Here is a 72,089-nt window from a genome sequence, read left to right on the forward strand (position 1 = left end):
ACTTTAGAAGGGGTGCACCTTTCCCAGAAGTACTGCAATACCGGGTCGATGCGTGGAGTGGACGGAGCAAGCCCCTATACCAGGGGTCGGCAACTGGCGGCCCGCGGGCCAAAACTGGCCCGCCAGCAATATTTTCTGGCCCGCTGGATTATTTTGGAAGTCCGTTTTTTTTTTTTTTTTTTTTTTTTTTTTTTACTATAACGGTTTACAAATATGCCCCGTGAATCAGTGATGCGCGGGATGATCCAAAATGAGCGACGAGTGCCTGCGGTCACCCGCGGTTACGAGTCATCCAAAAATATTTTTAATGATATTCGGGTCGCGGTCGGTCGGGTCGTTTGAAATAAAGATGCCAATTAAACCATTGTAATTTATATAGTACTAGACATAATGTTCTATGAAATACACAGGTCTACACTTTATTGTCTGAATAACTGCGCGAGGATGACGCACGAGCTCAGTCTGCAGAGATGACAGTGGGAAATCCTTATTTACCTTTTGAATGTTGAGCGCATTATTAGGCTAACTTTTGAATAAGAGCTGAAGCGGGACAAAATGCCCGATTTCCCAAAACGTTGAACTGAGCAATGCCATTGTGCCATTTTAATAGGCTACTTTTAAACGCATATAGCTCAGTAATGCGAGTTTTATGTATTTTCTGAGAGGGGGCGGGGTTTTTGTTGGGAAATTCGGAGGAGAGACGCACACTTCGAGACTGGATAAACACATGCAGCATCTTAATTGTTAAGAAAATGAAACGAAATAAATGAATAAATCAAGCCTGTATTACAAATACAGCATTCAGAAAAATGCGCACCCCTAGTTCCTACGTCTATGGCCCAATATGCGGGCCAGGAAGCGGGTCGGGTACAATATTTTCTTTCTTTTGTTTGCGGTCCGAGTTGCGGGCGGGTTAGTTGAAAACGTCGGTCGGGTGCGGGTTGTTTTATACATTGACCCGCGCATCACTGCCGTGTATCATTCGTTCATTCGTTTTTTCCCCCCATTAAAATAAAAAATGAAAAACGACTTGTTTTTGAGATTTGAGATTCTGAAAACGAGATCTAAATTTTTAACGCAGGTGAACACTTTTTTAAGCTTTTACTTTTAAGTATTTTAAGCGGTTGCTGAATTGAACCTGGGAGCAGGAAGGAAAAAAACAGTCCCGCGCAGACCTCTTGTGTCCCGAATAAATAATAATAAAAAAAAAGGAATAACGTTCAAAAGTTGTACAGTCCATTGGTAATACAATGCTAAATCAGATATATGTACAATAACATGTCCAACAATCGATTTAAATAGTACATGGGGTTTAATTTATCGTTAATAAGATGTATTCGCGGCATTTTCTCGTGTGCTTAAATGGTCCAGTGGTAGAACTTTCGTCAAGTGTGTAAAAGGTTCTGGGTTCTAATCTGCATTTGTATAGTTTTTTTTTTCGTTTTTTCTTCTTCATCTAAACCGATTATGCTCATCAGTGGTTGTATATAAGTAGTAGGGACACGTTTGTGTGCATTATATTTTGTGATTTCACCTAACGAATAGGCCTATTCCATGTAGCTGGCCCGCCATCTACTGGATAAAAAAAATATTGGCCCGCGGCCAAAGTTACTTGCCGACCCCTGCCCTATACCATCTCCCAGTTCCAAAAATCAATTTAATATATGGTGCCCGGGTAGGGCACGTATCAGATATTAAACTGATAAGAACAGATACTACACTTGATCTTAGCCAAAAGGCCGAGAAGCGATGACACAATGACGCAGAGGCGGGGGAGCCGGCAAAGGCCACGCCCACCTGGGCCGCGGCGGGAGGGACTGAGGCCGCCAACAAACAAGCTCAGCGACTGGTTGACAAACCGAAAACGGACCACAACAGAGTGCGCAACACGACACTTTGGAGTGCAACCTGGGATTCTGGATCATCATCAACATTCTGCCCTGAACGTGAGCGGGCAGACCAAAGCGTACGTCGTGGAGACTTCTGAGGGATGGCAGTACCCACCCCCGGTCTGCAACATCACCAAGGCTCGGCCCGGCCGGACCCAGGGTGGCGCTGCAGCGATCAAAAGTACGATATGGCGCGTAACTCCTAAACCGCCGTTCGCAGACCCAAGTGTCTTACATCCCCGGAATCCTTGGCTCGGGCCGAACGAGACGCACGCCTCGGATTGGATGGTCGCGCTGGTGCGACTTTCGGGTATTTGGGACTTTCTGAAATACCTACTTTTGCACACTAGTCCTAGGTGTTGTGCCCAATCTGACCCAAACCGGTGCAGCAAGATTGTCCAGAGTCTGACTGCCAACAGTGATTGGGAAAAAAGTGTGAATTTCGCTTCACGTTGGCGACGGGACGCCAAAACGTTGGGAGTGGGCGAGGCGGGCTTTACTCGAATGGCTATAACTCTCCAACCGAATGAGACGATCACACCCAAGTCGGTACACCCGTGTATGGACTCAGCCTGTGGTCACATGAAAGGGGATTTGGCGACTGGCCACTTGGTGGCGCTGTAAACAGAAAAAACAACAACATGAGTGCGGCCGTAGACGACTGTGTATCAAGTGCTTTTTCACACATGCACAAGGTATTCACACCACATGATAGAACTCCTCATTCTGAACTATTTTGCCTCCGGGACCACTGCTGTCAATCAAAGCGTTTGTTAAATATCTGAGATTATGTGAACAATAATAAAAAACCCACTTTCGCAGACTGAAAAACCTAGGTTGTTTTATATCTCTCAATCAACCAGCGCAGGTCAATTCGAAAGACTTCCTAGGCCATTCCTTGTCTGAAAAAGAAGAAGAAGAAATAAGTGGAAATCCAACAATCTGCTCTTACAACCAGTTTTTGTCCAGGGGAGAGCGCGAACGCAGTCCCCCACTACCATAAATTATGCAGTCGAGATTCCCACATTTGGGGAATTCGCAGGGGTCAGCACGACCGGAGTGCAATGGCCGAGCCTCGCCCTGGGTGAACCACCTTCCTGATCATGGTGTCTCCCCTGCCAGGTAAGTATGAATTCATAGGCCTCCGGTCAGAGGCACCCTGCCCATCTTCGCAATCCTCACCGACGGTCGGACAATCAAACGCACACCTGATTCAACTCATCAGCTCGTTAGTAGAGACTCCAAGAGATAAGAGAGACATCAGAAATGTGCAGTGACGGACCTTTCTTTTCTTTCTCTTTTTCATGCTCCGGCTCCATGAGCCAAACATCTGTTTAGTGTGCAGTCCCCGGATAGTGGACGAATCAGATATTAAACTGGAAAGAACAGAGTTGATTTTTTTTTATTGTTTATTTGTTTGTTTTTTACACCACCACCCTACCTTTACTAGTATAGTCTATGAGCACCTACTACACCTTTCAAACACCAATACAAAGCAGTATCCACTAGTTCCATTAACATCTGCTGCCACACAAGTCTAAAACATTTCTTTCATTCAACACTTTAGAAGGGGTGCACCTTTCCCAGAAGTACTGCAATACCGGGTCGATGCGTGGAGTGGACGGAGCAAGCCCCTATACCAGGGGTCGGCAACTGGCGGCCCGCGGGCCAAAACTGGCCCGCCAGCAATATTTTCTGGCCCGCTGGATTATTTTGGAAGTCCGTTTTTTTTTTTTTTTTTTTTTTTTTTTTTTACTATAACGGTTTACAAATATGCCCCGTGAATCAGTGATGCGCGGGATGATCCAAAATGAGCGACGAGTGCCTGCGGTCACCCGCGGTTACGAGTCATCCAAAAATATTTTTAATGATATTCGGGTCGCGGTCGGTCGGGTCGTTTGAAATAAAGATGCCAATTAAACCATTGTAATTTATATAGTACTAGACATAATGTTCTATGAAATACACAGGTCTACACTTTATTGTCTGAATAACTGCGCGAGGATGACGCACGAGCTCAGTCTGCAGAGATGACAGTGGGAAATCCTTATTTACCTTTTGAATGTTGAGCGCATTATTAGGCTAACTTTTGAATAAGAGCTGAAGCGGGACAAAATGCCCGATTTCCCAAAACGTTGAACTGAGCAATGCCATTGTGCCATTTTAATAGGCTACTTTTAAACGCATATAGCTCAGTAATGCGAGTTTTATGTATTTTCTGAGAGGGGGCGGGGTTTTTGTTGGGAAATTCGGAGGAGAGACGCACACTTCGAGACTGGATAAACACATGCAGCATCTTAATTGTTAAGAAAATGAAACGAAATAAATGAATAAATCAAGCCTGTATTACAAATACAGCATTCAGAAAAATGCGCACCCCTAGTTCCTACGTCTATGGCCCAATATGCGGGCCAGGAAGCGGGTCGGGTACAATATTTTCTTTCTTTTGTTTGCGGTCCGAGTTGCGGGCGGGTTAGTTGAAAACGTCGGTCGGGTGCGGGTTGTTTTATACATTGACCCGCGCATCACTGCCGTGTATCATTCGTTCATTCGTTTTTTCCCCCCATTAAAATAAAAAATGAAAAACGACTTGTTTTTGAGATTTGAGATTCTGAAAACGAGATCTAAATTTTTAACGCAGGTGAACACTTTTTTAAGCTTTTACTTTTAAGTATTTTAAGCGGTTGCTGAATTGAACCTGGGAGCAGGAAGGAAAAAAACAGTCCCGCGCAGACCTCTTGTGTCCCGAATAAATAATAATAAAAAAAAAGGAATAACGTTCAAAAGTTGTACAGTCCATTGGTAATACAATGCTAAATCAGATATATGTACAATAACATGTCCAACAATCGATTTAAATAGTACATGGGGTTTAATTTATCGTTAATAAGATGTATTCGCGGCATTTTCTCGTGTGCTTAAATGGTCCAGTGGTAGAACTTTCGTCAAGTGTGTAAAAGGTTCTGGGTTCTAATCTGCATTTGTATAGTTTTTTTTTTCGTTTTTTCTTCTTCATCTAAACCGATTATGCTCATCAGTGGTTGTATATAAGTAGTAGGGACACGTTTGTGTGCATTATATTTTGTGATTTCACCTAACGAATAGGCCTATTCCATGTAGCTGGCCCGCCATCTACTGGATAAAAAAAATATTGGCCCGCGGCCAAAGTTACTTGCCGACCCCTGCCCTATACCATCTCCCAGTTCCAAAAATCAATTTAATATATGGTGCCCGGGTAGGGCACGTATCAGATATTAAACTGATAAGAACAGATACTACACTTGATCTTAGCCAAAAGGCCGAGAAGCGATGACACAATGACGCAGAGGCGGGGGAGCCGGCAAAGGCCACGCCCACCTGGGCCGCGGCGGGAGGGACTGAGGCCGCCAACAAACAAGCTCAGCGACTGGTTGACAAACCGAAAACGGACCACAACAGAGTGCGCAACACGACACTTTGGAGTGCAACCTGGGATTCTGGATCATCATCAACATTCTGCCCTGAACGTGAGCGGGCAGACCAAAGCGTACGTCGTGGAGACTTCTGAGGGATGGCAGTACCCACCCCCGGTCTGCAACATCACCAAGGCTCGGCCCGGCCGGACCCAGGGTGGCGCTGCAGCGATCAAAAGTACGATATGGCGCGTAACTCCTAAACCGCCGTTCGCAGACCCAAGTGTCTTACATCCCCGGAATCCTTGGCTCGGGCCGAACGAGACGCACGCCTCGGATTGGATGGTCGCGCTGGTGCGACTTTCGGGTATTTGGGACTTTCTGAAATACCTACTTTTGCACACTAGTCCTAGGTGTTGTGCCCAATCTGACCCAAACCGGTGCAGCAAGATTGTCCAGAGTCTGACTGCCAACAGTGATTGGGAAAAAAGTGTGAATTTCGCTTCACGTTGGCGACGGGACGCCAAAACGTTGGGAGTGGGCGAGGCGGGCTTTACTCGAATGGCTATAACTCTCCAACCGAATGAGACGATCACACCCAAGTCGGTACACCCGTGTATGGACTCAGCCTGTGGTCACATGAAAGGGGATTTGGCGACTGGCCACTTGGTGGCGCTGTAAACAGAAAAAACAACAACATGAGTGCGGCCGTAGACGACTGTGTATCAAGTGCTTTTTCACACATGCACAAGGTATTCACACCACATGATAGAACTCCTCATTCTGAACTATTTTGCCTCCGGGACCACTGCTGTCAATCAAAGCGTTTGTTAAATATCTGAGATTATGTGAACAATAATAAAAAACCCACTTTCGCAGACTGAAAAACCTAGGTTGTTTTATATCTCTCAATCAACCAGCGCAGGTCAATTCGAAAGACTTCCTAGGCCATTCCTTGTCTGAAAAAGAAGAAGAAGAAATAAGTGGAAATCCAACAATCTGCTCTTACAACCAGTTTTTGTCCAGGGGAGAGCGCGAACGCAGTCCCCCACTACCATAAATTATGCAGTCGAGATTCCCACATTTGGGGAATTCGCAGGGGTCAGCACGACCGGAGTGCAATGGCCGAGCCTCGCCCTGGGTGAACCACCTTCCTGATCATGGTGTCTCCCCTGCCAGGTAAGTATGAATTCATAGGCCTCCGGTCAGAGGCACCCTGCCCATCTTCGCAATCCTCACCGACGGTCGGACAATCAAACGCACACCTGATTCAACTCATCAGCTCGTTAGTAGAGACTCCAAGAGATAAGAGAGACATCAGAAATGTGCAGTGACGGACCTTTCTTTTCTTTCTCTTTTTCATGCTCCGGCTCCATGAGCCAAAAATCTGTTTAGTGTGCAGTCCCCGGATAGTGGACGAATCAGATATTAAACTGGAAAGAACAGAGTTGATTTTTTTTTTATTGTTTATTTGTTTGTTTTTTACACCACCACCCTACCTTTACTAGTATAGTCTATGAGCACCTACTACACCTTTCAAACACCAATACAAAGCAGTATCCACTAGTTCCATTAACATCTGCTGCCACACAAGTCTAAAACATTTCTTTCATTCAACACTTTAGAAGGGGTGCACCTTTCCCAGAAGTACTGCAATACCGGGTCGATGCGTGGAGTGGACGGAGCAAGCCCCTATACCATCTCCCAGTTCCAAAAATCAATTTAATATATGGTGCCCGGGTAGGGCACGTATCAGATATTAAACTGATAAGAACAGATACTACACTTGATCTTAGCCAAAAGGCCGAGAAGCGATGACACAATGACGCAGAGGCGGGGGAGCCGGCAAAGGCCACGCCCACCTGGGCCGCGGCGGGAGGGACTGAGGCCGCCAACAAACAAGCTCAGCGACTGGTTGACAAACCGAAAACGGACCACAACAGAGTGCGCAACACGACACTTTGGAGTGCAACCTGGGATTCTGGATCATCATCAACATTCTGCCCTGAACGTGAGCGGGCAGACCAAAGCGTACGTCGTGGAGACTTCTGAGGGATGGCAGTACCCACCCCCGGTCTGCAACATCACCAAGGCTCGGCCCGGCCGGACCCAGGGTGGCGCTGCAGCGATCAAAAGTACGATATGGCGCGTAACTCCTAAACCGCCGTTCGCAGACCCAAGTGTCTTACATCCCCGGAATCCTTGGCTCGGGCCGAACGAGACGCACGCCTCGGATTGGATGGTCGCGCTGGTGCGACTTTCGGGTATTTGGGACTTTCTGAAATACCTACTTTTGCACACTAGTCCTAGGTGTTGTGCCCAATCTGACCCAAACCGGTGCAGCAAGATTGTCCAGAGTCTGACTGCCAACAGTGATTGGGAAAAAAGTGTGAATTTCGCTTCACGTTGGCGACGGGACGCCAAAACGTTGGGAGTGGGCGAGGCGGGCTTTACTCGAATGGCTATAACTCTCCAACCGAATGAGACGATCACACCCAAGTCGGTACACCCGTGTATGGACTCAGCCTGTGGTCACATGAAAGGGGATTTGGCGACTGGCCACTTGGTGGCGCTGTAAACAGAAAAAACAACAACATGAGTGCGGCCGTAGACGACTGTGTATCAAGTGCTTTTTCACACATGCACAAGGTATTCACACCACATGATAGAACTCCTCATTCTGAACTATTTTGCCTCCGGGACCACTGCTGTCAATCAAAGCGTTTGTTAAATATCTGAGATTATGTGAACAATAATAAAAAACCCACTTTCGCAGACTGAAAAACCTAGGTTGTTTTATATCTCTCAATCAACCAGCGCAGGTCAATTCGAAAGACTTCCTAGGCCATTCCTTGTCTGAAAAAGAAGAAGAAGAAATAAGTGGAAATCCAACAATCTGCTCTTACAACCAGTTTTTGTCCAGGGGAGAGCGCGAACGCAGTCCCCCACTACCATAAATTATGCAGTCGAGATTCCCACATTTGGGGAATTCGCAGGGGTCAGCACGACCGGAGTGCAATGGCCGAGCCTCGCCCTGGGTGAACCACCTTCCTGATCATGGTGTCTCCCCTGCCAGGTAAGTATGAATTCATAGGCCTCCGGTCAGAGGCACCCTGCCCATCTTCGCAATCCTCACCGACGGTCGGACAATCAAACGCACACCTGATTCAACTCATCAGCTCGTTAGTAGAGACTCCAAGAGATAAGAGAGACATCAGAAATGTGCAGTGACGGACCTTTCTTTTCTTTCTCTTTTTCATGCTCCGGCTCCATGAGCCAAACATCTGTTTAGTGTGCAGTCCCCGGATAGTGGACGAATCAGATATTAAACTGGAAAGAACAGAGTTGATTTTTTTTTTATTGTTTATTTGTTTGTTTTTTACACCACCACCCTACCTTTACTAGTATAGTCTATGAGCACCTACTACACCTTTCAAACACCAATACAAAGCAGTATCCACTAGTTCCATTAACATCTGCTGCCACACAAGTCTAAAACATTTCTTTCATTCAACACTTTAGAAGGGGTGCACCTTTCCCAGAAGTACTGCAATACCGGGTCGATGCGTGGAGTGGACGGAGCAAGCCCCTATACCATCTCCCAGTTCCAAAAATCAATTTAATATATGGTGCCCGGGTAGGGCACGTATCAGATATTAAACTGATAAGAACAGATACTACACTTGATCTTAGCCAAAAGGCCGAGAAGCGATGACACAATGACGCAGAGGCGGGGGAGCCGGCAAAGGCCACGCCCACCTGGGCCGCGGCGGGAGGGACTGAGGCCGCCAACAAACAAGCTCAGCGACTGGTTGACAAACCGAAAACGGACCACAACAGAGTGCGCAACACGACACTTTGGAGTGCAACCTGGGATTCTGGATCATCATCAACATTCTGCCCTGAACGTGAGCGGGCAGACCAAAGCGTACGTCGTGGAGACTTCTGAGGGATGGCAGTACCCACCCCCGGTCTGCAACATCACCAAGGCTCGGCCCGGCCGGACCCAGGGTGGCGCTGCAGCGATCAAAAGTACGATATGGCGCGTAACTCCTAAACCGCCGTTCGCAGACCCAAGTGTCTTACATCCCCGGAATCCTTGGCTCGGGCCGAACGAGACGCACGCCTCGGATTGGATGGTCGCGCTGGTGCGACTTTCGGGTATTTGGGACTTTCTGAAATACCTACTTTTGCACACTAGTCCTAGGTGTTGTGCCCAATCTGACCCAAACCGGTGCAGCAAGATTGTCCAGAGTCTGACTGCCAACAGTGATTGGGAAAAAAGTGTGAATTTCGCTTCACGTTGGCGACGGGACGCCAAAACGTTGGGAGTGGGCGAGGCGGGCTTTACTCGAATGGCTATAACTCTCCAACCGAATGAGACGATCACACCCAAGTCGGTACACCCGTGTATGGACTCAGCCTGTGGTCACATGAAAGGGGATTTGGCGACTGGCCACTTGGTGGCGCTGTAAACAGAAAAAACAACAACATGAGTGCGGCCGTAGACGACTGTGTATCAAGTGCTTTTTCACACATGCACAAGGTATTCACACCACATGATAGAACTCCTCATTCTGAACTATTTTGCCTCCGGGACCACTGCTGTCAATCAAAGCGTTTGTTAAATATCTGAGATTATGTGAACAATAATAAAAAACCCACTTTCGCAGACTGAAAAACCTAGGTTGTTTTATATCTCTCAATCAACCAGCGCAGGTCAATTCGAAAGACTTCCTAGGCCATTCCTTGTCTGAAAAAGAAGAAGAAGAAATAAGTGGAAATCCAACAATCTGCTCTTACAACCAGTTTTTGTCCAGGGGAGAGCGCGAACGCAGTCCCCCACTACCATAAATTATGCAGTCGAGATTCCCACATTTGGGGAATTCGCAGGGGTCAGCACGACCGGAGTGCAATGGCCGAGCCTCGCCCTGGGTGAACCACCTTCCTGATCATGGTGTCTCCCCTGCCAGGTAAGTATGAATTCATAGGCCTCCGGTCAGAGGCACCCTGCCCATCTTCGCAATCCTCACCGACGGTCGGACAATCAAACGCACACCTGATTCAACTCATCAGCTCGTTAGTAGAGACTCCAAGAGATAAGAGAGACATCAGAAATGTGCAGTGACGGACCTTTCTTTTCTTTCTCTTTTTCATGCTCCGGCTCCATGAGCCAAACATCTGTTTAGTGTGCAGTCCCCGGATAGTGGACGAATCAGATATTAAACTGGAAAGAACAGAGTTGATTTTTTTTTTATTGTTTATTTGTTTGTTTTTTACACCACCACCCTACCTTTACTAGTATAGTCTATGAGCACCTACTACACCTTTCAAACACCAATACAAAGCAGTATCCACTAGTTCCATTAACATCTGCTGCCACACAAGTCTAAAACATTTCTTTCATTCAACACTTTAGAAGGGGTGCACCTTTCCCAGAAGTACTGCAATACCGGGTCGATGCGTGGAGTGGACGGAGCAAGCCCCTATACCAGGGGTCGGCAACTGGCGGCCCGCGGGCCAAAACTGGCCCGCCAGCAATATTTTCTGGCCCGCTGGATTATTTTGGAAGTCCGTTTTTTTTTTTTTTTTTTTTTTTTTTTTTTACTATAACGGTTTACAAATATGCCCCGTGAATCAGTGATGCGCGGGATGATCCAAAATGAGCGACGAGTGCCTGCGGTCACCCGCGGTTACGAGTCATCCAAAAATATTTTTAATGATATTCGGGTCGCGGTCGGTCGGGTCGTTTGAAATAAAGATGCCAATTAAACCATTGTAATTTATATAGTACTAGACATAATGTTCTATGAAATACACAGGTCTACACTTTATTGTCTGAATAACTGCGCGAGGATGACGCACGAGCTCAGTCTGCAGAGATGACAGTGGGAAATCCTTATTTACCTTTTGAATGTTGAGCGCATTATTAGGCTAACTTTTGAATAAGAGCTGAAGCGGGACAAAATGCCCGATTTCCCAAAACGTTGAACTGAGCAATGCCATTGTGCCATTTTAATAGGCTACTTTTAAACGCATATAGCTCAGTAATGCGAGTTTTATGTATTTTCTGAGAGGGGGCGGGGTTTTTGTTGGGAAATTCGGAGGAGAGACGCACACTTCGAGACTGGATAAACACATGCAGCATCTTAATTGTTAAGAAAATGAAACGAAATAAATGAATAAATCAAGCCTGTATTACAAATACAGCATTCAGAAAAATGCGCACCCCTAGTTCCTACGTCTATGGCCCAATATGCGGGCCAGGAAGCGGGTCGGGTACAATATTTTCTTTCTTTTGTTTGCGGTCCGAGTTGCGGGCGGGTTAGTTGAAAACGTCGGTCGGGTGCGGGTTGTTTTATACATTGACCCGCGCATCACTGCCGTGTATCATTCGTTCATTCGTTTTTTCCCCCCATTAAAATAAAAAATGAAAAACGACTTGTTTTTGAGATTTGAGATTCTGAAAACGAGATCTAAATTTTTAACGCAGGTGAACACTTTTTTAAGCTTTTACTTTTAAGTATTTTAAGCGGTTGCTGAATTGAACCTGGGAGCAGGAAGGAAAAAAACAGTCCCGCGCAGACCTCTTGTGTCCCGAATAAATAATAATAAAAAAAAAGGAATAACGTTCAAAAGTTGTACAGTCCATTGGTAATACAATGCTAAATCAGATATATGTACAATAACATGTCCAACAATCGATTTAAATAGTACATGGGGTTTAATTTATCGTTAATAAGATGTATTCGCGGCATTTTCTCGTGTGCTTAAATGGTCCAGTGGTAGAACTTTCGTCAAGTGTGTAAAAGGTTCTGGGTTCTAATCTGCATTTGTATAGTTTTTTTTTTCGTTTTTTCTTCTTCATCTAAACCGATTATGCTCATCAGTGGTTGTATATAAGTAGTAGGGACACGTTTGTGTGCATTATATTTTGTGATTTCACCTAACGAATAGGCCTATTCCATGTAGCTGGCCCGCCATCTACTGGATAAAAAAAATATTGGCCCGCGGCCAAAGTTACTTGCCGACCCCTGCCCTATACCATCTCCCAGTTCCAAAAATCAATTTAATATATGGTGCCCGGGTAGGGCACGTATCAGATATTAAACTGATAAGAACAGATACTACACTTGATCTTAGCCAAAAGGCCGAGAAGCGATGACACAATGACGCAGAGGCGGGGGAGCCGGCAAAGGCCACGCCCACCTGGGCCGCGGCGGGAGGGACTGAGGCCGCCAACAAACAAGCTCAGCGACTGGTTGACAAACCGAAAACGGACCACAACAGAGTGCGCAACACGACACTTTGGAGTGCAACCTGGGATTCTGGATCATCATCAACATTCTGCCCTGAACGTGAGCGGGCAGACCAAAGCGTACGTCGTGGAGACTTCTGAGGGATGGCAGTACCCACCCCCGGTCTGCAACATCACCAAGGCTCGGCCCGGCCGGACCCAGGGTGGCGCTGCAGCGATCAAAAGTACGATATGGCGCGTAACTCCTAAACCGCCGTTCGCAGACCCAAGTGTCTTACATCCCCGGAATCCTTGGCTCGGGCCGAACGAGACGCACGCCTCGGATTGGATGGTCGCGCTGGTGCGACTTTCGGGTATTTGGGACTTTCTGAAATACCTACTTTTGCACACTAGTCCTAGGTGTTGTGCCCAATCTGACCCAAACCGGTGCAGCAAGATTGTCCAGAGTCTGACTGCCAACAGTGATTGGGAAAAAAGTGTGAATTTCGCTTCACGTTGGCGACGGGACGCCAAAACGTTGGGAGTGGGCGAGGCGGGCTTTACTCGAATGGCTATAACTCTCCAACCGAATGAGACGATCACACCCAAGTCGGTACACCCGTGTATGGACTCAGCCTGTGGTCACATGAAAGGGGATTTGGCGACTGGCCACTTGGTGGCGCTGTAAACAGAAAAAACAACAACATGAGTGCGGCCGTAGACGACTGTGTATCAAGTGCTTTTTCACACATGCACAAGGTATTCACACCACATGATAGAACTCCTCATTCTGAACTATTTTGCCTCCGGGACCACTGCTGTCAATCAAAGCGTTTGTTAAATATCTGAGATTATGTGAACAATAATAAAAAACCCACTTTCGCAGACTGAAAAACCTAGGTTGTTTTATATCTCTCAATCAACCAGCGCAGGTCAATTCGAAAGACTTCCTAGGCCATTCCTTGTCTGAAAAAGAAGAAGAAGAAATAAGTGGAAATCCAACAATCTGCTCTTACAACCAGTTTTTGTCCAGGGGAGAGCGCGAACGCAGTCCCCCACTACCATAAATTATGCAGTCGAGATTCCCACATTTGGGGAATTCGCAGGGGTCAGCACGACCGGAGTGCAATGGCCGAGCCTCGCCCTGGGTGAACCACCTTCCTGATCATGGTGTCTCCCCTGCCAGGTAAGTATGAATTCATAGGCCTCCGGTCAGAGGCACCCTGCCCATCTTCGCAATCCTCACCGACGGTCGGACAATCAAACGCACACCTGATTCAACTCATCAGCTCGTTAGTAGAGACTCCAAGAGATAAGAGAGACATCAGAAATGTGCAGTGACGGACCTTTCTTTTCTTTCTCTTTTTCATGCTCCGGCTCCATGAGCCAAAAATCTGTTTAGTGTGCAGTCCCCGGATAGTGGACGAATCAGATATTAAACTGGAAAGAACAGAGTTGATTTTTTTTTTATTGTTTATTTGTTTGTTTTTTACACCACCACCCTACCTTTACTAGTATAGTCTATGAGCACCTACTACACCTTTCAAACACCAATACAAAGCAGTATCCACTAGTTCCATTAACATCTGCTGCCACACAAGTCTAAAACATTTCTTTCATTCAACACTTTAGAAGGGGTGCACCGTTCCCAGAAGTACTGCAATACCGGGTCGATGCGTGGAGTGGACGGAGCAAGCCCCTATACCATCTCCCAGTTCCAAAAATCAATTTAATATATGGTGCCCGGGTAGGGCACGTATCAGATATTAAACTGATAAGAACAGATACTACACTTGATCTTAGCCAAAAGGCCGAGAAGCGATGACACAATGACGCAGAGGCGGGGGAGCCGGCAAAGGCCACGCCCACCTGGGCCGCGGCGGGAGGGACTGAGGCCGCCAACAAACAAGCTCAGCGACTGGTTGACAAACCGAAAACGGACCACAACAGAGTGCGCAACACGACACTTTGGAGTGCAACCTGGGATTCTGGATCATCATCAACATTCTGCCCTGAACGTGAGCGGGCAGACCAAAGCGTACGTCGTGGAGACTTCTGAGGGATGGCAGTACCCACCCCCGGTCTGCAACATCACCAAGGCTCGGCCCGGCCGGACCCAGGGTGGCGCTGCAGCGATCAAAAGTACGATATGGCGCGTAACTCCTAAACCGCCGTTCGCAGACCCAAGTGTCTTACATCCCCGGAATCCTTGGCTCGGGCCGAACGAGACGCATGCCTCGGATTGGATGGTCGCGCTGGTGCGACTTTCGGGTATTTGGGACTTTCTGAAATACCTACTTTTGCACACTAGTCCTAGGTGTTGTGCCCAATCTGACCCAAACCGGTGCAGCAAGATTGTCCAGAGTCTGACTGCCAACAGTGATTGGGAAAAAAGTGTGAATTTCGCTTCACGTTGGCGACGGGACGCCAAAACGTTGGGAGTGGGCGAGGCGGGCTTTACTCGAATGGCTATAACTCTCCAACCGAATGAGACGATCACACCCAAGTCGGTACACCCGTGTATGGACTCAGCCTGTGGTCACATGAAAGGGGATTTGGCGACTGGCCACTTGGTGGCGCTGTAAACAGAAAAAACAACAACATGAGTGCGGCCGTAGACGACTGTGTATCAAGTGCTTTTTCACACATGCACAAGGTATTCACACCACATGATAGAACTCCTCATTCTGAACTATTTTGCCTCCGGGACCACTGCTGTCAATCAAAGCGTTTGTTAAATATCTGAGATTATGTGAACAATAATAAAAAACCCACTTTCGCAGACTGAAAAACCTAGGTTGTTTTATATCTCTCAATCAACCAGCGCAGGTCAATTCGAAAGACTTCCTAGGCCATTCCTTGTCTGAAAAAGAAGAAGAAGAAATAAGTGGAAATCCAACAATCTGCTCTTACAACCAGTTTTTGTCCAGGGGAGAGCGCGAACGCAGTCCCCCACTACCATAAATTATGCAGTCGAGATTCCCACATTTGGGGAATTCGCAGGGGTCAGCACGACCGGAGTGCAATGGCCGAGCCTCGCCCTGGGTGAACCACCTTCCTGATCATGGTGTCTCCCCTGCCAGGTAAGTATGAATTCATAGGCCTCCGGTCAGAGGCACCCTGCCCATCTTCGCAATCCTCACCGACGGTCGGACAATCAAACGCACACCTGATTCAACTCATCAGCTCGTTAGTAGAGACTCCAAGAGATAAGAGAGACATCAGAAATGTGCAGTGACGGACCTTTCTTTTCTTTCTCTTTTTCATGCTCCGGCTCCATGAGCCAAACATCTGTTTAGTGTGCAGTCCCCGGATAGTGGACGAATCAGATATTAAACTGGAAAGAACAGAGTTGATTTTTTTTTTATTGTTTATTTGTTTGTTTTTTACACCACCACCCTACCTTTACTAGTATAGTCTATGAGCACCTACTACACCTTTCAAACACCAATACAAAGCAGTATCCACTAGTTCCATTAACATCTGCTGCCACACAAGTCTAAAACATTTCTTTCATTCAACACTTTAGAAGGGGTGCACCGTTCCCAGAAGTACTGCAATACCGGGTCGATGCGTGGAGTGGACGGAGCAAGCCCCTATACCATCTCCCAGTTCCAAAAATCAATTTAATATATGGTGCCCGGGTAGGGCACGTATCAGATATTAAACTGATAAGAACAGATACTACACTTGATCTTAGCCAAAAGGCCGAGAAGCGATGACACAATGACGCAGAGGCGGGGGAGCCGGCAAAGGCCACGCCCACCTGGGCCGCGGCGGGAGGGACTGAGGCCGCCAACAAACAAGCTCAGCGACTGGTTGACAAACCGAAAACGGACCACAACAGAGTGCGCAACACGACACTTTGGAGTGCAACCTGGGATTCTGGATCATCATCAACATTCTGCCCTGAACGTGAGCGGGCAGACCAAAGCGTACGTCGTGGAGACTTCTGAGGGATGGCAGTACCCACCCCCGGTCTGCAACATCACCAAGGCTCGGCCCGGCCGGACCCAGGGTGGCGCTGCAGCGATCAAAAGTACGATATGGCGCGTAACTCCTAAACCGCCGTTCGCAGACCCAAGTGTCTTACATCCCCGGAATCCTTGGCTCGGGCCAACGAGACGCACGCCTCGGATTGGATGGTCGCGCTGGTGCGACTTTCGGGTATTTGGGACTTTCTGAAATACCTACTTTTGCACACTAGTCCTAGGTGTTGTGCCCAATCTGACCCAAACCGGTGCAGCAAGATTGTCCAGAGTCTGACTGCCAACAGTGATTGGGAAAAAAGTGTGAATTTCGCTTCACGTTGGCGACGGGACGCCAAAACGTTGGGAGTGGGCGAGGCGGGCTTTACTCGAATGGCTATAACTCTCCAACCGAATGAGACGATCACACCCAAGTCGGTACACCCGTGTATGGACTCAGCCTGTGGTCACATGAAAGGGGATTTGGCGACTGGCCACTTGGTGGCGCTGTAAACAGAAAAAACAACAACATGAGTGCGGCCGTAGACGACTGTGTATCAAGTGCTTTTTCACACATGCACAAGGTATTCACACCACATGATAGAACTCCTCATTCTGAACTATTTTGCCTCCGGGACCACTGCTGTCAATCAAAGCGTTTGTTAAATATCTGAGATTATGTGAACAATAATAAAAAACCCACTTTCGCAGACTGAAAAACCTAGGTTGTTTTATATCTCTCAATCAACCAGCGCAGGTCAATTCGAAAGACTTCCTAGGCCATTCCTTGTCTGAAAAAGAAGAAGAAGAAATAAGTGGAAATCCAACAATCTGCTCTTACAACCAGTTTTTGTCCAGGGGAGAGCGCGAACGCAGTCCCCCACTACCATAAATTATGCAGTCGAGATTCCCACATTTGGGGAATTCGCAGGGGTCAGCACGACCGGAGTGCAATGGCCGAGCCTCGCCCTGGGTGAACCACCTTCCTGATCATGGTGTCTCCCCTGCCAGGTAAGTATGAATTCATAGGCCTCCGGTCAGAGGCACCCTGCCCATCTTCGCAATCCTCACCGACGGTCGGACAATCAAACGCACACCTGATTCAACTCATCAGCTCGTTAGTAGAGACTCCAAGAGATAAGAGAGACATCAGAAATGTGCAGTGACGGACCTTTCTTTTCTTTCTCTTTTTCATGCTCCGGCTCCATGAGCCAAACATCTGTTTAGTGTGCAGTCCCCGGATAGTGGACGAATCAGATATTAAACTGGAAAGAACAGAGTTGATTTTTTTTTTATTGTTTATTTGTTTGTTTTTTACACCACCACCCTACCTTTACTAGTATAGTCTATGAGCACCTACTACACCTTTCAAACACCAATACAAAGCAGTATCCACTAGTTCCATTAACATCTGCTGCCACACAAGTCTAAAACATTTCTTTCATTCAACACTTTAGAAGGGGTGCACCTTTCCCAGAAGTACTGCAATACCGGGTCGATGCGTGGAGTGGACGGAGCAAGCCCCTATACCATCTCCCAGTTCCAAAAATCAATTTAATATATGGTGCCCGGGTAGGGCACGTATCAGATATTAAACTGATAAGAACAGATACTACACTTGATCTTAGCCAAAAGGCCGAGAAGCGATGACACAATGACGCAGAGGCGGGGGAGCCGGCAAAGGCCACGCCCACCTGGGCCGCGGCGGGAGGGACTGAGGCCGCCAACAAACAAGCTCAGCGACTGGTTGACAAACCGAAAACGGACCACAACAGAGTGCGCAACACGACACTTTGGAGTGCAACCTGGGATTCTGGATCATCATCAACATTCTGCCCTGAACGTGAGCGGGCAGACCAAAGCGTACGTCGTGGAGACTTCTGAGGGATGGCAGTACCCACCCCCGGTCTGCAACATCACCAAGGCTCGGCCCGGCCGGACCCAGGGTGGCGCTGCAGCGATCAAAAGTACGATATGGCGCGTAACTCCTAAACCGCCGTTCGCAGACCCAAGTGTCTTACATCCCCGGAATCCTTGGCTCGGGCCGAACGAGACGCACGCCTCGGATTGGATGGTCGCGCTGGTGCGACTTTCGGGTATTTGGGACTTTCTGAAATACCTACTTTTGCACACTAGTCCTAGGTGTTGTGCCCAATCTGACCCAAACCGGTGCAGCAAGATTGTCCAGAGTCTGACTGCCAACAGTGATTGGGAAAAAAGTGTGAATTTCGCTTCACGTTGGCGACGGGACGCCAAAACGTTGGGAGTGGGCGAGGCGGGCTTTACTCGAATGGCTATAACTCTCCAACCGAATGAGACGATCACACCCAAGTCGGTACACCCGTGTATGGACTCAGCCTGTGGTCACATGAAAGGGGATTTGGCGACTGGCCACTTGGTGGCGCTGTAAACAGAAAAAACAACAACATGAGTGCGGCCGTAGACGACTGTGTATCAAGTGCTTTTTCACACATGCACAAGGTATTCACACCACATGATAGAACTCCTCATTCTGAACTATTTTGCCTCCGGGACCACTGCTGTCAATCAAAGCGTTTGTTAAATATCTGAGATTATGTGAACAATAATAAAAAACCCACTTTCGCAGACTGAAAAACCTAGGTTGTTTTATATCTCTCAATCAACCAGCGCAGGTCAATTCGAAAGACTTCCTAGGCCATTCCTTGTCTGAAAAAGAAATAAGTGGAAATCCAACAATCTGGCAGTACCCACCCCCGGTCTGCAACATCACCAAGGCTCGGCCCGGCCGGACCCAGGGTGGCGCTGCAGCGATCAAAAGTACGATATGGCGCGTAACTCCTAAACCGCCGTTCGCAGACCCAAGTGTCTTACATCCCCGGAATCCTTGGCTCGGGCCGAACGAGACGCACGCCTCGGATTGGATGGTCGCGCTGGTGCGACTTTCGGGTATTTGGGACTTTCTGAAATACCTACTTTTGCACACTAGTCCTAGGTGTTGTGCCCAATCTGACCCAAACCGGTGCAGCAAGATTGTCCAGAGTCTGACTGCCAACAGTGATTGGGAAAAAAGTGTGAATTTCGCTTCACGTTGGCGACGGGACGCCAAAACGTTGGGAGTGGGCGAGGCGGGCTTTACTCGAATGGCTATAACTCTCCAACCGAATGAGACGATCACACCCAAGTCGGTACACCCGTGTATGGACTCAGCCTGTGGTCACATGAAAGGGGATTTGGCGACTGGCCACTTGGTGGCGCTGTAAACAGAAAAAACAACAACATGAGTGCGGCCGTAGACGACTGTGTATCAAGTGCTTTTTCACACATGCACAAGGTATTCACACCACATGATAGAACTCCTCATTCTGAACTATTTTGCCTCCGGGACCACTGCTGTCAATCAAAGCGTTTGTTAAATATCTGAGATTATGTGAACAATAATAAAAAACCCACTTTCGCAGACTGAAAAACCTAGGTTGTTTTATATCTCTCAATCAACCAGCGCAGGTCAATTCGAAAGACTTCCTAGGCCATTCCTTGTCTGAAAAAGAAGAAGAAGAAATAAGTGGAAATCCAACAATCTGCTCTTACAACCAGTTTTTGTCCAGGGGAGAGCGCGAACGCAGTCCCCCACTACCATAAATTATGCAGTCGAGATTCCCACATTTGGGGAATTCGCAGGGGTCAGCACGACCGGAGTGCAATGGCCGAGCCTCGCCCTGGGTGAACCACCTTCCTGATCATGGTGTCTCCCCTGCCAGGTAAGTATGAATTCATAGGCCTCCGGTCAGAGGCACTCTGCCCATCTTCGCAATCCTCACCGACGGTCGGACAATCAAACGCACACCTGATTCAACTCATCAGCTCGTTAGTAGAGACTCCAAGAGATAAGAGAGACATCAGAAATGTGCAGTGACGGACCTTTCTTTTCTTTCTCTTTTTCATGCTCCGGCTCCATGAGCCAAAAATCTGTTTAGTGTGCAGTCCCCGGATAGTGGACGAATCAGATATTAAACTGGAAAGAACAGAGTTGATTTTTTTTTTATTGTTTATTTGTTTGTTTTTTACACCACCACCCTACCTTTACTAGTATAGTCTATGAGCACCTACTACACCTTTCAAACACCAATACAAAGCAGTATCCACTAGTTCCATTAACATCTGCTGCCACACAAGTCTAAAACATTTCTTTCATTCAACACTTTAGAAGGGGTGCACCGTTCCCAGAAGTACTGCAATACCGGGTCGCTGCGTGGAGTGGACGGAGCAAGCCCCTATACCATCTCCCAGTTCCAAAAATCAATTTAATATATGGTGCCCGGGTAGGGCACGTATCAGATATTAAACTGATAAGAACAGATTTTTCTTTCGAAAAAAGTTTATTGTCACAGTTTTTTCATTCCTTTCTTTTCATTTCCACAATTATAATTTTTTCCATTAAAAAATCACATATTACATTTCACATGTCTTAAAATATAGAAATTACACAATTTACTGTCAAGAATAACTTATTGTTTGTGTGTTGTGTAAAAGTCCATGTTTGTAAAAAAGTGTGATGTTAAAAGAAATGTAGGTTAAATGAAGATTAAACAGGAACAAAATAAATAAAACAAATAAAACATGCCAACTAAAAACATCATCTCTTGTACAGGATCGAGGGTGAGTCCCTATCAAAATTGTCCATTCACTCCAGGTCTCCAGAACAGGCCCCAGACTCCCCGCTTCCGGTCCCCAGCGGAGATCCCCTCTCCTCCGGCCCGCTGGCCCGCTGTTCCCGTAGCCGGTGTGGTGAGGGTGCATCGACGGGCGGCCAGGGTCGGTGGCGGCCGGGACCTTCTCCGTGTGACCCCGGCCCCCCCATCCGAATGACGACGTCCGGCGCCTCCTGCAGCGTTGTTCTTATCATCTGCTCGCACGCGTGGAGGGGCACCGTAACGCGTTTCCCCACCAGCAGGTTTCTGGTGACCCAGATGGCATCCTTGATCACGTTTAGGGTGAGCCAGAGCGAGGTAAATTCTTGTGATGTCATGTCCTTCAAGCCCTGACCCACCCCCAGGATGGCGAGCTTGTAGTCCACCTGGGCCCCACCCGCTGGCAGGCACGGGAAAACCAGGGGGCCGGTCTTGGCCCACAGGTCCCGCGCAGCGCCACACTCCCAGAGCAGATGGTAAACGGTCTCCGGGGAACCACATCCGGACCGTGGGCAGGTAGAGTTTTTGGCCATGCCTCTGGAGTGCATAACCGCCCTGACCGGGAGGATCTCATGAGCCACCATCCACGACAAGTCCTTAAGCCTGTTCTGGAGAGCTGGGTGGGCAACGTTCCGCCAAACATCTTTGGCCTCACCTAGTGTGAGGCCCGGGACCGGACTCACCAATTCCCGATCCTGCACAAGAGAGATAAGAGACTTATGGTTACTTAAAATGGTGGCATCATTTGTCTCTAAAAGGTATTTCTTTAAAAATTTCTTAATAAAACTATGCTCTTTTGACAGATTAAAAGACACCGGGCACTTAAGGTCAACTGGTAAAATTTTCAAAGTTCTTAGGTATGACCCCATCCAGAATCGGGTCATGGCTACTGTCTTGTGTTCTCTGGATGGGGTCAGCGCGTATTGGATGTGGAGGGCGGCAAAGCGGCTGCCTAAAAACAGGTGGGGGTCTGGGAGGCCTTTCCCGCCATTTTCTTTTCTCTTTTTGATGACCTCCCTCTTCAATCTTTCCCACTTGGACCCCCACAGGAAATAAAATACCGCCCTCTCCAGGTTGGCCAGGAATCGTCTTGGGGGACTAAAAACAGAACAGACAAGTAAAATGAGTGGTAAAATCACTGCTTTAAAAATTAAGATCTTGCCTTCAAACGTCAGTTGTCGTAGTCCCCAAAACCCCAGTCTTTGCCTGACTTTCCCTAACAAGTCAGTCCAGTTTCCCTGTCCTCCACCCTCTCTGTCAAATTTGACTCCTAAAATTTTCAACTCGTCTTTAAAATCCAAATCAAGTCCACCTGTGTCCACGTCCCCCCACGGCCCGAAGAGCTGGGCCTCGGACTTGTTCCTGTTGAGCTTGGCGCCCGAGGCCCGACCGTACCAGTCAGTCAAGTCCATTGCTCTTCGTACTGATACAAGGTCAGTCGCTAAAAGGGTCACGTCATCCATATATAAAACACAGGTCGCCGTCAGTCCACCAGTTCCTGGGATGTCTAGTCCTTTAATCCATTTGTCCCTTCTCAAGATTTGTGCCAGTGGCTCAATGCAGGCCACATACAGCAGGGGAGATAATGGACACCCCTGACGGACGCCGCTGTGGATTGTTACAGCTTTGGATAAATGCCCATTAACCAAAATTCTGCTAGACAGATCATTGTACAGCAGTCCCACCCAGGATATAAACCTCCCTGGAAACCCCATTTTCCCCAGTACCTGAAAGAGGTACTGGTGCGAGACGCGGTCAAAGGCTTTTTCAAAATCTAAATTTAGGACTACTAGCCGAATGTTTCTGTCTCTCGCATAACAGATGGCGTCTCTAATCAGTACCAGGCTGTCCGTGATCTTCCTGCCGGGCACAGCACATGCTTGATCCAGGTGGATTACGTCCTCTAAAACAGTCGACATACGTGTAGCTAAAATCTTACTAAAAAGTTTACAATCGAAATTTAAAAGAGTGATTGGTCGCCAGTTCTTTAAGTCAGTCTTGTCACCTTTTTTATGTAATAATGTAACTATCCCTGATCTAAAGCTGTCCGGAAGTCTGTCAAGAGTCTCAAATTCTTTAAAAACTGTCAGTAAGTCATGTGCTAAAATGTCCCAGAAAGTCAGATAAAACTCAAAGGGAAGCCCATCCATGCCTGGGGACTTCCCTTTTTTAAAACCTTTTAGTGATTTTTGTATTTCTAAAAGAGTAAAATCCTGGGATAAAAACACATCTGGACTCTTAACCTTTTTGTCTAAAAACTCTAAAACTTCCTCTAAGATGCCGTCGTGTACTTCTTTTGGACTATATAAGTTGCCATAAAAACTTTCAATCTCACCCAAAATCTCTTCAATGTTATTTGCCTCCCTCCCTCTAAAAGTTTTTAAAATAGTTATTGGCCCTCCCCTTGCAATAGTCTTTTTAAAAAAAAATCTGGTACACTTCTCCCCTTCTTCTAATTCCCTTTCTCTAGATCTTAAAATGACACCTTTGCTCTGAGTTTCTGACAAATCTGACATTTCTTTTTTCACATCTTTTATTTCTTCTGTAAAATCTATTCCACTGTTTAAAAGGTTAAAATATCTCTGCAGTCTTTTTTGCAGCCCCATCATGCGTCTTTTTCCTTTATCCTTTTTTTCTTTGCCTATTTTTCTAAAAAAATGTCCTGTCCTTTGTTTTACCATATCCCACCACTGTGCTCGTGAGTCATAAAAGTCCTGGAGGGTCTGCCATTGGCTGAACTGCTCCCTATACTCTCCAACCACTTCCTCGTCCTCTAATAGGGAGCAGTTCAGCTTCCACAGCCCTCCCCCTACCGTCACACCCGTGGGTAGTGAAAGGGTGCAAGACAGCATCATGTGGTCAGAAAAAAAGAGGGGGGTCAATGTAGCATCGGTCGGCGGGCAGTCCCTTGTAAAAACATAGTCAATTCGAGAGGCTCTGGCGCCGTCACCACTGAACCAGGTGAAGCCCTCCTCTCTTTGATGCATGGTTTTAAAACAGTCAACTAACTTAAAATCTTTGACTATATTTTGTAATAAAACCGATGTCTTGTCGACCTTAAAATCCTCTCCTACCCCTTTTCTGTCCTTTTTTGATAAAACACAATTAAAATCCCCTGATACCACTAGGGGAGCCCTACCTAGCATGTGGGGCTGCAGGTCTTCTAAAAGCTCATACCTATTATTTTTGTCAGTAAAACCATACAAGTTTAAAATGTTAAAATCCTTACCTAAAAAAGTCAGATTAGCTAAAATTGCCCGCCCATCCCTCACCACAGTGCTGCCCTTCACCAAAATATTGGGATTTTTTATTAAAATAGCAACACCGTCATTTTTGTTAAAATTGGACCCACTCCAGATGGAAAGTCCTGGGGTCCAAATCTCCTCCCACTTCCTGTAATTTGTTAAAAAAGGCAGACCACATTCTTGCAATAAAAACACATCTGACTTAAAAGATTTTAAAAGAGATAGGACGCTCTGTGCTCGTATATTGCTCTTCACACTTCTCACATTGATGGTGGAGATAGTGAGAGCCATGAGCAGTATGGTTAAAAAGGTGTGAGACATTTAAAAACAACCAAAGGACTACAGAGATATATTTAAAATCATGTTACCTCTTGTTGCACTTGCTTATCCTTTTCCCCAGAAGACCTGGGATCAAGGGGGCAAGTGCTTGACGCCTCAGGGCTCGCAGAGAAAACCTCTTGCGACTCCTTTGGCGATGATGTTCTTAGCTTAAAATGCAGAAAAGAGACTTCATTAGGAGATTCTGCAGGCCACATACGGTCTAGATCTTCCATGGGGGAACTATCTAGCCGATGCGCTACCCGCAGCTTTTTCTCCTCTGTTTGAACCAGAGGAGATCTCGCAGTTCTTTTCTGCACTTGAGCTTTGGGGAGAGAAACATCTGTTTCACTCCCACTAGTTAAAACACTAGCCTCAGACACGGTTACTAGGGAGGAAGCCGTTTCCTCCTCTTTATCCTCCATTTTGTCTTCTTTTCCATTTTCATTTTGAGGATTGGCTTCCTCCCCCTGACCAACTGCTAAAATTGACTCCGCCCCTGTGGCCGCCCCACTTCCTTCTTCCTGTCCAATCCCTGAGGCTGGCTGGGGATTTGAATTTCCCGCCAAAACCTCAGGGCCCGCCTCCTCAATTGTTTGCTCATTTAGTGGGGCGGCCATTTTGTTGCTTTTTAACTTGTTGGCAAAACTTTTGGGGCAGTCTCTGTAGAGATGGGATGATTCTCCACAGAGGTTGCACTTTCTGCCATTTTTACACTCCTCAAAAGTGTGCCCAATTTCTCTACACTTCCTACACACTACTTCTTGACATGCCTCGGCGAGATGTCCAAGTTTGCCACACTTGCGGCATAGCTTGGGCATCCCTTGGTAGTGGATGTAGCCTCTATTCTCTCCCAACACAATCATTGAAGGAATTTGACTCAGGCCATGGTAGCTGTTGGGATCTGCCCATTGTTTAATGGGCACTCTCCACGCACAGCTCCAGATACCGTCTTCATCTAAAACCTTGACTGGTTGTCCACGAATAGAGCAATATCTTGCCAACCATACAGAAATATCATCTCCACTCACAGTTTCATTAAACATCCTGACAATCACAACTTTAAGTGAAATATCAGTCAGTTTTTCCACAGTGAACATGGAGAAATTGGCTTTGCACATTTCAAACCGGGTCCAAAAAGTACTTAGCAAGGAAGCCGAAGCAAAGCTTACATCAAAACCGTGATTCAGGGGCAGAGTCAACAGGCAGTTTATGTCCACAACTTTAAAACCAAGAGTCTGTTGGATGCACTTCCTAGAGAAATCCAGTCTGGACATTGCCAGGAGAGTGCCATCCTCTTTTGCTTTGAATTTAAAACGCACGCTGTGGTGCCTCCTCACGCCGGCACGAGCAGCCGACATGTTGGAGGCACCACCAGCCCGCCGCAGCTAAAACCAACAATAAATATACAATAAATAAATTAAAACCTGCTTACCTTAAAACAAGAAGAGTCCTCGCCAAAGCGAGTCGTCACTTAAAAGCCGCTTGTCAATGTACCTCCTGAAGGATGTGGGTCCCGTGTGACAAGCAACACACGAGACCAAAAGGTCCCACAAGAGGCGATCGCTGTCCCAAACGTCTGGCCAGACCACGTGATCTTAGCCAAAAGGCCGAGAAGCGATGACACAATGACGCAGAGGCGGGGGAGCCGGCAAAGGCCACGCCCACCTGGGCCGCGGCGGGAGGGACTGAGGGACTGATAAGAACAGATACTACACTTGATCTTAGCCAAAAGGCCGAGAAGCGATGACACAATGACGCAGAGGCGGGGGAGCCGGCAAAGGCCACGCCCACCTGGGCCGCGGCGGGAGGGACTGAGGCCGCCAACAAACAAGCTCAGCGACTGGTTGACAAACCGAAAACGGACCACAACAGAGTGCGCAACACGACACTTTGGAGTGCAACCTGGGATTCTGGATCATCATCAACATTCTGCCCTGAACGTGAGCGGGCAGACCAAAGCGTACGTCGTGGAGACTTCTGAGGGATGGCAGTACCCACCCCCGGTCTGCAACATCACCAAGGCTCGGCCCGGCCGGACCCAGGGTGGCGCTGCAGCGATCAAAAGTACGATATGGCGCGTAACTCCTAAACCGCCGTTCGCAGACCCAAGTGTCTTACATCCCCGGAATCCTTGGCTCGGGCCGAACGAGACGCACGCCTCGGATTGGATGGTCGCGCTGGTGCGACTTTCGGGTATTTGGGACTTTCTGAAATACCTACTTTTGCACACTAGTCCTAGGTGTTGTGCCCAATCTGACCCAAACCGGTGCAGCAAGATTGTCCAGAGTCTGACTGCCAACAGTGATTGGGAAAAAAGTGTGAATTTCGCTTCACGTTGGCGACGGGACGCCAAAACGTTGGGAGTGGGCGAGGCGGGCTTTACTCGAATGGCTATAACTCTCCAACCGAATGAGACGATCACACCCAAGTCGGTACACCCGTGTATGGACTCAGCCTGTGGTCACATGAAAGGGGATTTGGCGACTGGCCACTTGGTGGCGCTGTAAACAGAAAAAACAACAACATGAGTGCGGCCGTAGACGACTGTGTATCAAGTGCTTTTTCACACATGCACAAGGTATTCACACCACATGATAGAACTCCTCATTCTGAACTATTTTGCCTCCGGGACCACTGCTGTCAATCAAAGCGTTTGTTAAATATCTGAGATTATGTGAACAATAATAAAAAACCCACTTTCGCAGACTGAAAAACCTAGGTTGTTTTATATCTCTCAATCAACCAGCGCAGGTCAATTCGAAAGACTTCCTAGGCCATTCCTTGTCTGAAAAAGAAATAAGTGGAAATCCAACAATCTGGCAGTACCCACCCCCGGTCTGCAACATCACCAAGGCTCGGCCCGGCCGGACCCAGGGTGGCGCTGCAGCGATCAAAAGTACGATATGGCGCGTAACTCCTAAACCGCCGTTCGCAGACCCAAGTGTCTTACATCCCCGGAATCCTTGGCTCGGGCCGAACGAGACGCACGCCTCGGATTGGATGGTCGCGCTGGTGCGACTTTCGGGTATTTGGGACTTTCTGAAATACCTACTTTTGCACACTAGTCCTAGGTGTTGTGCCCAATCTGACCCAAACCGGTGCAGCAAGATTGTCCAGAGTCTGACTGCCAACAGTGATTGGGAAAAAAGTGTGAATTTCGCTTCACGTTGGCGACGGGACGCCAAAACGTTGGGAGTGGGCGAGGCGGGCTTTACTCGAATGGCTATAACTCTCCAACCGAATGAGACGATCACACCCAAGTCGGTACACCCGTGTATGGACTCAGCCTGTGGTCACATGAAAGGGGATTTGGCGACTGGCCACTTGGTGGCGCTGTAAACAGAAAAAACAACAACATGAGTGCGGCCGTAGACGACTGTGTATCAAGTGCTTTTTCACACATGCACAAGGTATTCACACCACATGATAGAACTCCTCATTCTGAACTATTTTGCCTCCGGGACCACTGCTGTCAATCAAAGCGTTTGTTAAATATCTGAGATTATGTGAACAATAATAAAAAACCCACTTTCGCAGACTGAAAAACCTAGGTTGTTTTATATCTCTCAATCAACCAGCGCAGGTCAATTCGAAAGACTTCCTAGGCCATTCCTTGTCTGAAAAAGAAGAAGAAGAAATAAGTGGAAATCCAACAATCTGCTCTTACAACCAGTTTTTGTCCAGGGGAGAGCGCGAACGCAGTCCCCCACTACCATAAATTATGCAGTCGAGATTCCCACATTTGGGGAATTCGCAGGGGTCAGCACGACCGGAGTGCAATGGCCGAGCCTCGCCCTGGGTGAACCACCTTCCTGATCATGGTGTCTCCCCTGCCAGGTAAGTATGAATTCATAGGCCTCCGGTCAGAGGCACTCTGCCCATCTTCGCAATCCTCACCGACGGTCGGACAATCAAACGCACACCTGATTCAACTCATCAGCTCGTTAGTAGAGACTCCAAGAGATAAGAGAGACATCAGAAATGTGCAGTGACGGACCTTTCTTTTCTTTCTCTTTTTCATGCTCCGGCTCCATGAGCCAAAAATCTGTTTAGTGTGCAGTCCCCGGATAGTGGACGAATCAGATATTAAACTGGAAAGAACAGAGTTGATTTTTTTTTTATTGTTTATTTGTTTGTTTTTTACACCACCACCCTACCTTTACTAGTATAGTCTATGAGCACCTACTACACCTTTCAAACACCAATACAAAGCAGTATCCACTAGTTCCATTAACATCTGCTGCCACACAAGTCTAAAACATTTCTTTCATTCAACACTTTAGAAGGGGTGCACCGTTCCCAGAAGTACTGCAATACCGGGTCGCTGCGTGGAGTGGACGGAGCAAGCCCCTATACCATCTCCCAGTTCCAAAAATCAATTTAATATATGGTGCCCGGGTAGGGCACGTATCAGATATTAAACTGATAAGAACAGATACTACACTTGATCTTAGCCAAAAGGCCGAGAAGCGATGACACAATGACGCAGAGGCGGGGGAGCCGGCAAAGGCCACGCCCACCTGGGCCGCGGCGGGAGGGACTGAGGCCGCCAACAAACAAGCTCAGCGACTGGTTGACAAACCGAAAACGGACCACAACAGAGTGCGCAACACGACACTTTGGAGTGCAACCTGGGATTCTGGATCATCATCAACATTCTGCCCTGAACGTGAGCGGGCAGACCAAAGCGTACGTCGTGGAGACTTCTGAGGGATGGCAGTACCCACCCCCGGTCTGCAACATCACCAAGGCTCGGCCCGGCCGGACCCAGGGTGGCGCTGCAGCGATCAAAAGTACGATATGGCGCGTAACTCCTAAACCGCCGTTCGCAGACCCAAGTGTCTTACATCCCCGGAATCCTTGGCTCGGGCCGAACGAGACGCACGCCTCGGATTGGATGGTCGCGCTGGTGCGACTTTCGGGTATTTGGGACTTTCTGAAATACCTACTTTTGCACACTAGTCCTAGGTGTTGTGCCCAATCTGACCCAAACCGGTGCAGCAAGATTGTCCAGAGTCTGACTGCCAACAGTGATTGGGAAAAAAGTGTGAATTTCGCTTCACGTTGGCGACGGGACGCCAAAACGTTGGGAGTGGGCGAGGCGGGCTTTACTCGAATGGCTATAACTCTCCAACCGAATGAGACGATCACACCCAAGTCGGTACACCCGTGTATGGACTCAGCCTGTGGTCACATGAAAGGGGATTTGGCGACTGGCCACTTGGTGGCGCTGTAAACAGAAAAAACAACAACATGAGTGCGGCCGTAGACGACTGTGTATCAAGTGCTTTTTCACACATGCACAAGGTATTCACACCACATGATAGAACTCCTCATTCTGAACTATTTTGCCTCCGGGACCACTGCTGTCAATCAAAGCGTTTGTTAAATATCTGAGATTATGTGAACAATAATAAAAAACCCACTTTCGCAGACTGAAAAACCTAGGTTGTTTTATATCTCTCAATCAACCAGCGCAGGTCAATTCGAAAGACTTCCTAGGCCATTCCTTGTCTGAAAAAGAAGAAGAAGAAATAAGTGGAAATCCAACAATCTGCTCTTACAACCAGTTTTTGTCCAGGGGAGAGCGCGAACGCAGTCCCCCACTACCATAAATTATGCAGTCGAGATTCCCACATTTGGGGAATTCGCAGGGGTCAGCACGACCGGAGTGCAATGGCCGAGCCTCGCCCTGGGTGAACCACCTTCCTGATCATGGTGTCTCCCCTGCCAGGTAAGTATGAATTCATAGGCCTCCGGTCAGAGGCACCCTGCCCATCTTCGCAATCCTCACCGACGGTCGGACAATCAAACGCACACCTGATTCAACTCATCAGCTCGTTAGTAGAGACTCCAAGAGATAAGAGAGACATCAGAAATGTGCAGTGACGGACCTTTCTTTTCTTTCTCTTTTTCATGCTCCGGCTCCATGAGCCAAAAATCTGTTTAGTGTGCAGTCCCCGGATAGTGGACGAATCAGATATTAAACTGGAAAGAACAGAGTTGATTTTTTTTTTATTGTTTATTTGTTTGTTTTTTACACCACCACCCTACCTTTACTAGTATAGTCTATGAGCACCTACTACACCTTTCAAACACCAATACAAAGCAGTATCCACTAGTTCCATTAACATCTGCTGCCACACAAGTCTAAAACATTTCTTTCATTCAACACTTTAGAAGGGGTGCACCGTTCCCAGAAGTACTGCAATACCGGGTCGATGCGTGGAGTGGACGGAGCAAGCCCCTATACCATCTCCCAGTTCCAAAAATCAATTTAATATATGGTGCCCGGGTAGGGCACGTATCAGATATTAAACTGATAAGAACAGATACTACACTTGATCTTAGCCAAAAGGCCGAGAAGCGATGACACAATGACGCAGAGGCGGGGGAGCCGGCAAAGGCCACGCCCACCTGGGCCGCGGCGGGAGGGACTGAGGCCGCCAACAAACAAGCTCAGCGACTGGTTGACAAACCGAAAACGGACCACAACAGAGTGCGCAACACGACACTTTGGAGTGCAACCTGGGATTCTGGATCATCATCAACATTCTGCCCTGAACGTGAGCGGGCAGACCAAAGCGTACGTCGTGGAGACTTCTGAGGGATGGCAGTACCCACCCCCGGTCTGCAACATCACCAAGGCTCGGCCCGGCCGGACCCAGGGTGGCGCTGCAGCGATCAAAAGTACGATATGGCGCGTAACTCCTAAACCGCCGTTCGCAGACCCAAGTGTCTTACATCCCCGGAATCCTTGGCTCGGGCCGAACGAGACGCACGCCTCGGATTGGATGGTCGCGCTGGTGCGACTTTCGGGTATTTGGGACTTTCTGAAATACCTACTTTTGCACACTAGTCCTAGGTGTTGTGCCCAATCTGACCCAAACCGGTGCAGAAAGATTGTCCAGAGTCTGACTGCCAACAGTGATTGGGAAAAAAGTGTGAATTTTGCTTCACGTTGGCGACGGGACGCCAAAACGTTGGGAGTGGGCGAGGCGGGCTTTACTCGAATGGCTATAACTCTCCAACCGAATGAGACGATCACACCCAAGTCGGTACACCCGTGTATGGACTCAGCCTGTGGTCACATGAAAGGGGATTTGGCGACTGGCCACTTGGTGGCGCTGTAAACAGAAAAAACAACAACATGAGTGCGGCCGTAGACGACTGTGTATCAAGTGCTTTTTCACACATGCACAAGGTATTCACACCACATGATAGAACTCCTCATTCTGAACTATTTTGCCTCCGGGACCACTGCTGTCAATCAAAGCGTTTGTTAAATATCTGAGATTATGTGAACAATAATAAAAAACCCACTTTCGCAGACTGAAAAACCTAGGTTGTTTTATATCTCTCAATCAACCAGCGCAGGTCAATTCGAAAGACTTCCTAGGCCATTCCTTGTCTGAAAAAGAAGAAGAAGAAATAAGTGGAAATCCAACAATCTGCTCTTACAACCAGTTTTTGTCCAGGGGAGAGCGCGAACGCAGTCCCCCACTACCATAAATTATGCAGTCGAGATTCCCACATTTGGGGAATTCGCAGGGGTCAGCACGACCGGAGTGCAATGGCCGAGCCTCGCCCTGGGTGAACCACCTTCCTGATCATGGTGTCTCCCCTGCCAGGTAAGTATGAATTCATAGGCCTCCGGTCAGAGGCACCCTGCCCATCTTCGCAATCCTCACCGACGGTCGGACAATCAAACGCACACCTGATTCAACTCATCAGCTCGTTAGTAGAGACTCCAAGAGATAAGAGAGACATCAGAAATGTGCAGTGACGGACCTTTCTTTTCTTTCTCTTTTTCATGCTCCGGCTCCATGAGCCAAAAATCTGTTTAGTGTGCAGTCCCCGGATAGTGGACGAATCAGATATTAAACTGGAAAGAACAGAGTTGATTTTTTTTTTATTGTTTATTTGTTTGTTTTTTACACCACCACCCTACCTTTACTAGTATAGTCTATGAGCACCTACTACACCTTTCAAACACCAATACAAAGCAGTATCCACTAGTTCCATTAACATCTGCTGCCACACAAGTCTAAAACATTTCTTTCATTCAACACTTTAGAAGGGGTGCACCGTTCCCAGAAGTACTGCAATACCGGGTCGATGCGTGGAGTGGACGGAGCAAGCCCCTATACCATCTCCCAGTTCCAAAAATCAATTTAATATATGGTGCCCGGGTAGGGCACGTATCAGATATTAAACTGATAAGAACAGATACTACACTTGATCTTAGTCAAAAGGCCGAGAAGCGATGACACAATGACGCAGAGGCGGGGGAGCCGGCAAAGGCCACGCCCACCTGGGCCGCGGCGGGAGGGACTGAGGCCGCCAACAAACAAGCTCAGCGACTGGTTGACAAACCGAAAACGGACCACAACAGAGTGCGCAACACGACACTTTGGAGTGCAACCTGGGATTCTGGATCATCATCAACATTCTGCCCTGAACGTGAGCGGGCAGACCAAAGCGTACGTCGTGGAGACTTCTGAGGGATGGCAGTACCCACCCCCGGTCTGCAACATCACCAAGGCTCGGCCCGGCCGGACCCAGGGTGGCGCTGCAGCGATCAAAAGTACGATATGGCGCGTAACTCCTAAACCGCCGTTCGCAGACCCAAGTGTCTTACATCCCCGGAATCCTTGGCTCGGGCCGAACGAGACGCACGCCTCGGATTGGATGGTCGCGCTGGTGCGACTTTCGGGTATTTGGGACTTTCTGAAATACCTACTTTTGCACACTAGTCCTAGGTGTTGTGCCCAATCTGACCCAAACCGGTGCAGCAAGATTGTCCAGAGTCTGACTGCCAACAGTGATTGGGAAAAAAGTGTGAATTTCGCTTCACGTTGGCGACGGGACGCCAAAACGTTGGGAGTGGGCGAGGCGGGCTTTACTCGAATGGCTATAACTCTCCAACCGAATGAGACGATCACACCCAAGTCGGTACACCCGTGTATGGACTCAGCCTGTGGTCACATGAAAGGGGATTTGGCGACTGGCCACTTGGTGGCGCTGTAAACAGAAAAAACAACAACATGAGTGCGGCCGTAGACGACTGTGTATCAAGTGCTTTTTCACACATGCACAAGGTATTCACACCACATGATAGAACTCCTCATTCTGAACTATTTTGCCTCCGGGACCACTGCTGTCAATCAAAGCGTTTGTTAAATATCTGAGATTATGTGAACAATAATAAAAAACCCACTTTCGCAGACTGAAAAACCTAGGTTGTTTTATATCTCTCAATCAACCAGCGCAGGTCAATTCGAAAGACTTCCTAGGCCATTCCTTGTCTGAAAAAGAAATAAGTGGAAATCCAACAATCTGCTCTTACAACCAGTTTTTGTCCAGGGGAGAGCGCGAACGCAGTCCCCCACTACCATAAATTATGCAGTCGAGATTCCCACATTTGGGGAATTCGCAGGGGTCAGCACGACCGGAGTGCAATGGCCGAGCCTCGCCCTGGGTGAACCACCTTCCTGATCATGGTGTCTCCCCTGCCAGGTAAGTATGAATTCATAGGCCTCCGGTCAGAGGCACCCTGCCCATCTTCGCAATCCTCACCGACGGTCGGACAATCAAACGCACACCTGATTCAACTCATCAGCTCGTTAGTAGAGACTCCAAGAGATAAGAGAGACATCAGAAATGTGCAGTGACGGACCTTTCTTTTCTTTCTCTTTTTCATGCTCCGGCTCCATGAGCCAAAAATCTGTTTAGTGTGCAGTCCCCGGATAGTGGACGAATCAGATATTAAACTGGAAAGAACAGAGTTGATTTTTTTTTTATTGTTTATTTGTTTGTTTTTTACACCACCACCCTACCTTTACTAGTATAGTCTATGAGCACCTACTACACCTTTCAAACACCAATACAAAGCAGTATCCACTAGTTCCATTAACATCTGCTGCCACACAAGTCTAAAACATTTCTTTCATTCAACACTTTAGAAGGGGTGCACCGTTCCCAGAAGTACTGCAATACCGGGTCGATGCGTGGAGTGGACGGAGCAAGCCCCTATACCATCTCCCAGTTCCAAAAATCAATTTAATATATGGTGCCCGGGTAGGGCACGTATCAGATATTAAACTGATAAGAACAGATACTACACTTGATCTTAGCCAAAAGGCCGAGAAGCGATGACACAATGACGCAGAGGCGGGGGAGCCGGCAAAGGCCACGCCCACCTGGGCCGCGGCGGGAGGGACTGAGGCCGCCAACAAACAAGCTCAGCGACTGGTTGACAAACCGAAAACGGACCACAACAGAGTGCGCAACACGACACTTTGGAGTGCAACCTGGGATTCTGGATCATCATCAACATTCTGCCCTGAACGTGAGCGGGCAGACCAAAGCGTACGTCGTGGAGACTTCTGAGGGATGGCAGTACCCACCCCCGGTCTGCAACATCACCAAGGCTCGGCCAGGCCGGACCCAGGGTGGCGCTGCAGCGATCAAAAGTACGATATGGCGCGTAACTCCTAAACCGCCGTTCGCAGACCCAAGTGTCTTACATCCCCGGAATCCTTGGCTCGGGCCGAACGAGACGCACGCCTCGGATTGGATGGTCGCGCTGGTGCGACTTTCGGGTATTTGGGACTTTCTGAAATACCTACTTTTGCACACTAGTCCTAGGTGTTGTGCCCAATCTGACCCAAACCGGTGCAGCAAGATTGTCCAGAGTCTGACTGCCAACAGTGATTGGGAAAAAAGTGTGAATTTCGCTTCACGTTGGCGACGGGACGCCAAAACGTTGGGAGTGGGCGAGGCGGGCTTTACTCGAATGGCTATAACTCTCCAACCGAATGAGACGATCACACCCAAGTCGGTACACCCGTGTATGGACTCAGCCTGTGGTCACATGAAAGGGGATTTGGCGACTGGCCACTTGGTGGCGCTGTAAACAGAAAAAACAACAACATGAGTGCGGCCGTAGACGACTGTGTATCAAGTGCTTTTTCACACATGCACAAGGTATTCACACCACATGATAGAACTCCTCATTCTGAACTATTTTGCCTCCGGGACCACTGCTGTCAATCAAAGCGTTTGTTAAATATCTGAGATTATGTGAACAATAATAAAAAACCCACTTTCGCAGACTGAAAAACCTAGGTTGTTTTATATCTCTCAATCAACCAGCGCAGGTCAATTCGAAAGACTTCCTAGGCCATTCCTTGTCTGAAAAAGAAGAAGAAGAAATAAGTGGAAATCCAACAATCTGCTCTTACAACCAGTTTTTGTCCAGGGGAGAGCACGAACGCAGTCCCCCACTACCATAAATTATGCAGTCGAGATTCCCACATTTGGGGAATTCGCAGGGGTCAGCACGACCGGAGTGCAATGGCCGAGCCTCGCCCTGGGTGAACCACCTTCCTGATCATGGTGTCTCCCCTGCCAGGTAAGTATGAATTCATAGGCCTCCGGTCAGAGGCACCCTGCCCATCTTCGCAATCCTCACCGACGGTCGGACAATCAAACGCACACCTGATTCAACTCATCAGCTCGTTAGTAGAGACTCCAAGAGATAAGAGAGACATCAGAAATGTGCAGTGACGGACCTTTCTTTTCTTTCTCTTTTTCATGCTCCGGCTCCATGAGCCAAAAATCTGTTTAGTGTGCAGTCCCCGGATAGTGGACGAATCAGATATTAAACTGGAAAGAACAGAGTTGATTTTTTTTTTATTGTTTATTTGTTTGTTTTTTACACCACCACCCTACCTTTACTAGTATAGTCTATGAGCACCTACTACACCTTTCAAACACCAATACAAAGCAGTATCCACTAGTTCCATTAACATCTGCTGCCACACAAGTCTAAAACATTTCTTTCATTCAACACTTTAGAAGGGGTGCACCGTTCCCAGAAGTACTGCAATACCGGGTCGATGCGTGGAGTGGACGGAGCAAGCCCCTATACCATCTCCCAGTTCCAAAAATCAATTTAATATATGGTGCCCGGGTAGGGCACGTATCAGATATTAAACTGATAAGAACAGATACTACACTTGATCTTAGCCAAAAGGCCGAGAAGCGATGACACAATGACGCAGAGGCGGGGGAGCCGGCAAAGGCCACGCCCACCTGGGCCGCGGCGGGAGGGACTGAGGCCGCCAACAAACAAGCTCAGCGACTGGTTGACAAACCGAAAACGGACCACAACAGAGTGCGCAACACAACACTTTGGAGTGCAACCTGGGATTCTGGATCATCATCAACATTCTGCCCTGAACGTGAGCGGGCAGACCAAAGCGTACGTCGTGGAGACTTCTGAGGGATGGCAGTACCCACCCCCGGTCTGCAACATCACCAAGGCTCGGCCCGGCCGGACCCAGGGTGGCGCTGCAGCGATCAAAAGTACGATATGGCGCGTAACTCCTAAACCGCCGTTCGCAGACCCAAGTGTCTTACATCCCCGGAATCCTTGGCTCGGGCCGAACGAGACGCACGCCTCGGATTGGATGGTCGCGCTGGTGCGACTTTCGGGTATTTGGGACTTTCTGAAATACCTACTTTTGCACACTAGTCCTAGGTGTTGTGCCCAATCTGACCCAAACCGGTGCAGCAAGATTGTCCAGAGTCTGACTGCCAACAGTGATTGGGAAAAAAGTGTGAATTTCGCTTCACGTTGGCGACGGGACGCCAAAACGTTGGGAGTGGGCGAGGCGGGCTTTACTCGAATGGCTATAACTCTCCAACCGAATGAGACGATCACACCCAAGTCGGTACACCCGTGTATGGACTCAGCCTGTGGTCACATGAAAGGGGATTTGGCGACTGGCCACTTGGTGGCGCTGTAAACAGAAAAAACAACAACATGAGTGCGGCCGTAGACGACTGTGTATCAAGTGCTTTTTCACACATGCACAAGGTATTCACACCACATGATAGAACTCCTCATTCTGAACTATTTTGCCTCCGGGACCACTGCTGTCAATCAAAGCGTTTGTTAAATATCTGAGATTATGTGAACAATAATAAAAAACCCACTTTCGCAGACTGAAAAACCTAGGTTGTTTTATATCTCTCAATCAACCAGCGCAGGTCAATTCGAAAGACTTCCTAGGCCATTCCTTGTCTGAAAAAGAAGAAGAAGAAATAAGTGGAAATCCAACAATCTGCTCTTACAACCAGTTTTTGTCCAGGGGAGAGCGCGAACGCAGTCCCCCACTACCATAAATTATGCAGTCGAGATTCCCACATTTGGGGAATTCGCAGGGGTCAGCACGACCGGAGTGCAATGGCCGAGCCTCGCCCTGGGTGAACCACCTTCCTGATCATGGTGTCTCCCCTGCCAGGTAAGTATGAATTCATAGGCCTCCGGTCAGAGGCACCCTGCCCATCTTCGCAATCCTCACCGACGGTCGGACAATCAAACGCACACCTGATTCAACTCATCAGCTCGTTAGTAGAGACTCCAAGAGATAAGAGAGACATCAGAAATGTGCAGTGACGGACCTTTCTTTTCTTTCTCTTTTTCATGCTCCGGCTCCATGAGCCAAAAATCTGTTTAGTGTGCAGTCCCCGGATAGTGGACGAATCAGATATTAAACTGGAAAGAACAGAGTTGATTTTTTTTTTATTGTTTATTTGTTTGTTTTTTACACCACCACCCTACCTTTACTAGTATAGTCTATGAGCACCTACTACACCTTTCAAACACCAATACAAAGCAGTATCCACTAGTTCCATTAACATCTGCTGCCACACAAGTCTAAAACATTTCTTTCATTCAACACTTTAGAAGGGGTGCACCGTTCCCAGAAGTACTGCAATACCGGGTCGATGCGTGGAGTGGACGGAGCAAGCCCCTATACCATCTCCCAGTTCCAAAAATCAATTTAATATATGGTGCCCGGGTAGGGCACGTATCAGATATTAAACTGATAAGAACAGATACTACACTTGATCTTAGCCAAAAGGCCGAGAAGCGATGACACAATGACGCAGAGGCGGGGGAGCCGGCAAAGGCCACGCCCACCTGGGCCGCGGCGGGAGGGACTGAGGCCGCCAACAAACAAGCTCAGCGACTGGTTGACAAACCGAAAACGGACCACAACAGAGTGCGCAACACGACACTTTGGAGTGCAACCTGGGATTCTGGATCATCATCAACATTCTGCCCTGAACGTGAGCGGGCAGACCAAAGCGTACGTCGTGGAGACTTCTGAGGGATGGCAGTACCCACCCCCGGTCTGCAACATCACCAAGGCTCGGCCCGGCCGGACCCAGGGTGGCGCTGCAGCGATCAAAAGTACGATATGGCGCGTAACTCCTAAACCGCCGTTCGCAGACCCAAGTGTCTTACATCCCCGGAATCCTTGGCTCGGGCCGAACGAGACGCACGCCTCGGATTGGATGGTCGCGCTGGTGCGACTTTCGGGTATTTGGGACTTTCTGAAATACCTACTTTTGCACACTAGTCCTAGGTGTTGTGCCCAATCTGACCCAAACCGGTGCAGCAAGATTGTCCAGAGTCTGACTGCCAACAGTGATTGGGAAAAAAGTGTGAATTTCGCTTCACGTTGGCGACGGGACGCCAAAACGTTGGGAGTGGGCGAGGCGGGCTTTACTCGAATGGCTATAACTCTCCAACCGAATGAGACGATCACACCCAAGTCGGTACACCCGTGTATGGACTCAGCCTGTGGTCACATGAAAGGGGATTTGGCGACTGGCCACTTGGTGGCGCTGTAAACAGAAAAAACAACAACATGAGTGCGGCCGTAGACGACTGTGTATCAAGTGCTTTTTCACACATGCACAAGGTATTCACACCACATGATAGAACTCCTCATTCTGAACTATTTTGCCTCCGGGACCACTGCTGTCAATCAAAGCGTTTGTTAAATATCTGAGATTATGTGAACAATAATAAAAAACCCACTTTCGCAGACTGAAAAACCTAGGTTGTTTTATATCTCTCAATCAACCAGCGCAGGTCAATTCGAAAGACTTCCTAGGCCATTCCTTGTCTGAAAAAGAAGAAGAAGAAATAAGTGGAAATCCAACAATCTGCTCTTACAACCAGTTTTTGTCCAGGGGAGAGCGCGAACGCAGTCCCCCACTACCATAAATTATGCAGTCGAGATTCCCACATTTGGGGAATTCGCAGGGGTCAGCACGACCGGAGTGCAATGGCCGAGCCTCGCCCTGGGTGAACCACCTTCCTGATCATGGTGTCTCCCCTGCCAGGTAAGTATGAATTCATAGGCCTCCGGTCAGAGGCACCCTGCCCATCTTCGCAATCCTCACCGACGGTCGGACAATCAAACGCACACCTGATTCAACTCATCAGCTCGTTAGTAGAGACTCCAAGAGATAAGAGAGACATCAGAAATGTGCAGTGACGGACCTTTCTTTTCTTTCTCTTTTTCATGCTCCGGCTCCATGAGCCAAAAATCTGTTTAGTGTGCAGTCCCCGGATAGTGGACGAATCAGATATTAAACTGGAAAGAACAGAGTTGATTTTTTTTTTATTGTTTATTTGTTTGTTTTTTACACCACCACCCTACCTTTACTAGTATAGTCTATGAGCACCTACTACACCTTTCAAACACCAATACAAAGCAGTATCCACTAGTTCCATTAACATCTGCTGCCACACAAGTCTAAAACATTTCTTTCATTCAACACTTTAGAAGGGGTGCACCGTTCCCAGAAGTACTGCAATACCGGGTCGATGCGTGGAGTGGACGGAGCAAGCCCCTATACCATCTCCCAGTTCCAAAAATCAATTTAATATATGGTGCCCGGGTAGGGCACGTATCAGATATTAAACTGATAAGAACAGATTTTTTTCTTTCGAAAAGTTTTTATTGTCTCATTCCACTTTTTACATCGTCATCATCTCAACAGGAGGTCATCATACGCTTTGTTTCCATAACATTTTTATATAGGAAATGCATACATCTGTTTAAAGCATGTGTTAGTGTTAAAACATGTGTTGGTGTTTAAAATATGGAACAATAAAACTACTAACAAGAAAAAGCTTTTGGAAACTAAAAGGGCTCTTGATGGATAAAACCTACAGAGGGTAAAAAACACAGACGATATATAATAAATAGGTAAATACATAAAATAGATACATAAAGCGAAGTCCTGTCTTTGTGCAAGAAGAAGATAAAAAAAATATATATATAATAATAATAATAATAATAATTCCCAGCCATCCTTCGGAACAGAGCCCGAGACCCGGCCCGTGGGCCAGAGGAGATCCTCTTTAACCACGGCTCCGCTGCTCCACCTGGTGTTGAATTTGGGGGGCATCTACGGGCAGTCAAGGCTCGTGGCCGAGGGGACCTTCTCCAGTGAAGCTCTGGTCCCCACGTCCGAATGGCGACATGCGGTGTACTCCTGCAGCCTAAAGTTTGCCAGCTGTTGGGTGGCGTGGAGGGACACCTGCATGCGCTTCCCCACCAGCAGGTTTCTGGAGGTCCAAATAGCGTCTTTGATACAGTTCATGGTGAGCCAGTACTTTATGTAGTTTTCTGCTGGCAAGTTTTCCTGGCTCACCAATCCTACTGTTGTCCAGTAGTCTGGGACCCCCCCTGCTGGTAGGTACGGGAATTGCAGGGGACCAGCTGTTGCCCACAGGTCCCTCACGGCACTGCATTCCCAGAGCGCGTGCCTCACAGTCTCGGGCGCGCCACACCCGGGCTGTGGGCACGTAGATATCCTGGCCATGCCCCGGGAATGCATCACGGCCCTGACCGGGAGAATCTCATGAGCTGCCATCCATGCCAGGTCCCGATGTCTGTTCCGAAGGGCTGGATGAGACACGTTCTGCCAAACTGTTTTTGCTTCACTTTGAGTGAGCCCATGCACTGGGCTCACTTGCTCTCGTTCCTGCACAAGAGAGAGGAGAAGACGATGATTTGTCAAGGTTTTAACTTCTTTTTCTTCTAAAAGGAATTTTTTTAAAAACTTCTTTATAAAAGCATGTGCTGGAGATAGTTTAAAAGCAATTGGTATTGTATGATCCCTGGGTAAGATTTGCAGGGCTCTTAAATACGAGCCCATCCAAAAGCGACTCATTGCTGTGGTTTTATTTTCTGTGTTTTTGTTTGTGGCATATTTTATGTGGAGTGCAGTGTAGTATGCCCCTAAAAACAAGTACAAATTTGGTACTCCTTTCCCTCCGTTTTTTGGGGCTTTCTTCATCTCCTCTCTTTTCAGCCTTTCCCATTTACCTCCCCACAGGAAGCGGAAGATTTCTCGGTCCACGGCTAAAAGGAACCATCTGGGGGGATAAAAAACAGAACACAGCAATAAAAATAAAGGTAAAATCACAGATTTGATGATTAAAACTTTACCCTCTATTGTCAGTTGTCTCAATCTCCAAAAACCTAATCTTTGTCTTGCTTTTGCTAAAACATTTTGCCAGTTTCCCTTCCCCCCTCCCTCTTTGTCGAATTTGATCCCGAGTATCTTTACGTCAGTCTTTTTAACTTCGAGTTCTGTGTTTTCTATTTCTGTAGGTCCCCACGGTCCGAAAAATTGTACCTGTGTTTTTGATCTATTTAGTCTAGCCCCCGACGCCCTTCCAAACCAGTCAGTCAGTTCCATGGTCTTGTGGATTGATAAAATGTCAGTACATAAAAGATTCACATCGTCCATATATAAAACTGTCTTAGCTATCAGTCCCCCGGTCCCTGGGATAGTCAGTCCCGTGATCCATTTATCCTTTCTCAAAGCCTGCGCTAGTGGCTCGATACAAGCGACATATAGGAGGGGAGATAATGGACATCCCTGACGGACACCACAGCAAACATCTACTGCCTTTGTCAAGTGCCCATTTACCAAGAACCTGCTGGTTATCCCCCTATATAGCAGTTCCACCCAAGCTACAAATCTCCCCGGAAAACCCATCTTTTGCAGTACTTGGAATAAGTACTGGTGCGAGACCCGATCAAAAGCTTTTTCAAAGTCTAAATTTAAAACTGCGAGCCGAATATTTCTGTCTCTCGCATAACAGATGGTGTCTCTCATCAGAATGAGGCTGTCCGTGATCTTTCTCCCAGGGACTGCGCAGGTTTGATCCGGGTGGATCACATCCCCTAAAATCGAAGACATACGACCCATTAAAATTTTGCTAAAAACTTTACAATCCACGTTTAAAAGAGTTATAGGTCGCCAGTTCTTTAAGTCAGTCTTTTGGTCTTTTTTATGTAAGAGTGTGACTATCCCAGTCCTGAAGCTATTTGGTAGTCTGTCCAAGTCGTCAAATTCGTTAAAAACAACTAAAAGGTCCTGTGCTAAAATATCCCAAAAGGTCTGATAAAACTCCAGCGGGAGGCCATCCTCCCCCGGTGACTTCCTTTTCTTAAATTGTTTAAGGCATTTTTCCATTTCTATCATGTTAAAATCCTTTGTCAATGCTACGTTATCCTTGATTGTTTTGTCAACTAATTTTAAGACCTCTTTTAAAATATCATCCTCAATATCTTTCTCTCCATACAATTCTTCATAAAACTCTTCAACCACCTTTAAAATACCTTGTGTACTATGCATAAGGTTGTTTTCTTTGTTTTTTACACCCACCATACCCCCACCTCTATTCACTATTTTACGGAAGAAGTAGCTTGTACATTTTTCCCCTTCTTCTAATTCCTTTTCTCTACTTTGTAAGATGACACCTTTATTTCTTTTCTCTTCTAATTCGGACATAATCTTTTTTACTTGGCGAATATCTTCATTGAAATCAAAACCTTGGTTCAAAAGATTAAAATAACGCTGTAATCGTTTTTGCAGTCCCACCATGCATCTCCTCTCTTTATCTTTTTTCTTTTTCCCAACTTGTTTAAAATAAGTCTTTGTCTTTCCCTTCACCATTTCCCACCACTGTGCCTGTGAATCGTAAAAGTCTTTTAGGGTCTTCCATTGGCTGTACTGCTCCCTGTATTCTTCTACAACCTCTTTGTCTTCCAACAGGGAGCAGTTCAGCCTCCACAGCCCTTTGCCTGTCGTCACACCTGTGGGAAGTGAGAAGGTGCAAGAAAGCATAGCGTGGTCCGAAAAAAAGACAGGGGTTAATTTAGCATCTACTGGTACGAGGTCCCGTGTAAAAATATAATCGATACGGGAGGCTTTGGTGCCATCACCACTAAACCAGGTGAGTCCTTGCTCCCCAGGATGCATGGTTCTAAAACAGTCAGTCAGTTTAAAATCTCTTATTATCGTCTGCAATAAAATGGATGTTTTATCTAATTTAAAGTCTTCTCCGCCCCCTTTCCTGTCATTTTTGCTTAAAATACAATTAAAATCCCCCGCTAAAATAATCGGGGCCCTCCCTAAAAGGTGGGACTGCACGTCTTCTAAAAGGTCATTCCTATCATTTTTGTCTGTAAAACCATAAATATTTAGAATATTAAAATCATGTCCTAAAAAGGACAGATGTATTAACAGAGCTCGCCCATCTCTCACCACTGTGCTCCCCTTCACCACAAGCTGAGGATTTTTAATTAAAACTGCTACTCCATCTGCTCTATTATGGTTGGAGCCACTCCACACAGATGTTGAGTGGGGCCACTGCTCTTCCCATTTCCTATAATTTTTCATAAAAGGTAAAGCACATTCTTGTAAAAGCAAAATATCACAGTTTTGGGTTTGTAAAAAGGATAAAATAGTTTTTGCTCTCAGTTGTGACCGCACACTTCTTACATTTAGAGTAGAGAGTGTGAGTGTCATGAGCAAAACAGTTAAAAACGACAGGTGGGTCAATTTAATAGACATAAACTAAAAGTTCAAAAAAGAAGATCTGTGTTCTGTGAAACAAGCTCTTCCCTTACTTCTATATTTTGAGAATCAGGGGATTGAAACTGTTTCCCCCTTGAGCTGGCCCTAGGGGTGGATGTTTGGAGTTCTATTTGCAAAAAGGATACTTCGTTAGGGGAGTCGAGTGGGAAGAGCCGATTCAAATCCTCAGATGAGGAGGAATCTGACAGCAGTCCCACTCGGTCCCTTTTCCCGTTTTGCTCCTCAATGGGGGATTGAGCGTTCCGTTTTTTACCCAGCAATTTAACACCTGGGATATCATTACTTACCTTGTTTTCCTTTTGTTTATTTCCTTGTTCTTCCTCCAAACCCTTTTCCTGGTCTTTGTTGTTTTGTTTCCCCTCGCCATCATTGCTCTGTTCACTTGACTCGGTTTCATGGTCAAACAATGTTTGGTGAAGTTCCATCTCCTCATTTTTATCTGCTCCAATTGTGTGATTTGGCAGGAAAATTACATTTTGCTCCACCCCCTCTCTCCTTAGGTCCACCCCCTCATTTCCTCTTTCATCTGTCCCCTCTCCCCCAATCACCAGATTTGGCGGGAGATTTGAATTTTTCCTCTCCGCCCCCTCGTTATCTTTTGGTTTGATTTCCTCTGTCGCCATTTTGTGTGTTTTAACTTTGTTGGCAAAGGACTTAGGGCAGTCTCTGTAGAGATGATTGTAGTCTCCACAAAGATTGCACTTTCTGCCATTTGGACATTCTTCAAAAGAATGTCCAATTTCTCTACACTTATTACAAAAGACTTTCTGGCATGCTTCGACAAGATGTCCCAACTCCCCACATCGCCGGCAGAGTTTGGGCATTCCTTGATAATGGATGTAGCCCCTGTTTTCACCCAGAACTATCATTTGTGGTAAATGTCTCAGACCTTGGAAGCCCCTGGGGTCTTCCCATTGTTTGATTGGGACCCTCCAGGAACAATTCCAAATCCCGTCTTCATCATAAACCTTCATAGCCTGGTCCCTCACAGTGCAAAATCTTCCCAGCCATGTACAAACATCTTCTCCATTTACAGTCTCATTGAACATCTTAACAATAACCACTTTTTGTGTATTATCGGTTAGTTTCTCAACTTTAAACATGGAGAACTGGGTCTTATGTGTGTCAAAGCGTTGCCAGAAGTCGTTTAATAGTGCTGCATTCTTAAAACTCACATCAAAGCCTTTGTTAAAAGGCAGGGTCAGAATACAATTCAAGTCAACAGGGGTAAACCCTAAACATTTCTGCATCAATTTCCTGGAGAAGTCTAACCTAGACATTTCCAACAGCTTTCCATCTTTTTCTAAAAAACTTAAACGCACACTGTGGTGCCTCCGCATGCCGGCACGAGCAGCCGACATGTTGGAGGCACCCCCAGCTTTAAAAAGTACTTAAGAGTGACTATATAAAACAGTAAAAATTAAAACAGTGATCAAAGATAAAAGACTTACCTTAAGACAGATTCTCTCAGTAAAAATCTCCTTAAAACAGAAACAACACAATAATGGGACAATAAATAATAATAAAAAATACAGCTATGAGCAGTACAATATACCTCTCTGAAGGAGTAGGAAAGTGCAACAAAAAGCACAAACCAAAAACTTACAAAGAGGCGATCGCAACACTGCCGATTGACAAGACACTTGATCTTAGCCAAAAGGCCGAGAAGCGATGACACAATGACGCAGAGGCGGGGGAGCCGGCAAAGGCCACGCCCACCTGGGCCGCGGCGGGAGGGACTGAGGCCGCCAACAAACAAGCTCAGCGACTGGTTGACAAACCGAAAACGGACCACAACAGAGTGCGCAACACGACACTTTGGAGTGCAACCTGGGATTCTGGATCATCATCAACATTCTGCCCTGAACGTGAGCGGGCAGACCAAAGCGTACGTCGTGGAGACTTCTGAGGGATGGCAGTACCCACCCCCGGTCTGCAACATCACCAAGGCTCGGCCCGGCCGGACCCAGGGTGGCGCTGCAGCGATCAAAAGTACGATATGGCGCGTAACTCCTAAACCGCCGTTCGCAGACCCAAGTGTCTTACATCCCCGGAATCCTTGGCTCGGGCCGAACGAGACGCACGCCTCGGATTGGATGGTCGCGCTGGTGCGACTTTCGGGTATTTGGGACTTTCTGAAATACCTACTTTTGCACACTAGTCCTAGGTGTTGTGCCCAATCTGACCCAAACCGGTGCAGCAAGATTGTCCAGAGTCTGACTGCCAACAGTGATTGGGAAAAAAGTGTGAATTTCGCTTCACGTTGGCGACGGGACGCCAAAACGTTGGGAGTGGGCGAGGCGGGCTTTACTCGAATGGCTATAACTCTCCAACCGAATGAGACGATCACACCCAAGTCGGTACACCCGTGTATGGACTCAGCCTGTGGTCACATGAAAGGGGATTTGGCGACTGGCCACTTGGTGGCGCTGTAAACAGAAAAAACAACAACATGAGTGCGGCCGTAGACGACTGTGTATCAAGTGCTTTTTCACACATGCACAAGGTATTCACACCACATGATAGAACTCCTCATTCTGAACTATTTTGCCTCCGGGACCACTGCTGTCAATCAAAGCGTTTGTTAAATATCTGAGATTATGTGAACAATAATAAAAAACCCACTTTCGCAGACTGAAAAACCTAGGTTGTTTTATATCTCTCAATCAACCAGCGCAGGTCAATTCGAAAGACTTCCTAGGCCATTCCTTGTCTGAAAAAGAAGAAGAAGAAATAAGTGGAAATCCAACAATCTGCTCTTACAACCAGTTTTTGTCCAGGGGAGAGCGCGAACGCAGTCCCCCACTACCATAAATTATGCAGTCGAGATTCCCACATTTGGGGAATTCGCAGGGGTCAGCACGACCGGAGTGCAATGGCCGAGCCTCGCCCTGGGTGAACCACCTTCCTGATCATGGTGTCTCCCCTGCCAGGTAAGTATGAATTCATAGGCCTCCGGTCAGAGGCACCCTGCCCATCTTCGCAATCCTCACCGACGGTCGGACAATCAAACGCACACCTGATTCAACTCATCAGCTCGTTAGTAGAGACTCCAAGAGATAAGAGAGACATCAGAAATGTGCAGTGACGGACCTTTCTTTTCTTTCTCTTTTTCATGCTCCGGCTCCATGAGCCAAAAATCTGTTTAGTGTGCAGTCCCCGGATAGTGGACGAATCAGATATTAAACTGGAAAGAACAGAGTTGATTTTTTTTTTATTGTTTATTTGTTTGTTTTTTACACCACCACCCTACCTTTACTAGTATAGTCTATGAGCACCTACTACACCTTTCAAACACCAATACAAAGCAGTATCCACTAGTTCCATTAACATCTGCTGCCACACAAGTCTAAAACATTTCTTTCATTCAACACTTTAGAAGGGGTGCACCGTTCCCAGAAGTACTGCAATACCGGGTCGATGCGTGGAGTGGACGGAGCAAGCCCCTATACCATCTCCCAGTTCCAAAAATCAATTTAATATATGGTGCCCGGGTAGGGCACGTATCAGATATTAAACTGATAAGAACAGATACTACACTTGATCTTAGCCAAAAGGCCGAGAAGCGATGACACAATGACGCAGAGGCGGGGGAGCCGGCAAAGGCCACGCCCACCTGGGCCGCGGCGGGAGGGACTGAGGCCGCCAACAAACAAGCTCAGCGACTGGTTGACAAACCGAAAACGGACCACAACAGAGTGCGCAACACGACACTTTGGAGTGCAACCTGGGATTCTGGATCATCATCAACATTCTGCCCTGAACGTGAGCGGGCAGACCAAAGCGTACGTCGTGGAGACTTCTGAGGGATGGCAGTACCCACCCCCGGTCTGCAACATCACCAAGGCTCGGCCCGGCCGGACCCAGGGTGGCGCTGCAGCGATCAAAAGTACGATATGGCGCGTAACTCCTAAACCGCCGTTCGCAGACCCAAGTGTCTTACATCCCCGGAATCCTTGGCTCGGGCCGAACGAGACGCACGCCTCGGATTGGATGGTCGCGCTGGTGCGACTTTCGGGTATTTGGGACTTTCTGAAATACCTACTTTTGCACACTAGTCCTAGGTGTTGTGCCCAATCTGACCCAAACCGGTGCAGCAAGATTGTCCAGAGTCTGACTGCCAACAGTGATTGGGAAAAAAGTGTGAATTTTGCTTCACGTTGGCGACGGGACGCCAAAACGTTGGGAGTGGGCGAGGCGGGCTTTACTCGAATGGCTATAACTCTCCAACCGAATGAGACGATCACACCCAAGTCGGTACACCCGTGTATGGACTCAGCCTGTGGTCACATGAAAGGGGATTTGGCGACTGGCCACTTGGTGGCGCTGTAAACAGAAAAAACAACAACATGAGTGCGGCCGTAGACGACTGTGTATCAAGTGCTTTTTCACACATGCACAAGGTATTCACACCACATGATAGAACTCCTCATTCTGAACTATTTTGCCTCCGGGACCACTGCTGTCAATCAAAGCGTTTGTTAAATATCTGAGATTATGTGAACAATAATAAAAAACCCACTTTCGCAGACTGAAAAACCTAGGTTGTTTTATATCTCTCAATCAACCAGCGCAGGTCAATTCGAAAGACTTCCTAGGCCATTCCTTGTCTGAAAAAGAAGAAGAAGAAATAAGTGGAAATCCAACAATCTGCTCTTACAACCAGTTTTTGTCCAGGGGAGAGCGCGAACGCAGTCCCCCACTACCATAAATTATGCAGTCGAGATTCCCACATTTGGGGAATTCGCAGGGGTCAGCACGACCGGAGTGCAATGGCCGAGCCTCGCCCTGGGTGAACCACCTTCCTGATCATGGTGTCTCCCCTGCCAGGTAAGTATGAATTCATAGGCCTCCGGTCAGAGGCACCCTGCCCATCTTCGCAATCCTCACCGACGGTCGGACAATCAAACGCACACCTGATTCAACTCATCAGCTCGTTAGTAGAGACTCCAAGAGATAAGAGAGACATCAGAAATGTGCAGTGACGGACCTTTCTTTTCTTTCTCTTTTTCATGCTCCGGCTCCATGAGCCAAACATCTGTTTAGTGTGCAGTCCCCGGATAGTGGACGAATCAGATATTAAACTGGAAAGAACAGAGTTGATTTTTTTTTTATTGTTTATTTGTTTGTTTTTTACACCACCACCCTACCTTTACTAGTATAGTCTATGAGCACCTACTACACCTTTCAAACACCAATACAAAGCAGTATCCACTAGTTCCATTAACATCTGCTGCCACACAAGTCTAAAACATTTCTTTCATTCAACACTTTAGAAGGGGTGCACCGTTCCCAGAAGTACTGCAATACCGGGTCGATGCGTGGAGTGGACGGAGCAAGCCCCTATACCATCTCCCAGTTCCAAAAATCAATTTAATATATGGTGCCCGGGTAGGGCACGTATCAGATATTAAACTGATAAGAACAGATACTACACTTGATCTTAGCCAAAAGGCCGAGAAGCGATGACACAATGACGCAGAGGCTGGGGAGCCGGCAAAGGCCACGCCCACCTGGGCCGCGGCGGGAGGGACTGAGGCCGCCAACAAACAAGCTCAGCGACTGGTTGACAAACCGAAAACGGACCACAACAGAGTGCGCAACACGACACTTTGGAGTGCAACCTGGGATTCTGGATCATCATCAACATTCTGCCCTGAACGTGAGCGGGCAGACCAAAGCGTACGTCGTGGAGACTTCTGAGGGATGGCAGTACCCACCCCCGGTCTGCAACATCACCAAGGCTCGGCCCGGCCGGACCCAGGGTGGCGCTGCAGCGATCAAAAGTACGATATGGCGCGTAACTCCTAAACCGCCGTTCGCAGACCCAAGTGTCTTACATCCCCGGAATCCTTGGCTCGGGCCGAACGAGACGCACGCCTCGGATTGGATGGTCGCGCTGGTGCGACTTTCGGGTATTTGGGACTTTCTGAAATACCTACTTTTGCACACTAGTCCTAGGTGTTGTGCCCAATCTGACCCAAACCGGTGCAGCAAGATTGTCCAGAGTCTGACTGCCAACAGTGATTGGGAAAAAAGTGTGAATTTCGCTTCACGTTGGCGACGGGACGCCAAAACGTTGGGAGTGGGCGAGGCGGGCTTTACTCGAATGGCTATAACTCTCCAACCGAATGAGACGATCACACCCAAGTCGGTACACCCGTGTATGGACTCAGCCTGTGGTCACATGAAAGGGGATTTGGCGACTGGCCACTTGGTGGCGCTGTAAACAGAAAAAACAACAACATGAGTGCGGCCGTAGACGACTGTGTATCAAGTGCTTTTTCACACATGCACAAGGTATTCACACCACATGATAGAACTCCTCATTCTGAACTATTTTGCCTCCGGGACCACTGCTGTCAATCAAAGCGTTTGTTAAATATCTGAGATTATGTGAACAATAATAAAAAACCCACTTTCGCAGACTGAAAAACCTAGGTTGTTTTATATCTCTCAATCAACCAGCGCAGGTCAATTCGAAAGACTTCCTAGGCCATTCCTTGTCTGAAAAAGAAGAAGAAGAAATAAGTGGAAATCCAACAATCTGCTCTTACAACCAGTTTTTGTCCAGGGGAGAGCGCGAACGCAGTCCCCCACTACCATAAATTATGCAGTCGAGATTCCCACATTTGGGGAATTCGCAGGGGTCAGCACGACCGGAGTGCAATGGCCGAGCCTCGCCCTGGGTGAACCACCTTCCTGATCATGGTGTCTCCCCTGCCAGGTAAGTATGAATTCATAGGCCTCCGGTCAGAGGCACCCTGCCCATCTTCGCAATCCTCACCGACGGTCGGACAATCAAACGCACACCTGATTCAACTCATCAGCTCGTTAGTAGAGACTCCAAGAGATAAGAGAGACATCAGAAATGTGCAGTGACGGACCTTTCTTTTCTTTCTCTTTTTCATGCTCCGGCTCCATGAGCCAAAAATCTGTTTAGTGTGCAGTCCCCGGATAGTGGACGAATCAGATATTAAACTGGAAAGAACAGAGTTGATTTTTTTTTTATTGTTTATTTGTTTGTTTTTTACACCACCACCCTACCTTTACTAGTATAGTCTATGAGCACCTACTACACCTTTCAAACACCAATACAAAGCAGTATCCACTAGTTCCATTAACATCTGCTGCCACACAAGTCTAAAACATTTCTTTCATTCAACACTTTAGAAGGGGTGCACCGTTCCCAGAAGTACTGCAATACCGGGTCGATGCGTGGAGTGGACGGAGCAAGCCCCTATACCATCTCCCAGTTCCAAAAATCAATTTAATATATGGTGCCCGGGTAGGGCACGTATCAGATATTAAACTGATAAGAACAGATACTACACTTGATCTTAGCCAAAAGGCCGAGAAGCGATGACACAATGACGCAGAGGCTGGGGAGCCGGCAAAGGCCACGCCCACCTGGGCCGCGGCGGGAGGGACTGAGGCCGCCAACAAACAAGCTCAGCGACTGGTTGACAAACCGAAAACGGACCACAACAGAGTGCGCAACACGACACTTTGGAGTGCAACCTGGGATTCTGGATCATCATCAACATTCTGCCCTGAACGTGAGCGGGCAGACCAAAGCGTACGTCGTGGAGACTTCTGAGGGATGGCAGTACCCACCCCCGGTCTGCAACATCACCAAGGCTCGGCCCGGCCGGACCCAGGGTGGCGCTGCAGCGATCAAAAGTACGATATGGCGCGTAACTCCTAAACCGCCGTTCGCAGACCCAAGTGTCTTACATCCCCGGAATCCTTGGCTCGGGCCGAACGAGACGCACGCCTCGGATTGGATGGTCGCGCTGGTGCGACTTTCGGGTATTTGGGACTTTCTGAAATACCTACTTTTGCACACTAGTCCTAGGTGTTGTGCCCAATCTGACCCAAACCGGTGCAGCAAGATTGTCCAGAGTCTGACTGCCAACAGTGATTGGGAAAAAAGTGTGAATTTCGCTTCACGTTGGCGACGGGACGCCAAAACGTTGGGAGTGGGCGAGGCGGGCTTTACTCGAATGGCTATAACTCTCCAACCGAATGAGACGATCACACCCAAGTCGGTACACCCGTGTATGGACTCAGCCTGTGGTCACATGAAAGGGGATTTGGCGACTGGCCACTTGGTGGCGCTGTAAACAGAAAAAACAACAACATGAGTGCGGCCGTAGACGACTGTGTATCAAGTGCTTTTTCACACATGCACAAGGTATTCACACCACATGATAGAACTCCTCATTCTGAACTATTTTGCCTCCGGGACCACTGCTGTCAATCAAAGCGTTTGTTAAATATCTGAGATTATGTGAACAATAATAAAAAACCCACTTTCGCAGACTGAAAAACCTAGGTTGTTTTATATCTCTCAATCAACCAGCGCAGGTCAATTCGAAAGACTTCCTAGGCCATTCCTTGTCTGAAAAAGAAGAAGAAGAAATAAGTGGAAATCCAACAATCTGCTCTTACAACCAGTTTTTGTCCAGGGGAGAGCGCGAACGCAGTCCCCCACTACCATAAATTATGCAGTCGAGATTCCCACATTTGGGGAATTCGCAGGGGTCAGCACGACCGGAGTGCAATGGCCGAGCCTCGCCCTGGGTGAACCACCTTCCTGATCATGGTGTCTCCCCTGCCAGGTAAGTATGAATTCATAGGCCTCCGGTCAGAGGCACCCTGCCCATCTTCGCAATCCTCACCGACGGTCGGACAATCAAACGCACACCTGATTCAACTCATCAGCTCGTTAGTAGAGACTCCAAGAGATAAGAGAGACATCAGAAATGTGCAGTGACGGACCTTTCTTTTCTTTCTCTTTTTCATGCTCCGGCTCCATGAGCCAAACATCTGTTTAGTGTGCAGTCCCCGTATAGTGGACGAATCAGATATTAAACTGGAAAGAACAGAGTTGATTTTTTTTTTATTGTTTATTTGTTTGTTTTTTACACCACCACCCTACCTTTACTAGTATAGTCTATGAGCACCTACTACACCTTTCAAACACCAATACAAAGCAGTATCCACTAGTTCCATTAACATCTGCTGCCACACAAGTCTAAAACATTTCTTTCATTCAACACTTTAGAAGGGGTGCACCTTTCCCAGAAGTACTGCAATACCGGGTCGATGCGTGGAGTGGACGGAGCAAGCCCCTATACCATCTCCCAGTTCCAAAAATCAATTTAATATATGGTGCCCGGGTAGGGCACGTATCAGATATTAAACTGATAAGAACAGATACTACACTTGATCTTAGCCAAAAGGCCGAGAAGCGATGACACAATGACGCAGAGGCGGGGGAGCCGGCAAAGGCCACGCCCACCTGGGCCGCGGCGGGAGGGACTGAGGCCGCCAACAAACAAGCTCAGCGACTGGTTGACAAACCGAAAACGGACCACAACAGAGTGCGCAACACGACACTTTGGAGTGCAACCTGGGATTCTGGATCATCATCAACATTCTGCCCTGAACGTGAGCGGGCAGACCAAAGCGTACGTCGTGGAGACTTCTGAGGGATGGCAGTACCCACCCCCGGTCTGCAACATCACCAAGGCTCGGCCCGGCCGGACCCAGGGTGGCGCTGCAGCGATCAAAAGTACGATATGGCGCGTAACTCCTAAACCGCCGTTCGCAGACCCAAGTGTCTTACATCCCCGGAATCCTTGGCTCGGGCCGAACGAGACGCACGCCTCGGATTGGATGGTCGCGCTGGTGCGACTTTCGGGTATTTGGGACTTTCTGAAATACCTACTTTTGCACACTAGTCCTAGGTGTTGTGCCCAATCTGACCCAAACCGGTGCAGCAAGATTGTCCAGAGTCTGACTGCCAACAGTGATTGGGAAAAAAGTGTGAATTTCGCTTCACGTTGGCGACGGGACGCCAAAACGTTGGGAGTGGGCGAGGCGGGCTTTACTCGAATGGCTATAACTCTCCAACCGAATGAGACGATCACACCCAAGTCGGTACACCCGTGTATGGACTCAGCCTGTGGTCACATGAAAGGGGATTTGGCGACTGGCCACTTGGTGGCGCTGTAAACAGAAAAAACAACAACATGAGTGCGGCCGTAGACGACTGTGTATCAAGTGCTTTTTCACACATGCACAAGGTATTCACACCACATGATAGAACTCCTCATTCTGAACTATTTTGCCTCCGGGACCACTGCTGTCAATCAAAGCGTTTGTTAAATATCTGAGATTATGTGAACAATAATAAAAAAACCACTTTCGCAGACTGAAAAACCTAGGTTGTTTTATATCTCTCAATCAACCAGCGCAGGTCAATTCGAAAGACTTCCTAGGCCATTCCTTGTCTGAAAAAGAAGAAGAAGAAATAAGTGGAAATCCAACAATCTGCTCTTACAACCAGTTTTTGTCCAGGGGAGAGCGCGAACGCAGTCCCCCACTACCATAAATTATGCAGTCGAGATTCCCACATTTGGGGAATTCGCAGGGGTCAGCACGACCGGAGTGCAATGGCCGAGCCTCGCCCTGGGTGAACCACCTTCCTGATCATGGTGTCTCCCCTGCCAGGTAAGTATGAATTCATAGGCCTCCGGTCAGAGGCACCCTGCCCATCTTCGCAATCCTCACCGACGGTCGGACAATCAAACGCACACCTGATTCAACTCATCAGCTCGTTAGTAGAGACTCCAAGAGATAAGAGAGACATCAGAAATGTGCAGTGACGGACCTTTCTTTTCTTTCTCTTTTTCATGCTCCGGCTCCATGAGCCAAAAATCTGTTTAGTGTGCAGTCCCCGGATAGTGGACGAATCAGATATTAAACTGGAAAGAACAGAGTTGATTTTTTTTTTATTGTTTATTTGTTTGTTTTTTACACCACCACCCTACCTTTACTAGTATAGTCTATGAGCACCTACTACACCTTTCAAACACCAATACAAAGCAGTATCCACTAGTTCCATTAACATCTGCTGCCACACAAGTCTAAAACATTTCTTTCATTCAACACTTTAGAAGGGGTGCACCGTTCCCAGAAGTACTGCAATACCGGGTCGATGCGTGGAGTGGACGGAGCAAGCCCCTATACCATCTCCCAGTTCCAAAAATCAATTTAATATATGGTGCCCGGGTAGGGCACGTATCAGATATTAAACTGATAAGAACAGATACTACACTTGATCTTAGCCAAAAGGCCGAGAAGCGATGACACAATGACGCAGAGGCGGGGGAGCCGGCAAAGGCCACGCCCACCTGGGCCGCGGCGGGAGGGACTGAGGCCGCCAACAAACAAGCTCAGCGACTGGTTGACAAACCGAAAACGGACCACAACAGAGTGCGCAACACGACACTTTGGAGTGCAACCTGGGATTCTGGATCATCATCAACATTCTGCCCTGAACGTGAGCGGGCAGACCAAAGCGTACGTCGTGGAGACTTCTGAGGGATGGCAGTACCCACCCCCGGTCTGCAACATCACCAAGGCTCGGCCCGGCCGGACCCAGGGTGGCGCTGCAGCGATCAAAAGTACGATATGGCGCGTAACTCCTAAACCGCCGTTCGCAGACCCAAGTGTCTTACATCCCCGGAATCCTTGGCTCGGGCCGAACGAGACGCACGCCTCGGATTGGATGGTCGCGCTGGTGCGACTTTCGGGTATTTGGGACTTTCTGAAATACCTACTTTTGCACACTAGTCCTAGGTGTTGTGCCCAATCTGACCCAAACCGGTGCAGCAAGATTGTCCAGAGTCTGACTGCCAACAGTGATTGGGAAAAAAGTGTGAATTTCGCTTCACGTTGGCGACGGGACGCCAAAACGTTGGGAGTGGGCGAGGCGGGCTTTACTCGAATGGCTATAACTCTCCAACCGAATGAGACGATCACACCCAAGTCGGTACACCCGTGTATGGACTCAGCCTGTGGTCACATGAAAGGGGATTTGGCGACTGGCCACTTGGTGGCGCTGTAAACAGAAAAAACAACAACATGAGTGCGGCCGTAGACGACTGTGTATCAAGTGCTTTTTCACACATGCACAAGGTATTCACACCACATGATAGAACTCCTCATTCTGAACTATTTTGCCTCCGGGACCACTGCTGTCAATCAAAGCGTTTGTTAAATATCTGAGATTATGTGAACAATAATAAAAAAACCACTTTCGCAGACTGAAAAACCTAGGTTGTTTTATATCTCTCAATCAACCAGCGCAGGTCAATTCGAAAGACTTCCTAGGCCATTCCTTGTCTGAAAAAGAAATAAGTGGAAATCCAACAATCTGCTCTTACAACCAGTTTTTGTCCAGGGGAGAGCGCGAACGCAGTCCCCCACTACCATAAATTATGCAGTCGAGATTCCCACATTTGGGGAATTCGCAGGGGTCAGCACGACCGGAGTGCAATGGCCGAGCCTCGCCCTGGGTGAACCACCTTCCTGATCATGGTGTCTCCCCTGCCAGGTAAGTATGAATTCATAGGCCTCCGGTCAGAGGCACCCTGCCCATCTTCGCAATCCTCACCGACGGTCGGACAATCAAACGCACACCTGATTCAACTCATCAGCTCGTTAGTAGAGACTCCAAGAGATAAGAGAGACATCAGAAATGTGCAGTGACGGACCTTTCTTTTCTTTCTCTTTTTCATGCTCCGGCTCCATGAGCCAAAAATCTGTTTAGTGTGCAGTCCCCGGATAGTGGACGAATCAGATATTAAACTGGAAAGAACAGAGTTGATTTTTTTTTTATTGTTTATTTGTTTGTTTTTTACACCACCACCCTACCTTTACTAGTATAGTCTATGAGCACCTACTACACCTTTCAAACACCAATACAAAGCAGTATCCACTAGTTCCATTAACATCTGCTGCCACACAAGTCTAAAACATTTCTTTCATTCAACACTTTAGAAGGGGTGCACCTTTCCCAGAAGTACTGCAATACCGGGTCGATGCGTGGAGTGGACGGAGCAAGCCCCTATACCATCTCCCAGTTCCAAAAATCAATTTAATATATGGTGCCCGGGTAGGGCACGTATCAGATATTAAACTGATAAGAACAGATACTACACTTGATCTTAGCCAAAAGGCCGAGAAGCGATGACACAATGACGCAGAGGCGGGGGAGCCGGCAAAGGCCACGCCCACCTGGGCCGCGGCGGGAGGGACTGAGGCCGCCAACAAACAAGCTCAGCGACTGGTTGACAAACCGAAAACGGACCACAACAGAGTGCGCAACACGACACTTTGGAGTGCAACCTGGGATTCTGGATCATCATCAACATTCTGCCCTGAACGTGAGCGGGCAGACCAAAGCGTACGTCGTGGAGACTTCTGAGGGATGGCAGTACCCACCCCCGGTCTGCAACATCACCAAGGCTCGGCCCGGCCGGACCCAGGGTGGCGCTGCAGCGATCAAAAGTACGATATGGCGCGTAACTCCTAAACCGCCGTTCGCAGACCCAAGTGTCTTACATCCCCGGAATCCTTGGCTCGGGCCGAACGAGACGCATGCCTCGGATTGGATGGTCGCGCTGGTGCAACTTTCGGGTATTTGGGACTTTCTGAAATACCTACTTTTGCACACTAGTCCTAGGTGTTGTGCCCAATCTGACCCAAACCGGTGCAGCAAGATTGTCCAGAGTCTGACTGCCAACAGTGATTGGGAAAAAAGTGTGAATTTCGCTTCACGTTGGCGACGGGACGCCAAAACGTTGGGAGTGGGCGAGGCGGGCTTTACTCGAATGGCTATAACTCTCCAACCGAATGAGACGATCACACCCAAGTCGGTACACCCGTGTATGGACTCAGCCTGTGGTCACATGAAAGGGGATTTGGCGACTGGCCACTTGGTGGCGCTGTAAACAGAAAAAACAACAACATGAGTGCGGCCGTAGACGACTGTGTATCAAGTGCTTTTTCACACATGCACAAGGTATTCACACCACATGATAGAACTCCTCATTCTGAACTATTTTGCCTCCGGGACCACTGCTGTCAATCAAAGCGTTTGTTAAATATCTGAGATTATGTGAACAATAATAAAAAACCCACTTTCGCAGACTGAAAAACCTAGGTTGTTTTATATCTCTCAATCAACCAGCGCAGGTCAATTCGAAAGACTTCCTAGGCCATTCCTTGTCTGAAAAAGAAGAAGAAGAAATAAGTGGAAATCCAACAATCTGCTCTTACAACCAGTTTTTGTCCAGGGGAGAGCGCGAACGCAGTCCCCCACTACCATAAATTATGCAGTCGAGATTCCCACATTTGGGGAATTCGCAGGGGTCAGCACGACCGGAGTGCAATGGCCGAGCCTCGCCCTGGGTGAACCACCTTCCTGATCATGGTGTCTCCCCTGCCAGGTAAGTATGAATTCATAGGCCTCCGGTCAGAGGCACCCTGCCCATCTTCGCAATCCTCACCGACGGTCGGACAATCAAACGCACACCTGATTCAACTCATCAGCTCGTTAGTAGAGACTCCAAGAGATAAGAGAGACATCAGAAATGTGCAGTGACGGACCTTTCTTTTCTTTCTCTTTTTCATGCTCCGGCTCCATGAGCCAAAAATCTGTTTAGTGTGCAGTCCCCGGATAGTGGACGAATCAGATATTAAACTGGAAAGAACAGAGTTGATTTTTTTTTTATTGTTTATTTGTTTGTTTTTTACACCACCACCCTACCTTTACTAGTATAGTCTATGAGCACCTACTACACCTTTCAAACACCAATACAAAGCAGTATCCACTAGTTCCATTAACATCTGCTGCCACACAAGTCTAAAACATTTCTTTCATTCAACACTTTAGAAGGGGTGCACCGTTCCCAGAAGTACTGCAATACCGGGTCGATGCGTGGAGTGGACGGAGCAAGCCCCTATACCATCTCCCAGTTCCAAAAATCAATTTAATATATGGTGCCCGGGTAGGGCACGTATCAGATATTAAACTGATAAGAACAGATACTACACTTGATCTTAGCCAAAAGGCCGAGAAGCGATGACACAATGACGCAGAGGCGGGGGAGCCGGCAAAGGCCACGCCCACCTGGGCCGCGGCGGGAGGGACTGAGGCCGCCAACAAACAAGCTCAGCGACTGGTTGACAAACCGAAAACGGACCACAACAGAGTGCGCAACACGACACTTTGGAGTGCAACCTGGGATTCTGGATCATCATCAACATTCTGCCCTGAACGTGAGCGGGCAGACCAAAGCGTACGTCGTGGAGACTTCTGAGGGATGGCAGTACCCACCCCCGGTCTGCAACATCACCAAGGCTCGGCCCGGCCGGACCCAGGGTGGCGCTGCAGCGATCAAAAGTACGATATGGCGCGTAACTCCTAAACCGCCGTTCGCAGACCCAAGTGTCTTACATCCCCGGAATCCTTGGCTCGGGCCGAACGAGACGCACGCCTCGGATTGGATGGTCGCGCTGGTGCGACTTTCGGGTATTTGGGACTTTCTGAAATACCTACTTTTGCACACTAGTCCTAGGTGTTGTGCCCAATCTGACCCAAACCGGTGCAGCAAGATTGTCCAGAGTCTGACTGCCAACAGTGATTGGGAAAAAAGTGTGAATTTTGCTTCACGTTGGCGACGGGACGCCAAAACGTTGGGAGTGGGCGAGGCGGGCTTTACTCGAATGGCTATAACTCTCCAACCGAATGAGACGATCACACCCAAGTCGGTACACCCGTGTATGGACTCAGCCTGTGGTCACATGAAAGGGGATTTGGCGACTGGCCACTTGGTGGCGCTGTAAACAGAAAAAACAACAACATGAGTGCGGCCGTAGACGACTGTGTATCAAGTGCTTTTTCACACATGCACAAGGTATTCACACCACATGATAGAACTCCTCATTCTGAACTATTTTGCCTCCGGGACCACTGCTGTCAATCAAAGCGTTTGTTAAATATCTGAGATTATGTGAACAATAATAAAAAAACCACTTTCGCAGACTGAAAAACCTAGGTTGTTTTATATCTCTCAATCAACCAGCGCAGGTCAATTCGAAAGACTTCCTAGGCCATTCCTTGTCTGAAAAAGAAGAAGAAGAAATAAGTGGAAATCCAACAATCTGCTCTTACAACCAGTTTTTGTCCAGGGGAGAGCGCGAACGCAGTCCCCCACTACCATAAATTATGCAGTCGAGATTCCCACATTTGGGGAATTCGCAGGGGTCAGCACGACCGGAGTGCAATGGCCGAGCCTCGCCCTGGGTGAACCACCTTCCTGATCATGGTGTCTCCCCTGCCAGGTAAGTATGAATTCATAGGCCTCCGGTCAGAGGCACCCTGCCCATCTTCGCAATCCTCACCGACGGTCGGACAATCAAACGCACACCTGATTCAACTCATCAGCTCGTTAGTAGAGACTCCAAGAGATAAGAGAGACATCAGAAATGTGCAGTGACGGACCTTTCTTTTCTTTCTCTTTTTCATGCTCCGGCTCCATGAGCCAAAAATCTGTTTAGTGTGCAGTCCCCGGATAGTGGACGAATCAGATATTAAACTGGAAAGAACAGAGTTGATTTTTTTTTTATTGTTTATTTGTTTGTTTTTTACACCACCACCCTACCTTTACTAGTATAGTCTATGAGCACCTACTACACCTTTCAAACACCAATACAAAGCAGTATCCACTAGTTCCATTAACATCTGCTGCCACACAAGTCTAAAACATTTCTTTCATTCAACACTTTAGAAGGGGTGCACCGTTCCCAGAAGTACTGCAATACCGGGTCGATGCGTGGAGTGGACGGAGCAAGCCCCTATACCATCTCCCAGTTCCAAAAATCAATTTAATATATGGTGCCCGGGTAGGGCACGTATCAGATATTAAACTGATAAGAACAGATACTACACTTGATCTTAGCCAAAAGGCCGAGAAGCGATGACACAATGACGCAGAGGCGGGGGAGCCGGCAAAGGCCACGCCCACCTGGGCCGCGGCGGGAGGGACTGAGGCCGCCAACAAACAAGCTCAGCGACTGGTTGACAAACCGAAAACGGACCACAACAGAGTGCGCAACACGACACTTTGGAGTGCAACCTGGGATTCTGGATCATCATCAACATTCTGCCCTGAACGTGAGCGGGCAGACCAAAGCGTACGTCGTGGAGACTTCTGAGGGATGGCAGTACCCACCCCCGGTCTGCAACATCACCAAGGCTCGGCCCGGCCGGACCCAGGGTGGCGCTGCAGCGATCAAAAGTACGATATGGCGCGTAACTCCTAAACCGCCGTTCGCAGACCCAAGTGTCTTACATCCCCGGAATCCTTGGCTCGGGCCGAACGAGACGCACGCCTCGGATTGGATGGTCGCGCTGGTGCGACTTTCGGGTATTTGGGACTTTCTGAAATACCTACTTTTGCACACTAGTCCTAGGTGTTGTGCCCAATCTGACCCAAACCGGTGCAGCAAGATTGTCCAGAGTCTGACTGCCAACAGTGATTGGGAAAAAAGTGTGAATTTCGCTTCACGTTGGCGACGGGACGCCAAAACGTTGGGAGTGGGCGAGGCGGGCTTTACTCGAATGGCTATAACTCTCCAACCGAATGAGACGATCACACCCAAGTCGGTACACCCGTGTATGGACTCAGCCTGTGGTCACATGAAAGGGGATTTGGCGACTGGCCACTTGGTGGCGCTGTAAACAGAAAAAACAACAACATGAGTGCGGCCGTAGACGACTGTGTATCAAGTGCTTTTTCACACATGCACAAGGTATTCACACCACATGATAGAACTCCTCATTCTGAACTATTTTGCCTCCGGGACCACTGCTGTCAATCAAAGCGTTTGTTAAATATCTGAGATTATGTGAACAATAATAAAAAACCCACTTTCGCAGACTGAAAAACCTAGGTTGTTTTATATCTCTCAATCAACCAGCGCAGGTCAATTCGAAAGACTTCCTAGGCCATTCCTTGTCTGAAAAAGAAATAAGTGGAAATCCAACAATCTGCTCTTACAACCAGTTTTTGTCCAGGGGAGAGCGCGAACGCAGTCCCCCACTACCATAAATTATGCAGTCGAGATTCCCACATTTGGGGAATTCGCAGGGGTCAGCACGACCGGAGTGCAATGGCCGAGCCTCGCCCTGGGTGAACCACCTTCCTGATCATGGTGTCTCCCCTGCCAGGTAAGTATGAATTCATAGGCCTCCGGTCAGAGGCACCCTGCCCATCTTCGCAATCCTCACCGACGGTCGGACAATCAAACGCACACCTGATTCAACTCATCAGCTCGTTAGTAGAGACTCCAAGAGATAAGAGAGACATCAGAAATGTGCAGTGACGGACCTTTCTTTTCTTTCTCTTTTTCATGCTCCGGCTCCATGAGCCAAAAATCTGTTTAGTGTGCAGTCCCCGGATAGTGGACGAATCAGATATTAAACTGGAAAGAACAGAGTTGATTTTTTTTTTATTGTTTATTTGTTTGTTTTTTACACCACCACCCTACCTTTACTAGTATAGTCTATGAGCACCTACTACACCTTTCAAACACCAATACAAAGCAGTATCCACTAGTTCCATTAACATCTGCTGCCACACAAGTCTAAAACATTTCTTTCATTCAACACTTTAGAAGGGGTGCACCTTTCCCAGAAGTACTGCAATACCGGGTCGATGCGTGGAGTGGACGGAGCAAGCCCCTATACCATCTCCCAGTTCCAAAAATCAATTTAATATATGGTGCCCGGGTAGGGCACGTATCAGATATTAAACTGATAAGAACAGATTTTTCTTTCGAAAAAAGTTTATTGTCACATTTTTTTCATTCCTTTCTTTTCATTTCCACAATTATAATTTGTTCCATTAAAATCACATGTTACATTTCACATGTCTTAAAATAAAAATTACACAATTTACTGTTAAAAATAACTTATTGTTTGTGTGTTGTGTAAAAGTCCATGTTTGTAAAAAAATGTGATGTTAAAAGAAATGTAGATTAAATGAAGATTAAACAGGAATAAAATAAATAAAACAAATAAAACATGCCAACTAAAAACATCATCTCTTGTACAGGATCGAGGGTGAGTCCCTATCAAAATTGTCCATTCACTCCAGGTCTCCAGAACAGGCCCCAGACTCCCCGCTTCCGGTCCCCAGCGGAGATCCCCTCTCCTCCGGCCCGCTGGCCCGCTGTTCCCGTAGCCGGTGTGGTGAGGGTGCATCGACGGGCGGCCAGGGTCGGTGGCGGCCGGGACCTTCTCCGTGTGACCTCGGCCCCCCCATCCGAATGACGACGTCCGGCGCCTCCTGCAGCGTTGATCTAACTAGTTGCTCGCACGCGTGGAGGGGCACCGTAACGCGTTTCCCCACCAGCAGGTTTCTGGTGACCCAGATGGCATCCTTGATCACGTTTAGGGTGAGCCAGAGCGAGGTAAATTCTTGTGATGTCATGTCCTTCAAGCCCTGACCCACCCCCAGGATGGCGAGCTTGTAGTCCACCTGGGCCCCACCCGCTGGCAGGCACGGGAAAACCAGGGGGCCGGTCTTGGCCCACAGGTCCCGCGCAGCGCCACACTCCCAGAGCAGATGGTGAACGGTCTCCGGGGAACCACATCCGGACCGTGGGCAGGTAGAGTTTTTGGCCATGCCTCTGGAGTGCATAACCGCCCTGACCGGGAGGATCTCATGAGCCACCATCCACGACAAGTCCTTAAGCCTGTTCTGGAGAGCTGGGTGGGCAACGTTCCGCCAAACATCTTTGGCCTCACCTAGTGTGAGGCCCGGAACCGGACTCACCAATTCCCGATCCTGCACAAGAGAGATAAGAGACTTATGGTTACTTAAAATGGTGGCATCATTTGTCTCTAAAAGGTATTTCTTTAAAAATTTCTTAATAAAACTATGCTCTTTTGACAGATTAAGAGACACCGGGCACTTAAGGTCAACTGGTAAAATTTTCAAAGTTCTTAGGTATGACCCCATCCAGAATCGGGTCATGGCTGCTGTCTTGTGTTCTCTGGATGGGGTCAGTGCGTATTGGATGTGGAGGGCGGCAAAGCGGCTGCCTAAAAACAGGTGGGGGTCTGGGAGGCCTTTCCCGCCATTTTCTTTTCTCTTTTTGATGACCTCCCTCTTCAATCTTTCCCACTTGGACCCCCACAGGAAATAAAATACCGCCCTCTCCAGGTTGGCCAGGAATCGTCTTGGGGGACTAAAAACAGAACAGACAAGTAAAATGAGTGGTAAAATCACTGCTTTAAAAATTAAGATCTTGCCTTCAAACGTCAGTTGTCGTAGTCCCCAAAACCCCAGTCTTTGCCTGACTTTCCCTAACAAGTCAGTCCAGTTTCCCTGTCCTCCACCCTCTCGGTCAAATTTGACTCCTAAAATTTTCAACTCGTCTTTAAAATCCAAATCAAGTCCACCTGTGTCCACGTCACCCCACGGCCCGAAGAGCTGGGCCTCGGACTTGTTCCTGTTGAGCTTGGCGCCCGAGGCCCGACCGTACCAGTCAGTCAAGTCCATTGCTCTTCGTACTGATACAAGGTCAGTCGCTAAAAGGGTCACGTCATCCATATATAAAACACAGGTCGCCTTCAGTCCACCAGTTCCTGGGATGTCTAGTCCTTTAATCCATTTGTCCCTTCTCAAGATTTGTGCCAGTGGCTCAATACAGGCCACATACAGAAGGGGAGATAATGGACACCCCTGACGGACGCCGCTGTGGATTGTTACAGCTTTGGATAAATGCCCATTAACCAAAATTCTGCTAGACAGATCATTGTACAGCAGTCCCACCCAGGATATAAACCTCCCAGGAAACCCCATTTTTGCCAGTACCTGGAGCAGGTACTGGTGCGAGACGCGATCAAAGGCTTTTTCAAAATCTAAATTTAGGACTACTAGCCGAATGTTTCTGTCTCTCGCATAACAGATGGCGTCTCTAATCAGTACCAGGCTGTCCGTGATCTTCCTGCCGGGCACAGCACATGCTTGATCCAGGTGGATTACGTCCTCTAAAACAGTCGACATACGTGTAGCTAAAATCTTACTAAAAAGTTTACAATCGAAATTTAAAAGAGTGATTGGTCGCCAGTTCTTTAAGTCAGTCTTGTCACCTTTTTTATGTAATAATGTAACTATCCCTGATCTAAAGCTGTCCGGAAGTCTGTCAAGAGTCTCAAATTCTTTAAAAACTGTCAGTAAGTCATGTGCTAAAATGTCCCAGAAAGTCAGATAAAACTCAAAGGGAAGTCCATCCATGCCTGGGGACTTCCCCTTTTTAAAACCTTTTAGTGATAAGAACAGATACTACACTTGATCTTAGCCAAAAGGCCGAGAAGCGATGACACAATGACGCAGAGGCGGGGGAGCCGGCAAAGGCCACGCCCACCTGGGCCGCGGCGGGAGGGACTGAGGCCGCCAACAAACAAGCTCAGCGACTGGTTGACAAACCGAAAACGGACCACAACAGAGTGCGCAACACGACACTTTGGAGTGCAACCTGGGATTCTGGATCATCATCAACATTCTGCCCTGAACGTGAGCGGGCAGACCAAAGCGTACGTCGTGGAGACTTCTGAGGGATGGCAGTACCCACCCCCGGTCTGCAACATCACCAAGGCTCGGCCCGGCCGGACCCAGGGTGGCGCTGCAGCGATCAAAAGTACGATATGGCGCGTAACTCCTAAACCGCCGTTCGCAGACCCAAGTGTCTTACATCCCCGGAATCCTTGGCTCGGGCCGAACGAGACGCATGCCTCGGATTGGATGGTCGCGCTGGTGCGACTTTCGGGTATTTGGGACTTTCTGAAATACCTACTTTTGCACACTAGTCCTAGGTGTTGTGCCCAATCTGACCCAAACCGGTGCAGCAAGATTGTCCAGAGTCTGACTGCCAACAGTGATTGGGAAAAAAGTGTGAATTTCGCTTCACGTTGGCGACGGGACGCCAAAACGTTGGGAGTGGGCGAGGCGGGCTTTACTCGAATGGCTATAACTCTCCAACCGAATGAGACGATCACACCCAAGTCGGTACACCCGTGTATGGACTCAGCCTGTGGTCACATGAAAGGGGATTTGGCGACTGGCCACTTGGTGGCGCTGTAAACAGAAAAAACAACAACATGAGTGCGGCCGTAGACGACTGTGTATCAAGTGCTTTTTCACACATGCACAAGGTATTCACACCACATGATAGAACTCCTCATTCTGAACTATTTTGCCTCCAGGACCACTGCTGTCAATCAAAGCGTTTGTTAAATATCTGAGATTATGTGAACAATAATAAAAAACCCACTTTCGCAGACTGAAAAACCTAGGTTGTTTTATATCTCTCAATCAACCAGCGCAGGTCAATTCGAAAGACTTCCTAGGCCATTCCTTGTCTGAAAAAGAAGAAGAAGAAATAAGTGGAAATCCAACAATCTGCTCTTACAACCAGTTTTTGTCCAGGGGAGAGCGCGAACGCAGTCCCCCACTACCATAAATTATGCAGTCGAGATTCCCACATTTGGGGAATTCGCAGGGGTCAGCACGACCGGAGTGCAATGGCCGAGCCTCGCCCTGGGTGAACCACCTTCCTGATCATGGTGTCTCCCCTGCCAGGTAAGTATGAATTCATAGGCCTCCGGTCAGAGGCACCCTGCCCATCTTCGCAATCCTCACCGACGGTCGGACAATCAAACGCACACCTGATTCAACTCATCAGCTCGTTAGTAGAGACTCCAAGAGATAAGAGAGACATCAGAAATGTGCAGTGACGGACCTTTCTTTTCTTTCTCTTTTTCATGCTCCGGCTCCATGAGCCAAACATCTGTTTAGTGTGCAGTCCCCGGATAGTGGACGAATCAGATATTAAACTGGAAAGAACAGAGTTGATTTTTTTTTTATTGTTTATTTGTTTGTTTTTTACACCACCACCCTACCTTTACTAGTATAGTCTATGAGCACCTACTACACCTTTCAAACACCAATACAAAGCAGTATCCACTAGTTCCATTAACATCTGCTGCCACACAAGTCTAAAACATTTCTTTCATTCAACACTTTAGAAGGGGTGCACCGTTCCCAGAAGTACTGCAATACCGGGTCGATGCGTGGAGTGGACGGAGCAAGCCCCTATACCATCTCCCAGTTCCAAAAATCAATTTAATATATGGTGCCCGGGTAGGGCACGTATCAGATATTAAACTGATAAGAACAGATACTACACTTGATCTTAGCCAAAAGGCCGAGAAGCGATGACACAATGACGCAGAGGCGGGGGAGCCGGCAAAGGCCACGCCCACCTGGGCCGCGGCGGGAGGGACTGAGGCCGCCAACAAACAAGCTCAGCGACTGGTTGACAAACCGAAAACGGACCACAACAGAGTGCGCAACACGACACTTTGGAGTGCAACCTGGGATTCTGGATCATCATCAACATTCTGCCCTGAACGTGAGCGGGCAGACCAAAGCGTACGTCGTGGAGACTTCTGAGGGATGGCAGTACCCACCCCCGGTCTGCAACATCACCAAGGCTCGGCCCGGCCGGACCCAGGGTGGCGCTGCAGCGATCAAAAGTACGATATGGCGCGTAACTCCTAAACCGCCGTTCGCAGACCCAAGTGTCTTACATCCCCGGAATCCTTGGCTCGGGCCAACGAGACGCACGCCTCGGATTGGATGGTCGCGCTGGTGCGACTTTCGGGTATTTGGGACTTTCTGAAATACCTACTTTTGCACACTAGTCCTAGGTGTTGTGCCCAATCTGACCCAAACCGGTGCAGCAAGATTGTCCAGAGTCTGACTGCCAACAGTGATTGGGAAAAAAGTGTGAATTTCGCTTCACGTTGGCGACGGGACGCCAAAACGTTGGGAGTGGGCGAGGCGGGCTTTACTCGAATGGCTATAACTCTCCAACCGAATGAGACGATCACACCCAAGTCGGTACACCCGTGTATGGACTCAGCCTGTGGTCACATGAAAGGGGATTTGGCGACTGGCCACTTGGTGGCGCTGTAAACAGAAAAAACAACAACATGAGTGCGGCCGTAGACGACTGTGTATCAAGTGCTTTTTCACACATGCACAAGGTATTCACACCACATGATAGAACTCCTCATTCTGAACTATTTTGCCTCCGGGACCACTGCTGTCAATCAAAGCGTTTGTTAAATATCTGAGATTATGTGAACAATAATAAAAAACCCACTTTCGCAGACTGAAAAACCTAGGTTGTTTTATATCTCTCAATCAACCAGCGCAGGTCAATTCGAAAGACTTCCTAGGCCATTCCTTGTCTGAAAAAGAAATAAGTGGAAATCCAACAATCTGGCAGTACCCACCCCCGGTCTGCAACATCACCAAGGCTCGGCCCGGCCGGACCCAGGGTGGCGCTGCAGCGATCAAAAGTACGATATGGCGCGTAACTCCTAAACCGCCGTTCGCAGACCCAAGTGTCTTACATCCCCGGAATCCTTGGCTCGGGCCGAACGAGACGCACGCCTCGGATTGGATGGTCGCGCTGGTGCGACTTTCGGGTATTTGGGACTTTCTGAAATACCTACTTTTGCACACTAGTCCTAGGTGTTGTGCCCAATCTGACCCAAACCGGTGCAGCAAGATTGTCCAGAGTCTGACTGCCAACAGTGATTGGGAAAAAAGTGTGAATTTCGCTTCACGTTGGCGACGGGACGCCAAAACGTTGGGAGTGGGCGAGGCGGGCTTTACTCGAATGGCTATAACTCTCCAACCGAATGAGACGATCACACCCAAGTCGGTACACCCGTGTATGGACTCAGCCTGTGGTCACATGAAAGGGGATTTGGCGACTGGCCACTTGGTGGCGCTGTAAACAGAAAAAACAACAACATGAGTGCGGCCGTAGACGACTGTGTATCAAGTGCTTTTTCACACATGCACAAGGTATTCACACCACATGATAGAACTCCTCATTCTGAACTATTTTGCCTCCGGGACCACTGCTGTCAATCAAAGCGTTTGTTAAATATCTGAGATTATGTGAACAATAATAAAAAACCCACTTTCGCAGACTGAAAAACCTAGGTTGTTTTATATCTCTCAATCAACCAGCGCAGGTCAATTCGAAAGACTTCCTAGGCCATTCCTTGTCTGAAAAAGAAGAAGAAGAAATAAGTGGAAATCCAACAATCTGCTCTTACAACCAGTTTTTGTCCAGGGGAGAGCGCGAACGCAGTCCCCCACTACCATAAATTATGCAGTCGAGATTCCCACATTTGGGGAATTCGCAGGGGTCAGCACGACCGGAGTGCAATGGCCAAGCCTCGCCCTGGGTGAACCACCTTCCTGATCATGGTGTCTCCCCTGCCAGGTAAGTATGAATTCATAGGCCTCCGGTCAGAGGCACTCTGCCCATCTTCGCAATCCTCACCGACGGTCGGACAATCAAACGCACACCTGATTCAACTCATCAGCTCGTTAGTAGAGACTCCAAGAGATAAGAGAGACATCAGAAATGTGCAGTGACGGACCTTTCTTTTCTTTCTCTTTTTCATGCTCCGGCTCCATGAGCCAAAAATCTGTTTAGTGTGCAGTCCCCGGATAGTGGACGAATCAGATATTAAACTGGAAAGAACAGAGTTGATTTTTTTTTATTGTTTATTTGTTTGTTTTTTACACCACCACCCTACCTTTACTAGTATAGTCTATGAGCACCTACTACACCTTTCAAACACCAATACAAAGCAGTATCCACTAGTTCCATTAACATCTGCTGCCACACAAGTCTAAAACATTTCTTTCATTCAACACTTTAGAAGGGGTGCACCGTTCCCAGAAGTACTGCAATACCGGGTCGCTGCGTGGAGTGGACGGAGCAAGCCCCTATACCATCTCCCAGTTCCAAAAATCAATTTAATATATGGTGCCCGGGTAGGGCACGTATCAGATATTAAACTGATAAGAACAGATACTACACTTGATCTTAGCCAAAAGGCCGAGAAGCGATGACACAATGACGCAGAGGCGGGGGAGCCGGCAAAGGCCACGCCCACCTGGGCCGCGGCGGGAGGGACTGAGGCCGCCAACAAACAAGCTCAGCGACTGGTTGACAAACCGAAAACGGACCACAACAGAGTGCGCAACACGACACTTTGGAGTGCAACCTGGGATTCTGGATCATCATCAACATTCTGCCCTGAACGTGAGCGGGCAGACCAAAGCGTACGTCGTGGAGACTTCTGAGGGATGGCAGTACCCACCCCCGGTCTGCAACATCACCAAGGCTCGGCCCGGCCGGACCCAGGGTGGCGCTGCAGCGATCAAAAGTACGATATGGCGCGTAACTCCTAAACCGCCGTTCGCAGACCCAAGTGTCTTACATCCCCGGAATCCTTGGCTCGGGCCGAACGAGACGCACGCCTCGGATTGGATGGTCGCGCTGGTGCGACTTTCGGGTATTTGGGACTTTCTGAAATACCTACTTTTGCACACTAGTCCTAGGTGTTGTGCCCAATCTGACCCAAACCGGTGCAGCAAGATTGTCCAGAGTCTGACTGCCAACAGTGATTGGGAAAAAAGTGTGAATTTCGCTTCACGTTGGCGACGGGACGCCAAAACGTTGGGAGTGGGCGAGGCGGGCTTTACTCGAATGGCTATAACTCTCCAACCGAATGAGACGATCACACCCAAGTCGGTACACCCGTGTATGGACTCAGCCTGTGGTCACATGAAAGGGGATTTGGCGACTGGCCACTTGGTGGCGCTGTAAACAGAAAAAACAACAACATGAGTGCGGCCGTAGACGACTGTGTATCAAGTGCTTTTTCACACATGCACAAGGTATTCACACCACATGATAGAACTCCTCATTCTGAACTATTTTGCCTCCGGGACCACTGCTGTCAATCAAAGCGTTTGTTAAATATCTGAGATTATGTGAACAATAATAAAAAAACCACTTTCGCAGACTGAAAAACCTAGGTTGTTTTATATCTCTCAATCAACCAGCGCAGGTCAATTCGAAAGACTTCCTAGGCCATTCCTTGTCTGAAAAAGAAGAAGAAGAAATAAGTGGAAATCCAACAATCTGCTCTTACAACCAGTTTTTGTCCAGGGGAGAGCGCGAACGCAGTCCCCCACTACCATAAATTATGCAGTCGAGATTCCCACATTTGGGGAATTCGCAGGGGTCAGCACGACCGGAGTGCAATGGCAGAGCCTCGCCCTGGGTGAACCACCTTCCTGATCATGGTGTCTCCCCTGCCAGGTAAGTATGAATTCATAGGCCTCCGGTCAGAGGCACCCTGCCCATCTTCGCAATCCTCACCGACGGTCGGACAATCAAACGCACACCTGATTCAACTCATCAGCTCGTTAGTAGAGACTCCAAGAGATAAGAGAGACATCAGAAATGTGCAGTGACGGACCTTTCTTTTCTTTCTCTTTTTCATGCTCCGGCTCCATGAGCCAAAAATCTGTTTAGTGTGCAGTCCCCGGATAGTGGACGAATCAGATATTAAACTGGAAAGAACAGAGTTGATTTTTTTTTATTGTTTATTTGTTTGTTTTTTACACCACCACCCTACCTTTACTAGTATAGTCTATGAGCACCTACTACACCTTTCAAACACCAATACAAAGCAGTATCCACTAGTTCCATTAACATCTGCTGCCACACAAGTCTAAAACATTTCTTTCATTCAACACTTTAGAAGGGGTGCACCGT

Source organism: Phoxinus phoxinus (genome assembly GCF_949152265.1).
Source record: "Phoxinus phoxinus genome assembly, chromosome: 18".
Lineage (NCBI taxonomy): Eukaryota > Metazoa > Chordata > Actinopteri > Cypriniformes > Leuciscidae > Phoxinus > Phoxinus phoxinus.